Source organism: Ambystoma mexicanum, chromosome 14, assembly GCF_040938575.1.
Source record: "Ambystoma mexicanum isolate Mex_15411 chromosome 14, UKY_AmexF1_1, whole genome shotgun sequence".
Taxonomy (NCBI): Eukaryota; Metazoa; Chordata; class Amphibia; order Caudata; family Ambystomatidae; genus Ambystoma; species Ambystoma mexicanum.
Window position 1 is genome coordinate 490,367,892 of NC_090940.1, and position 72,089 is coordinate 490,439,980.

The following is a 72,089-nucleotide window of genomic DNA, read 5'->3' on the forward strand; positions in this document are numbered from 1 at the left end:
GGGAAGACCACTGGCCAGGCCATGGCCATTTGCTCTGGCCTACTGGCCGAGGATCATAACCCCCTAGGGATCTCAGGATCTACTGCCATTTTGCCATTTCCAGTGGGCCAATAGCAATGGTCGATGGTCTCAGGGTCCACTGTCCACAGCTGTGTCTATTGTATTTCACTTGTCACCGTTGTGTCCATTTAACATGTTGCTCCAAGTCTTCCCAAATACTGTTTGCCCCCTGTCTAGAAATGTGATCTGGGCAAGCCCTTTGCACTGCAAGAGGGCTTGCCCCTTTACATTTTAATGGTGTGTGGGTGAGGCGGAGGGACATGAGCCCACCCCACAATCTCCCCTCTTTGATGCCACCCATCAGTCCCACTTTTAACATTGATTGGCTCAGATGGCCGAAGCTAGCTAATTTATGGGGGCAGCAGGGAGAGTTCTATGGAGAGAAGGGGACTATGGGCTAGGTGTACAGTAGTTACTATGACAAGTTACTCCTATGTCCTGTCTCCTTTCATCCATACTGTCAGGGCGACTGTACAGGTCATAAAACCTATGTGAGGAGGACTCCTGACTATTCTAAGAGAAAATATTTTTCATTCATTCATTCAATAACTTTATTCGGCCATAGGGCCATGAAAGTACATGAAAACACATTAGCAAAAACCAAAAACCTTCAACAAATTAACAAATGAACCATAAAATAAGGGGGCTCTTGAGGACAGGAGGGTACAAAGGGGAGGGAGGGGCCGGAAGGGATGGGACAACTCTCGGTGGAATGGGGGGATCCCTGGCATGACGGGCTAAGGGGAAGATCTTTTGGGGGAGAGAATTAATTTGGCTAGGAATAGAGAGCCAACTAGGGGAAAACGGGACGAGGGAATCCAGGGGTTAAGGGAAACAAGAGGGGGGAAAAGGGGACCTAATCGCATCCTTAAATAAAGGAGCCCAAGGCGGGCAATGGAGAATGAAACAAAATTAAGACATGAAAAGAAAATTGCACTTAAATAGAGATGGGGAAAGAAAATGAAAAGAAAAAATTGCAAAAGAAAGAAATGGCCAAAGGGTAGAGAGTGACTGTTAGGGAGGGACGGGGCACCTGCGACGGGTCCCCCAAGGACCTGAAGGGGCGGGGGGGACAAGTTGCATTGCTCTCAGCGCAGAATCCTGAGTATAAAACGGAACACCTGTAAGCTAACTCCTGACTTTATGTATGTAATAAAGTTTGCTGTGGCAATTTTTCTCCCACTCAGACAACTGGTCAGGCCTTTCATTGGGGCGGCTGTGGGGGGGGTTGGGCTCCAAGGGCAGGGGTAGCGGGTAATGAAGGGGGAAACATTTGGGGTGTGTGTGAGCAGCGATGGAGTCGTGCCCCCACTGAGGGTGTTGGCGATACAACGGGTTCCCGCGCCATTCAAAGAATGGCTCCTTGGCTGGGGCCCCCCTTAGTGCCGACGCTCTCATTGGGCACGGCAGTGTAGTAGAATCAAGGGGGGGCAGGGGCCATGCAGGTCACCGCCCAGAAGGGGGGTGGGTGACCTCATCGGCGAGCGACGCAAAGGAAACGCACCCTAGCCGGAGACCCTATAAAAAGGGCTCTGCGCATGAACTCAGCCCCATTCTCCGCCGACTCCCACAGATTGTGTCTGTGTGTGAAAATAACAGTGGGCCATATTATGACTTTGGCGGTAGCCGTGCCGGTAAAACCGACATGGCTACCGCCGGAGTCGTGAAATTACCGGCACCTGTCAATGGACAATTACCAGGGCATTCCAGCCCCGATAATTGCCCATTGCCCATAGGGCTCAATGGGGATGGGGAGGATGGTAGCACCGGCACCGTTAATAACTGTGCCGGTGTTACTATGTAGGTCTGCAATCGGATGCCGGTCTGCCCGCCAGGTCAGCCCTAGCGAGCAGAAAGTCACCCGCTCGCAGAACTCGTAGTATGGCGGTACGGTAGCAATGGTGCTAGTAGCTTACCGGCACCGTTGTTACCGTACTGCCATACTTGTAATGAGGACCAGTGTATATTTACTGCATATTTTAAAAATGAATCACAAATCTGCATTTTCAAGTAAATGTGTGTGTTTGGCAAATAGGTTCCTTAGTTTAACATGTGGACGTTGGGCAAAACCAATGTGTTACAGTTGCGTTGTTGGCACTGGGCAAAATGCATGCATTCAGGAAAAAAAATATGTATTTTAGCACTATTGGCAAAATTGGTAACATGCTGAAGGGCAGTAAGCAGACTGAGCTGTCTCTTACTGATAGGGAGGCGCTTATGTTTTGGCATTGGTGATAGGTTGTGGTATGGTTTTTTCACCGGCTGTGGCATTTCTTATATACAATCAGCTTGGAGAAATATGCATTGGCGTCTGGATCTTGTCACAAACTCACAATGTAATTGCTGTGGATCAGTCCTACTTAGGATTTATTCTTTCGCTTGGACAATGGCAGAAAAAGTCACTCAAAAGAATATTATAAGTTGGTGACTTCATTTTATTCAAACATTCTGGTATAAAATGTTTAGAAATAATAACCAGCCATGACATTTGAGCATGTGATGTGTTTACAGTGGACACATTAATCTGGTAACATAAGCCTTATACATTTAATCATTCAAAGGAATGATTGAGACCTATAGGCATTTATTCTGAGGGTCAATGGGAAACTGGCATTGATGGTTACCAGCTCTGATTTTGGTGTGCACAAATTGCAAGCATTTTTATATCCACCTTTAGAAATCCAGTTCAATTGTTGTTGAGGATCCGTGCCAAATGTGCATCTGTTTTCCACTGTTCCCATTCGATTTTCCCAAGAATAGTTAAGTAAATCGAAGGATGACAACTCTCTATATTTGTTTAAAGCACATCCTATTTTGAGCACTGCCACTGTTCTAGTAGGCTTTGGGAATTCACAATTTGACACGTTTCCGCAAAATGTACCTGGACATGAAACACTCCTGTAAAACTGTATTTAAACTCTGTCTGATTATGAGAAATGAAGTTGCCTAGTGTACTTTAAAATGCACTGTTTTGCATATATGTTCCTAAAATCCACTGGAGCTTAGCATCTACACAAAACTTTTCATTAGTAAGGATGCTTACATATATTTTGATGTTTGCTTTAAAATGCAAAATTTCCACAACTTTGCCTGAACATTTCAGACCGGGGCTTTATGATTTATACAACATTTGGAACAATGAGAAGCAGGATTGGGCTGATAAAAAGCACGTTATTATTCTTTTTTTTAATAAGGCAGTACTGTGTAAACTCTAGAATACACACAGAATTTATGTTAAATAGGCTGTGACGAAATGTATCATGTCATAAGTATGACTGAGAATAGCACGTGTTTAAAATTAAACAAAGTAAATATGCAGTTGAAAGGTGTAGCATTTTGCTTTCACAGAGAGTGTGTTTCGGAAAACTAGTTTAAACCACTACGGCTTACTCAGCCCACTGTGCTGCACCTTGTTACCTTCCCCCTCCCTCCTCCCTATCAGTGGTCAAGCTCAGCCCAAGGAGGTGTGAAATTCCGAGCGCAGAGCACCTTCTACATAACAATAGCTGTGGCCTTGAGGTGTGGCTCTGGTGAAATCTGATCCCCAGTCCTCTGAGCCCAAGGAATTCACGGAGAGAGAAATACTTGAAAGGAATCCTTGCACTTAGGATGTTTAACGCAAGTGAAGAAGGTGTACAATGTGTACTTTAAATATAAGTACATGTAAAGCTCACAGTTCTTTCGTGCAATTAAATATTTTCATGGTTTCGTATTTAAAACTACATTATATTGTGTCTAATTTAACAACATAAATGCATTGGAAATGCTAAAACAAAACGTTTTTCATATAATCTTTCATGATGTCACGTGATATCCACTTTAAATACTGAGAAGTGTGTGCACACTTTGCAACATTAGCGGCCTGATTTACAAAATCATTTTCAATGGGACTTTCCCATGTTACGTTTCTTTGATAAATCGGGCCCTAGATGTTTGTTAAGAAACTGAAAACATCTTGTTTACATTAAACATTGCAGTTAAAACTTTTCAGAAAAAGTAAGGAGGCATTAGGCACAAGCCTGTTTGATGGGTGCAGGTGGTGGGCGATAAAAGACGGTGGGTGAAGGAATCATTTTTTTAAATTGATTGATTTTCATAAAGCAAAACTCACCTCAAAGTGACTAATAGACCCCCAAAATAGCACGTGGCCAGTATACTAACCCATTTATTTGAATTCATTGAGCATGTTTTAGGCGCCTATAAAACAGAATTGTGTTTCAAAGTGCCACAAAGCGAAATGGGAAGGGAACAGGGGAAATAATAACAATGGCAAAACGGTAAATATATAGTCGTCGTCCTACTACGCTTTGTGGCATTTGGACATGCAAGTGCAGTGAGGGGAGGTGCAGGAGATAGGGATGGAGGTGGCAGGGGCAGATGAGTGGACAAGTGCTGGTGCAGGATCCGGCAGTGAAGGGGATCCAAGGAGAGACCTCAGGCTAAGTGCTAGTGCAAGCGACTCCCAAGGGTGGACTGCAGAGCCGCCAAGCAGGTGTCTGCAGGGGCAGTGCAGTTGGGGGGTGGGAGGGGTGCTGATATCGACTGGGAAGAAGGGCCTGGAATCCTGTGAGATTCATGAGGATCAGGCCACTGGTATCAGCGGCAGTGGGGTGATTAACAGTGAAGGGAAAGAGGTAGAGAAAAGCAGAGTTTTGAGCAGTTTTAGGAACTTAAGGAGGTCCGGCTCAAGTCTGAGCGGGGCAGGGAGGCTGTTCCAAAGGGGGGCACCAGCCGAGAAGAGAGACCTGCCGCCCACTCTCTGCTTGGAGAAGCATGCTCTAGCAGAGGAGTATTTAGGGAGTGAAAGTTGGAGATGGCGTGGTCCCAGGCCACAGAAGGCATTGTGGATGATGCAGGGGGTCTTCAATTCGATCCTTGCAACCACCGGGAGCCAGTGGAGAGATTTTAGGTCTGGAAAGATACAGTCCCTGGGCTTGAGGCCAAGGAAAAGTCTTGCAGCCCTATTCTGGATTAGCTGGAGGTGCATTTATTGGTAAAATTATCATTATACCATGTAATGCTATACGGCACCTGCTTTCAGAACAGAAATGTGCAGCTATAGCACACATACATGGTGCAGAATTAGGCTACTGTAAATAGCCTGTTATTTGAGTTCAATGAAAATAACTTACACAGATTACAAGTTATCCTTAATACTGCAGCACATATAGTGCTAGACACATCTAAACAAGCTGACATAACCCAAGTTCTCAGAATGTTACACTGGCTTCCTATCATGGCTAGAGTAATGTATAAAGCAATGACCTTACCGGTTAAAAATCTGCATGTACTGGTACCATCTTCTTAAAGGAGAAGGCTTCATGGTACTCTCCGATGCAATCTTTGAGATCTCCCAGTGAGCTGCTTGTTAAATTGCAAAGCATAGTTGGAAGAGAGCCTTTGGGCACTCATTCCAGTTGTTGGCAGTCTTCCCATGACATTCTCTGCATGTGGAGCTTCGTATAAGCAACACTCTTCTAAATTTACTAAATTAAGCGATCGAAATAAGACAATGGTCTGTTTATTACAAAGGACATCTTTTTTTCCAGAAAGGTCCATTAGGGAATGGACACATTTCAAAAAATGGGTTTATGAGAAAGCTCCTAAAAACCACATCACAAAGAACATTGGGTAATAGGTATACGTGAGCAACTGTATTCAAAGAACAAAGGTCATTGATATGTATATCCAAATCCTAGTCTCATTCTGCTGCTAAAACACTTCTGAGAAGCCTCCATGTTATATTCAAAAACTTTGATTTAATATGTAAGCTGGGAATAAAGCTCAGTGAATTAAGCACTCTGCAGTTGATAAATTGAGCCAGATGGGATTGGGGTAAAATAATACCATCTGTTGGGCAGCACTAAGATGCTGGATTAACATGGATGGAGGTGCTATTTCAAAATTAAACTATTGAAACATAGGGACAGTAAATGTGATCACTTTCTTTGGGATCAAAACTCCCATGCTCTGACATTATCATCTGTCAGAATATGTTAAAGAAGTACCTGTCACAGGAGTAGTTACTATTTCTACGTTGTGAAAGGTGTTTTAAATTTGGATTTAATTATCTGCCAATATCTGTGGATAAATGTGAGAAACGAATCCCATTGATTGATTCTAATAACTAGATATAGAGATTTGAATCAGCATGTCAATCAGTACCATCACAAACCATCTTTGGAGATACCTTTTTAATACATTTTACCCCATGTGATGCTAGTTGCACAAGGGACGAGGAGATAGTGTATTGCACTGGCAACAAGAGTTTATTTCTGTCACTCACATCCCTGAATATTACCAACAAACAATGTTTGATCTTATTCCAGCAATGAGTACCTTCTATTGTGTTTCAGGGTGGACATGGGACCCGCAGGAAATATCAAGGTATGCACACAATTCTCCCATCATTATATATATGTATATAAATAGTTATGGACATCTAAGAGAAAGAAGACATACAAAAGTGTGCGAGTAATAGTATATTTAATTTGCATGCTTTTTAAACAATTCTCTCTGCACAAAGATTATATATGAGTTAAAAGTTATTAGCAATATTATTTTTGCAAAGTGGATCGATCTTAGGGTTCACCATAACTGTATATATTTTATACAGCAACGTTCGTCACCCTGAGATAAGGGTGAACCATAAGATCCATCGACGTAGACTGCTAATAACGCTTGTCTCTTTTGATGTATCTGTATGAAATGTTCCAAATATGTTTTCTACCACCATCCCCTAAAATGGAAAGTTTTTTGCAAATTCATCTAACGGTTTAAAAGTTATAAGGCATTGAAGAAAGGGGTGGTTTTCATCTTTTGTATTGCTTTTCCAATAGTTCATCATTAAACAGTCTCAGAACTCAAAGAGCTCCATGGATTTGCTTCAAATACAAAACAAATTGGGCAGGAAGCAATGCAGTTGTACCTCGTGGTAGTTTGGTACAAATCCATCCAGTATTTGTTTTTTTTTTATGTGGATATTGGGGTGCTACTGGCACCAAAATCTTTGTATATCTCCTGTGGTGCATTAAAGCAAGTAAGACTTTTCAGAAATTAAAATGTACACATTTGTCCCTTCAGTGTGAGACGTTTTCGCAAGAATTCCTGCAAAAAGACAGAAAAAGAAATGTGCTTAAAATTATACTAGGAATGAAGTAAAGGAATGTATTCCTTCAGGGTGGATGAGAGGAGGGTGAAACCGTCTAATTGGTGAGTTTGGAAATTAGGGTGTAACGCTCACCTTGTATCCACAGGGACGCCCCTCGACAGGCCCTGGATGCTTTCTGGGACTCTGCACCTTCACAGGGGTTCACGCTGCCGAGGATCAGTTCTAGAAGACAGGAGGGTAGGTTTAGCTACTATTCCTTCTCTCGTGACCCACCTCCCGGTGTTCCCCCCGCTGTTCCCCTTGGGGCTTCTCTCACCTTGATTTCTGTAAGGATGCGCTCTCCGCCCTGCCGCGGAGGGCAGGGAGGCGTTGTCAGTGACTCCGCTGAGTTTCTTCACTGGCGTGGGCCCGAAGTCCAGTCCGGCTGCGACTCCACTTTTCAGGTAAGTCTTGAAATTAAGAATAATGTATGTATTGGATGGTGCACCAAATAACCTTCTCCTCTTATCTTGCTGCAGGCGGAGAGCGGATGCTGGAGGCAGAGTTCGAGAAGGTAAGGATGGAAGCGCAAAGCGGCGCTGAGAGCGTCCTTGCAATTGGCTAACCTGTGTTCTTGTTTCTTGCAGGTTTTGGGAGAATCCGGGAAGAATGGACCAACCGGAACCCAAAGCCGACGGACGATGTGCAGTTGGCGATGGCCTTCCAGATGGGCTGGGTAAGTAAGCTTAAACAATATCTCCTTCACGCCCTTCTTTCCAGGAATGTAGCTGGAGGAAGATGATGAAGTCTGGAGGACTTCGGTTGGATGGAGGCTGCAGCTGACCAGGTAAGGATGACAGCAGTTCTTGTCTTCTCTCGCCCGTGCAGGCCAGGATGCTGAGCAGGACCCGGTGAAAGTCACGCTGCAAGAGCAGAATAACGCGAAGCGCGTGCCTCGCCCAGGCGTGGTTTAAATACCCAGCAGGTATCCCAGGAGCTTCGGGGCGGGCCCCGACATGAATGCTAGACTGCTAGTTGCAGTTCCCCATTGGTCCTCATGGGGGCATCCATGTTTGGTCGTTGGCCATTGAAACCCCATCCTGGTATTTGAGTCCGATGCCAACGGCGCCAGGACTGACTCCAAGGGATCCGAGGGGGGCCAAATATGGTCTTATGGTCTTTCGGGTCCCGTTACCATACGGTGGAGATAAGGTCATGACATAGGGAGGACTTTGAAATTATATTTAGTTCCTTCCATTTGTGTTGCTTTGTATGTACCGTTTTCACTGCCACTTCACAAAAACTGCAGGGTTCTCACAGGAATTGGATGTGCATCACAAAATTAAACATTGTTAAAATTATATTGGCAGATAGCCTGGGGGCACTTTGCCTTCAGGATGGATCTGGGTAAACAATAAAAGAGGATGTGTGCACATGTAAAGTTTGAGGAGTCTTGTAAAAAATTATAATTTTATTGTGAAGCCAGGTCGTGGGAAATTCTCATGGCAATCGGAAACCACAATTATAATCTTGAGATATTTACTTGTGGTTAAATTCCATGAGTAAATCTAGTGAGAATAAAAAAGTGGGACACAAGGAAGCCTTTTCTAAATGTCTGCTAGAACACAGCCAGAGGAGCATAAACGTTTGTCCCAATCACTAATTGCTGCAACGTGGCCACAGTCCATTGCCAATGGGCCATGGTGTCTTAATACCACAGGTCGAGTGAGATGTAGCATAACAACACCATTGGAATAAAGTCGAACAACTTAAATGTCTCATAACTATAACACTTTAAACAGCAAAATCTGATTGAGATGAAGCAAACACTTGCTCCGGTAATGAATCATGCCCCACACCCATCATGGCAAAATAAAAGGGGTGATGACAGGAAGGTATAGAACTAACCTTCACCTCTGGCATTGCTCTGGGCAACCCTCCAGTCCATCGTTCTTCGCCTGCCAAGCAATTAGAGAAGGGGAAAGACCATATGCAAAATTGGGCTTGGTGCCACCCCAAAGGGGACAGTCCAGCCTGAACGGCTTGGTCACATCCCTTATGCACGAGCCCACAAGCATCTGCAAACATGTTTCAGCCTTGTTGGGTCACATCTGTGAGGAGTTGTGTGGGTCTCTAAGCCCAAAAGGCACGAGACCCATGTCTGGGTGTACCTGTCCCACTCACGGTAACTGTAGCAGAACAAAAGGGGTGATGGAAGGTTTAGAGTTAATCTTAACGTCTGGCATTGCTCTGGCCAACCCTGCAGAACATCGTTCTTCACCTGCCAAGCCATTACAAAACGGGAACAACCATATGCAATATCAGGCTTGGTCCCACACCAAAGGGACATTCCAGCCTGAACTGTTTGGTCACAAGCCTTCTGCTCGAGACTACCATCCTTCTATTCAAGGAAAGTACCTCACGCCGTTAATAACGTACAATGGCATCCCTTTACCACAGAGGAACTTCTTCTCTCGTGTTCGTGTGTGGCAATATACAGAACGGAATGGGTTCCTAGACGTTCGCCTCAAGCGCCACAGTACTTTTGTAGACTCTGACATAGTGAGCCAGGAAATAATACATGAAGGACCACAAGTTCTTGACACTATGCACTCGGTTCACAGACCAATAATGTAAACATAACAATGTTGCAATTCTCATTGACATCTGTCTAGAAAGCTTGTTCACTAAATGGGCTCCACACATAGTTCCCTGCAACACAAAGTTGCCACAACCTCACAGGAAACCAGTGCCATGCTCCAATGATTTTTTAGTCATTGTTTGCCATTGATCTGCCTTTTCACTGCTCATAAACCTGGTCTCTGGAGAACAGCCACATCCAGGATGTCTGCAGTGTGGCACACAAAGCGAAGGGGTTTGGAAGATGGGCATTTTGTAATATTCAAACTTTACCCAATCTCCCAGGTTCCCATTTGACTCGGGGCAATCATTTAACACCCAATCACAGGACTTCAGCCAATTACCCATTGGCGAGTGTTTGGAAAAATTGGAAGAGGGAGAGCCACTATAGGAGGAGAAAGAACAGCATGTTTGGCGGTAGGTGAATAGCAGGAGTTGGCTGGAGGTGTCCCGCATGAGGTGACTGAAGATGAGCAAAAGTAAGCGGTTGAAGATGAAGAGCAAGAAGTGGTTGGAGGTGTACAACAGGAGGTGGAGGAAGAAGTTAGTGATTAGGAGGAGGCAGAAGTGAACGGTTGGAGGAGTTAACAAAGAGCCTAGTTACACAGCCAGTGAAGGACAGAGTGGGAGATCTTGGCCCAAGACAGGAGGTAGGGGTGAATCCCAGTCTGAAGGGATTACACCCATCGTGAAAGGAGGAATGAGACCATTGCACAGTAATCAGGAGGTAAAGAACAAGCAGAGGAGTAATGATGAGGGGCAGCAGAATAAGGCTTGCCATCCGAGAGGTGCTCCAACCCAGTGTTCCTTGACCACATCTGAAACACTCTACATGTACCTGTTTAGTTGGGCAGCAATTACAGACAGAAGATCAGAGAACAGCATTGCCTACTGGCAGAATGTGGGAACCCCATTAAAGCGGGATGAATAAACATTGGCATTGACCCTGTGGTATGTGAAGAAGTGTGCAGGGAAACTCTTAAGCCTGAGACTGTGATTCAAGAGACTTAACCTATATGCTGTTGTTTACCTTATATTTTGGTTGTGTAAATAAACTTAGTTTGACTCAAGGGGGGTCATTACGAGTTTGGAGGTAATCTAAAAATGATGCCGTTAAGGGAATACCAGCACTGCATACTGCTCCGGCCCATTCCGAGTCCACATCCCGGTATTAGCACCGCCGCTGATACCGTGCTCTCCCGTACCGGCATCTGCGCGGTCACGCGCCCCTTCGGCCCGGCATTACCGGGATGGCGCTAACAGGAGGACATCACAAGTCACGCATACATGCTCCTACCGCTACCACGAATGCGGTAATTACAGATACTGCGATGCCGGTATTACCGGCATCGCAGATCACCCGCTAACAGCAATCTGCTGTGTTACCAACTGCCACAGGTGCACACAATCATCACAGGTGGAGGCAATGGAGTCTGGACCAGCACAAAAGGAGCACACACACGCACCACACCCCTTCCCACAACAAAATGATCCCACTTGCTGTTGCGATACTGGGCCTGGAGGACATGCTTGCACAGCTACGCCATGAGCAACAACTACAACAGGCACAACAGAGGAGACGCAGGAGGAGAAGGAGGGTGAGACAGGCCCAGCAAGTCCCACCAGTGCAGCCAGTGTTACCACGCAGGCAGCCACCAATACCTTGCATCAGAGCCAATCCCCTCAACTTAACTCCTGTGCAGATCCACACCCTGTACCGCCTGGTACATGATGACATTGTCAGCCTGATTGACATCCGCACTGCCATCCCCCTCTACTGAAGGTGGTGTCTGTGCTCTACTTCCTGGCCACAGGCACCTACCAGCACACAGTGGGGCAGATGCATGGCGTATTCCAACCATTATTTTCACGCACGCTGAACCAAGTACTCGATGCCCTCCTGAAGCACTCAAGCGACCACATATCCCTACCACGGACTGCCGAGGAGATCTCCAACACCAAAATTGGCTTCCATGCACTGGCAGGCATACCAAATTGCATCGGTGCCCTTAACTGCACCCATGTGGAATTGATGGTCCCACATGCCATGGAGGTGGCCTACTGCAACTGTAACCTATACCACTCTGTCAATGTGCAGATGGTATGTGACTCCAGCAAGAACATCACACATTGCTGTCCCCGATATCCCGGATCAACCCATGATTCAATGGTCCTGCAGAACTCTGCGATACCATGCTACATGGAGCGACATGCTGGACGATGTGCCTGCATGCTTGGTAAGTTGCATGACAGGCAGATGGCAGTGTAATGGGGGGGATCCATACTCCACCTGGGTGAGATTGGGGGGGGTGACTGGACAATGCCCATACTGCAATACACTGTGCCCCAAAGCATCCCTAACTGAACATGACACCTGAAACGCATATGAAAGACGTAAGCTGCACAACAATGAAGTAATGCCAGACTTGCAACCAGCCCACATCCCTCAACACGTACACTGCAAACCATCAGACCGTACCCTCTGCAACACAATGCAGCAACATGCTGTGAGTATGCACAATGAAAATGACCGCACAACAACACAACACCGGACATGCATCCATGAGTGTGCAGAAATAATTCACACCAAGGGAATTCACAGATTTTTACTGGACCACCACCACAGTAGCACAGCATGCCACCATGGGAATGTCAAGCAGTGAATGGGAGATCATGATGGGACTAGTGGCAACAGTGCCAGGATCAATGCACACGATTCAATACACATCACATAGATGATCGCAATTATTGCGGTAGGTAACCACGGTGCATGAACACCAGCAAGGAAGTGGACACCTTGCATCATCTGGATGATGCAACCCACACCTGTAGACCATGGGACAGCAAACATTGTGTCAAGTTAAAATGTTTGCATTCATCGAGGGACATGTGCGTGTGAACAACAAATATCTGCAGGCATGTAAGTGATAAGTACAGGTGTCATTGCAGGAATGACTTACACATACCTCATTTTGAACCCATGCAGGTGATGCTGGCTATCCCTTGAAGCTGTGGCTCCTCACCCCTGTCCGGAACCCGCAGAACAAGCATGAAGCAGACTACAATTGTGCCCATACCCGTACCCGTGTGGTGATTGAGCAGACCTTTGGCCTGTGGAAGGCACGGTTTCGCTGCCTCAGCAGGTCTGGTGGGGCACTCCTGTACGGGCATGAGAAGGTGGCCAAGATCATCATGGCATGTGCCATGCTGCACAACATGTGCATCCGATGGAACGTGCCTCTGTCCCTTGACATTAAACAGCAACCACCAGGTGATGATGAAGATGATGAAGAAGATGTGGTTGCACATCATCCAGGTGGTGATGCACAGGAGGGATGTGCTGTGTGCCAGTCTGTGATAGGCCAAAAATTATAAGACACATGGATGCAGAAGGTGCCATGGATGTGGGACTCAGGGCACTGGGTGTGGGGATACATGGACACTGTGCACTGTAAACCAATAAAACACACATACAGAATAAGCAATGTCCAGTCATGTGATTTTTTGGTACACAACGGGTGTATTAAACATGAGAAATGAACAAAGTGCTATGACCCTCTACCTCACACACACCCCATTCCCCCCTTCCCCCAACAACTCCCTCACATGCCCCCCTTCCCCCTCTCCCTCCCCCAACAACTCCCTCACAGACGCCCCTCCCCCTCCCCCCACAACTCCCTCACACACCCCCTTCTCCCCTCCCCCCACAACTCCCACACACACCCCCTTTCCCCCCTCCCCCCACAACTCCCCCACACATGGGGTGCAATGGAATGTAGCACGGGTATGCATCAGTTGCCATGTGCAGGATGCCCCTGCTACTTCTGTCCTCTTCCCGCCTCTGGTGGCGGCATGTCTGAGCGCTGCAAGGTACGCGCAGACCTGCTCAGGGGGCTTGTCTGTGTGGAGCTTAGGACGAGCCCCTGCCCGCTTGCTCCATTCTTGGGCCAGGACACTGTGCCTCCAGGGCATCCGCAATTCTGCCAAGAACCTGTCTCACTGCCGACAGCTCTTCTCAGATGCGAGTTGTGCTGGACTCTATGGCATCTTTCATTGCCGCAGTGTTCCCCCGGCCCATCTGCCTTGTCAGGGCACCATCCGACACGTATTGTCTGACAAGCCCAATCAGCTCCTCCTGCTGCTTCTCATTCGCCACTCCCCGTCCCGGACACCTGTGGAGGTGGATGGTGCATCTGGCAAGGGTCCCAATTCAGGTTTGTCCTCTGTGGGGCTCCAGCACTCTGGTCCTGACTCTCCTCCAGACTGCTCATGCGTGGTTCCAGTGGGGGTGATAATTTGGGTGAGCTGGGGTGATAGCCGGGGGCTGGGTGTGCCATGGAGTTCAGATGACACGTCATCCTCAAGGACACACACCTCGCCATGTGTCTGTTCCTTGTCGTCACTCAGGGGCGCGGTGGCAGCTGCCTCCCCAACCGAGCTGTTGGCAGCAGAGAGGGCCCCATCTGCCACTGGCTCCTCTGCTGTGGATACACCTTTTGTCAGCACTGTTGCTGTTGTGGAGGCCCTTTGCCGCCCCAGTGCCTTTGCGTCCTGTGGCGCCTTTGCCTTCAGTGGCTGATGTGCCTTGCCTGGGCCTTCGACGTAGAAGGCCTGTTGGTGTTTTCCCTGCCCCTGGCATTCTTCAATGGTGTCGTAGCCTGTGCTGCTGAGTCCTGTGCATCGCTGTCAGAATCTGAGCCTGTGGGGGATGGAGAGAGGGACGGCATCAGTGATGGTTCTTCATGCATCATGCATACATTGGTATTGTTGCAGTTCTACACATTTGATGGATTTCTGACTTGGAGTTGTGACATACAGGTTGCTTGATATATGGGGGGATAATTCAGGCATACATCCGGTTCACACATGTCTGAGGTGGTGTATGCTGTGTGACATGCCTTTCTATTGTGGAATGTGTGCAGTGTGACACATGCTGTTTTCCTGCTTGTGGGGTGTGTCTCAGGTATGGCTTTGACTTGCCGCATGCATGTAGATGTGATGGTGCTGGGGACAACATGTATGCAGGGATGTGTCCATGTGTGTGTGTGTGATGGGCCATGCATTGGTTCATGTCACTGTCACATTGGTGGCTCATCACCATGCTTTGCATTACAGTGGTTTGTGTGGACACTCACCTCCATCTGCCGATGACGGCGCTCCCTGCTCCATATCTCCCACTCTCTCTATGGCCTCCATGCCTATGGTGCTGGCGCAGGTTTCATCCCAGCGTGTCATTTTTATTGGGGAGTTGGGTCCGATGCCTGTTGCCAGGCCCTGGCTCCGGGTGGCAGAAAGGATATTGCGCACACGGAGGCGCAGGTCGTCCCAGTGTATTTTGAATTCCTTAACAGTGCGTGGGGTGGTGCCCACCGCACTGACCTTTTGGGCCACTTCCTCCCAAATTTCCTTCTTTTTCAGCTGGGCAAGCCGCCTGAGGTCTGCCACAAAAACAATGTCCTCATTCTCAGCCAGGGTGTCAGCCAGCATGTTCAACTCCTCCTCCGAAAATCGCACCTTTCGCTGGCTCATTGCGCCTTTTTTAGGGGCCTTGGGCATATTGCTGGTGTAGTGGATGGAGTTGTAGTTGCTGGTGTATGGATCCAGGTCCTGTGTCCCTAGGATTGCCATGGATTGTGTTTTTCAAGATGGCTGCCGTTGCCTTTCCCGTTCCGGCTCGACGGTGTTACTTCCGGGTTCCGGTATTACCGTGCCCGCTATTACTGTGCCCGCTATTTAGTGGTAGGCAGAGGAGGTGTGAGCGCATTGCATGATGCCGCTAACAGAGATTTTGTCTGATTTTTACCGCAAATCTCGTAATGAACCCCAAGGTGTTGGTGCTATCTCTTTGTGCTTAATCGTTGGCTACCTAACAGACATTTGACATCACTAATATGACATAGTATATCTATTTTGAACATGTAACTAACATCAAACAAGTACTAAAAATATGTAGTCTACTTTCCGTAGTAGAGATGGTCTATTTGCTCATTTGATGATAGTGGATCACTGAATCTTGATTTATACTACATTGTTCTCTTCTTTCCTGTTATTATGCTCCACACCTCTTGTGACACAAAACTCCTCATCTCGTACAAAATCTCTGTTGAAAGTTTAACATCAAGATAATCACAAGCTATCAATGCAGAGAAATCAGAACTTAAAACACCATGTTTGCAATGATTTTGACATTACCATTATCACGCACTATTCATTTGAGGACCTGACCACCATTACTATCACACATCATCTCGGAGGGGCTTCAATATCACACAGGATGTCAGAGGGAATTTTAACATAATTATTATCACATTCAAGTTATCTGGGGGACATCAACATTGCCATTTTCAATCACACTGTCTCTGTGAGGGCAGATACACCATCTCTGTGGGGTCCTTCACATCATCATAACCACATAGAATCCCTATGTGGACTGTAACACCATTTTCATCACAAAGAATCAGTTTGGGGATTTCAACATCCTTATTAACAAGCTCACTCTCTGTTGGGACTGCAACATAACCAAGAGCATCATTATTGTCATCATCACCCCTTTTCCAAACACACACAATTCTATGGAGACTTGTATGCCCTATTTTTAACACACTACCTTCAAGAGAGACTTTAACATCTCTATTATCACACACCAACTCTGTGGGGACCTGAATATCAGTATAAGGACACACAATCTCTATTGGGACTTTAACATCCCCAAATTCACACAATGTCTATGGGAACCTTAACATCATGAACATACCACACTGTCTATGTGAGGAATTTAACATAATTATCACACACCACCTCTGTGGGGACTTTAACATAAACCTCACACACTATCTCTGTGAGGACCTGGACATCAGTATCATGACATACAATATATATTGGTACTTCAACATCAAACACCACATGTATGGAGACTTTAACATCAAGATAATCACACACCATCTCTGTGGGTACTTCAACATCAGGATAATCACACACCATCTCTGTGGGTACTTCAACATCAGGATAATCACACACCATCTCTGTGGGTACTTCAACATCAGGATAATCACACACCTTCTCTTTGGGGTCTTTAACATCATGACAATCACACACCATCTCTGTGGGGACATTAACATCAAGATAATCACACACAATCTCTGTGGGGAATTTAGCATCAAGATAATCAGACACCATCTCTGTGGGGACTTTAAAGTTATTATAAACACACACCAGTTCTGTGGGGACTTTACCATAAATAGCACATACCATCGTTGCGGGGACCTTGATATCAGTATCACAAAATACAATCTCTGCTGGGACTTCACCAACATCAAACACCATGTGTATTAGTACTTTATCATAATGTTAATCACACACCAACTCTATGTGGACTTTAACAACAGTATTATAAAACAACATAGGAATGCTGTCTTTAATACGATTATTCATACAAACCATCTCTGTGAGGACCTGAAATCAGTATCATGGCAGACAATCTCTATTGGGACTTCAACATCACCAATGTCAAACACCATTTTAATGGGGACTGTAACATATTTGTCATCACACCAATCATAGAGAGATGTGTTTTGGTGGACAAGATGGTGACTGTGAAATAATGAAACCGGTATTCAAATCTCTGCTTCTATACCTGACCACATTGTGTGATCCTGAGCCATTCACCTAATATTTTGGTTCCCCAGTTCTCCTTTCTGACATACTTGGAGTGTTTTATAATATAGTCTCATGCCAAATTTAGTACATTTTTAGTGAGGTTCTTATTGAAAATACACCACCATTACAATCCATCTATTGTGTATACCTACGGTGTGGGTAGGTACTCATATATAGAAATAGAATTGTGTAAGTTACAAAGATTCCTATGAAACAAACATGTTGCTATTTGCATAGAGATACATTAAATTCCAAATAAGAATATTTAAGTCCTCACAAGGATGGTAACACGCGTTCAGGTCCCCACAGAGATGGTACCGGACACGCGATTAAAAATTAGCATTTTTGCAGATTTGAAGCTGGATCCTATATTAGGAACATGAATGCATCTTGCCTTTTCGGTAGTTCTTCCACCATCCCACTTTCATGTATTTTGTATGCTGCTAATGGCCATGTGAGTACACATTTACTTTTGGGAATCACTTCACCAAGTGTGTGTGTGTGTGTGTGTGTGTGTGTGTGTGTGTGTGTGTGTGTGTGTGTGTGTGTGTGTGTGTGTGTGTGTGTGTGTGTGTGTGTGTGTGTGTGTGTGTGTGTGTGTGTGTGTGTGTGTGTGTGTGTGTGTGTGTGTGTGTGTGTGTGTGTGTGACAGTTCTTGCTGTTTGGAGAATGCAGTGTGAGTGAAGGTGTATGGGCGAGTGATAGATGAGTGAATGGATATGAAAGTGCCTGTGAATTTCCGAATGGCCGGGTGCCCATGTAGTGGGTGCACCCTGTATCGAGAATTAAGTTTGATAGAATGCAAGAGAAGGTCTGTTGATGAATAACTGGTAGATGAATTGGTATTACTGTGATTATTTGTGTGTGTGAATTGGGCGTGTGGGTTCTTGTTTGGAGAATGCAGTGAGAGTCAATGAGAGAGTAGGTGTGTGACAGGTGAGTAAATGAGTATTCATGTGATTGTACATGTGAATGTTCTGGCTGGGACTGTGTGGAGAATTCAGTGGTGAGTTGATATGAATGTGAGAATGTGTGTGAATGTTCTGGGTGGGCGCCCATGTGAAGTAAGCAGTGTGAGTGAATGTGAGAGATGTTTTATGGGAGAGTAACTGATGGTTGAATGGGTATTCATGTGATTATGTGGGTGTGTGAATATTCTGGGTGGGTGCCTGTGTAGAGAATGCTGTGTGAGGGAATGTGAGGGAAGGTGTATGAGTGAGTGACTGGTGGATGAATGTCACAAACCTGAATTGGACGGAAGAGGAAGAAAACCTTCTCAGGAATATTGGAAGCAACACATCTCCAACCCATAGGAAATGATACATGTGGCTGTTAGTACAACCAACCCTGTGGCCCCTTCCCCATAGGCAGGAGTGCTACATGACAACTCCTTCCCTTTTAGTTCAAAAGTAGACAGGAGCTGTAGACGGTGAGTGTAAGGACACATTTTTAGGAAAAATCAAAGGTAAACTCTTTACTTTAAATAACATAGATTATCTGAAATGTGATCAACAATTGTCTCTGAACCTAGACAGTGACTGGATCCTACAGAACACCAAGAAAAGGAAATGGATAACAAACAAAAAAAGCTAAATACCTACAGGGAAACAGGAATCAAGCATACACTAAATGCTTTAGAGTGAGGAAAAGGCCCTTGTCAGGTTACAACTGTTGCAAGAACAGTGTGTAGAGGTAGTGATCTCTCTTTATTCTGTTGGTCACATCTGGGAAAAGCTTGCTAGTGTGGTGTGCAAACTGCTGATTTAAGGAAAGGACCTCACTGTGTGGTCGCACACCACGCAGCATTGATCCCTACTGATGGAGAATCAGGACCTCCATGAGCGCAAGCCATCTGGGTATGGAAGTGGGCTCCCATCCTCCACGGGAGTCGGTACGCTCCTATAAAGGATGCAACCATAGGGGAGTGGCAGTGGACCAGAGGAGATGGTAAGTGGGTCTGGAGAGCCTGAGACCAAACAGTGAATGGGCATGCATGTTAGTGTGTGTGTGTGTGAATGCTCTGAGTGATAGGTTGCCCATGTGGAGAATGATGTGTGAGTGAATGTGAGAGAAGGTTTATTGGTGTGTGACTGGGAGATGAATGGGAGTAACTGTAATTTTGTGTGTGTTTGTGTGTGTGTTTGAATGTTGTGGAAGGGTGCCTGTTCGGGGAATGTAGTGTGAGTGAAGGTTACAGAAGGTGCATGGGTGAATGAGTTTGAATATGATTGTGTGTGAATGTTCTGGGCAAGGAACTGTGGTGACCAGGGTTTACTGGAGCAATGTTGACATTTCCTTCAGTGGCAAAGTATGTTTTACTGGAATATTCCATGCAAAACCAGCTTGATGTGTGCTATTATTGGGCTAGACTGGCCTTTTTGTGCAGCCAGTCTAGGCATTGCTTACATTGGCATGACATTTTTTTTCTGGGCATCTATGATAAAGCAAGTATGAAAAGCTTTATTGCATGGCCAGGCTGGCATTTGGTCCAACCAGCCTAGACATTTCTTACAGAATCATGACATTTTGGACCGGATATCTATGATAAAGCATGCAAGCATGATTTGTGTTATTAACAGACAGTGCAGTGTGGGGCACTGTATGTTCTCCTGTGCCATCTGGATTTGCAACTTCTTTGGAGTCTGCTTACTCTGTCTACTGAGAATGGAAAAAGAGGAGCCATACTATTTAAACCACACACTGGTGCAGAGCGGAGCGTCGCAGCACGATATGTGGCACTGTGTGTTTGGTGGCTGGTGACTGAGACTGAAGTAAATAACCGGCAGTATTTAACTCTGCCGGCCCTTGCATGAAGGGTGAAGTGACATATCCCAACCACCTTGGAACATCATTATAAGTTTTGCCCATCCGCCTCACACAGCTTAGAGCCTGAATTAGCATTAACTGTAACATTTACACAGCTGAATTAGCAGTGTAATAATCATGCACTGTGATCTGCATTCCTTGATCACATTGAGACACACAGCTGAGCGTTTTGCTGATGGAGTAACATTGAGTAGTAGACAATCAACAACATTCCGGTTTGGTCTTGCATGAGAGAAACTGTGTGCTTTGTCCTTTGAGCTCTTTGGCAGGAGTATATCTAAACCCGAAAGCTACCTATTATTTACACCTTGTTGATACCTGCCTATTTAAGAACTTTCAGCTTGGTGCATCGTTGGATGAGTGACTGTGGGACATTTCTTTTGAGTTTCCCACATGCGAACACTTTAAAGAAATGCAAACGAGCAATTCTCCACCTGCATAAGAGTGACTGCGGGACAACCTCCTTTGAACTCTTTGTAGATCAAAACCTTTATGAAAACAACTTGACTGGAACATGGTCTTTCGTTTGAAACACAGGCGTTGACTTGCCGGGAAAGTTATTGAGACTATCTTTGCGGCCGATTTGTCTATAAACATTACTTGTGATAATGGCTTGATCTGAACAGTTTTCGATATAGGTTTTGACATTAAAATGACTAATTGATTGTAATTACATCATTATTTTTAATATTGGTTGTTGCTGTGTGGCTAGAAAAATTATTCTGCTTATTTCAAAAGTACAAGATTGAGAAAGAATAAAATAACAAATAAATAAGCTGGTCCCTCTAGTATGCAGGTGTGTTCTAAAATATAAAAATATAAAATGTATGCAGGTGTGCGAGTAAAACAGGTTCACTCAATAAACAACAACTTAAAATTGCCAAACAATCCAACAAAAAATACAGCATTAAACAGAAAATCAAGGCAGGGATTGCAGACCTGCTGGGATCACCCAGGGAATTTCATTGGCCACTTTGTTACAGCAAAAGAAAATATCTACCTATTTAAAACCTCCGAAAAATTGCAATATGGAACCTGGCAAACAAGCTAATATTCCCACTAAATGGTCTATTCAGGAAACGTCACAACTGGCGAATACTTCTGATCTCCCCCTATTGATATCTCCCTTCTTAATTTGGTTGTAAATTTACAGAATGTGACAAACGCACCAACCACAATTCAGCAACGCACAAACACTAATGAAGGTGGAATAGCGCTAACTGACCCTCTACCTAGTACCTCCACCAATTTATCTTAATCCCAAGACATAGTTTGTATCGCCAGCTGAATCATACCATCACTCTAGTTTGCATCATAATGATTCGTATTCATCTTCTGATAGCTCAGAAGAAGAGGGGCCAAGAGAACCTGAACAACTAATCATTTTAAAATCCCTTTACACGATCTGCTCTAAATTAGCAAAAGACCAGCAGATAATAAAAAAAGGGCTTAGTGAAATTGGTTGATATGGTGTTATCCTCACCTTCCCATGTGGTATCCCAATAGAATACATAATCTATATTGGCAGATCCGAGACTATCCTCATCTATTATCACTAATACACACTTGTGAAATTCAAAATGGTGAGGCAAGCAAAAAGCAAACTTTACTGGAGGAGGTCATACCAGAAAAAGAGTAACCAAAGAAAAAAGCACTGGAAGTAAACATATAAAAAGAAGGGTAAAAATGATCAGACAAAGACACAAACCTGTACTAATGTATCCCAATCTTAAGCACATTCCTCCAGTGATAATATAACTTGCACTGAGACGAACTCCCAAAGTCTCTTAGAAAGACAAGGAAAACAAAGCTCCCTGGCCCCTTAGGCAAGTGGATTTGAAATCATAGCAGTAAATCCACTATTGAAGACATAACCAAAAATGTGGAACCAAAAACATTTGGTAATGATAATAATTGTATTATTACAAATGATGGTAAGAGATTAGACCCTCTCATATCCCAACCCTAAATACAAAAGTCCAACACAGAGAATTTTGATTAAAAAAATCATAACACACTGGACTTTTTGGAATAGATAGTTTCCAGTAAAAATAAGGTTGCAAAGATAAAAATCATGGATACATATGCCACATGTAACAGCCCATATCTCAATCACTCCAATGCATTAGAAATCATTAATCGCCTTTGCTAACTGAGAGCAATTTCCACCATTGATTTTTCACTGGTGGAAATTCTGAAAACTATCACGGAAGCAAATTGGGCATGGCTCCACATTCCATCCTCTATTATACTGGAATTAATAATGATTTGTGCAACATGTTTGTCAGAGCTTGATTATGAGTTTATGAAATATGTAGAACCTACCCAACCCAATACAAAGTCTACTGAGGGCGGTCGGAAGAGAAGTGAACATAATCTAACGGATGTAGATTTTGAAAAAATAGCTAAGAAATTGGCAGGAGCTATTTGAACATTAAGCACCACCCAAAACTACAATTTATGGGAGGAGGATTTAGAAATATAAAAATATATATTTATATATAGGATATATAAACCCAACATAATTGCACTTCAGGAGACATGGCTCATGAGAGATATTGTCATTGATTTGCAAGACACAATCCAACTGTGAGACCCTTTGACGGCCTATTAATTGTTGACGGCCTATTAATTGGTGCAAGAAATAATTTAAAATGAAAACAACATTCTACTAGCTACTGCCCATTACTATTAGCTGGTGTTGTAACAATTGAACATTGAGACTGTTTTGGTATTCATTATTAATATTTACAATCCTCCAGGCCATGAGAGTTCTACCGACCTTATAGAGACAATTGAAAAGGTTATCTATGATTGGCTCATTCAGAATAAAGTTGGGTGATATATAGTAATGGGTGATCTAAACTATCAAAGAGCCTGCTTTACGGATGTGGATGCTATAACCTCCAATTTGGCATAAATGCAATTTCTCCAAAGGTCTCTCTCAGTTCTCTTCCTGTCACTCCTTGGGGGGGGTGGATTTTATGGCAATTCATGGGGTCTACCAGCTGACCCTGAGCCACATAAAGTGCATACCCTTGGACCAATGGGCGTGCGAACATCTGGATAGATTACCTTTTGCTGCCTGGGACGGTTTAGTTTGGTTCAAAATAATCTCAGTGATCATGTCATCTGTATATTTACTTTACAATACCCCCAAAGATGTTTGCATATAATTTGGTGAGATTTAAGAGGCAATAGACCTGGGAACAGAATTTGCTGGAATTATTTGAATATAGGGATGTTTAACCAACAACTGAATATTGGTTTGACTAAGATGGATAGGCCTACATATTATGATGAAAGAAGTGTAGGAACTGTAATAAAAGATGCCTATTCATTTATGCTATCTTATGGGAAAAAGCTATTTCCCAATAGGAAAAGGGGCTTAAACCAACCTTTTGATGCAGCTATTAGAGTTAAAATGATTGCATACAATAAAGAGAGGAAACAGATCTAGCGATTGGGATTAGAGGTGGCACAAGAGAGGGAATTGCTTATTAAATAAAAAAAATAAAAATAAAAATGGTGTGAGAGAACACAAAGCCTCGATACATACAACACAATGGTAAAATGTTTTTAGAGCCTTACAGGATCCTGACTCTCAGTGATTCTGGAACTTGTATAACTCTTAGTCAGAAATCACAGACAGTGAGAAATCTGCTTGGATTAGGCATATAGAGATTTTGTTTAACTCTCCAAATGAAAATATAGATCATAGTCATTCATGGAAAATTGAACATTCTAATGGAGATCTTATATGTACCCTGGAGCACATTAAATGATTAATCGTGAAGCTGAAGCCATATAGAGCCCCTGGCACTGATTGAATTCCCAATATCATTTTAAAAGGAGACCCTAATACCATTTCATATTAGCACCAGGGCAAAAATTGCCCTGGTGCAAAAATTTAGTGAACATGCATCTTTTTTGCACTAATGTAATTGTAGCCCTGGTGATTTTAATATGCCAAACTGCACTTGTCGAGGTGACGTGGTTTTTTAATGTGTCCCAGTGTTTTTAAAAATAGGGCAAATTTTGTATCAGTGTAAAGTTACGCTAATCTGGTCAGATGGCAGCAAATCTTGGTTCTTCCGCAGTGCTGCCTGAGCAAACGCTGGCTCTGGTTTTCCCTAACACCAAGGACCACTACCCCTCCACTCCACACCTAACCGGAAACTCGATGATCTGCCCCCAACACCCTTATATTTCCTTTCCTGGTTCCTTGTAAAATCCTTGAAGCCAATTGCCCACCATCTCCAACCCTCACTGTTAGCTCCCCCCTCCTGTGTATTTCTGCTTCCCTCACTGTGTCCTTCCCCCTATGATGTTGCTTCCTAAATACCCTAATAATAAGGATAACAATAATACAAAAAACTTAATATGTCAATACAAATGATGTCTTACTAGCTAGCATACTTTATCCAAAGTTGTCATAATTAAATTTGGTATTACAATAGTATTTTTAACAGCCTCCTTTCATTTGTTGTGTCCATGCGCAAATTAAGAAATACCAAACTATTTTAGTATGGACCTGTATTGTGATAATGCAATTGGGGAGGGAATGCAGTGTCTCTCTACTAACCTCACCCCATATTGTGTTACATAAAATTAACTACAAACCCACTGATATTGGACACAACTGCCTCAATGGTCCAAGAGTAATATTTTACCGCAGTATCTTTTGTCCTATTAGTAACTTCCTAACCAACCCACTAACACAAATCAATTTGTTAAATAGCTTTGTGTTTAGTCTTCTCTTATTTAAAACAATGCAACTTCTGTTCACGAGATGCTATAGTGAAATTGCGACATCTCAAATCTGCTATTTATTGCAAGCAGTGCAAAGAAAACCTGCGACTACCATGCAATGGTAGCAACATCCCGCTTGACTGATAGGACAGTTAATGACACAAGTGACATCCTAATGGCTGCAGGCCATTCTCAGTGGTGCCTGTGATAAGGGTATCGCCCACTGGGCATTGCCTACAGTGCCTTATGGACAGTGAATGGCTCTATACACAAAACAAAATCTCCTTGCGACATGATCATAAATTGGGTACAACTGCCTGGGACAGGCTATGGAAGTTAGCACTATAGGTGTGTTTACTGTGTATAGACCAACAATAACACAAACATAAAATGTATTAAATGAAGTTATGGCTAACCATCTGTTGCAAAAACCTTTCAAATTCACTGAAACAATCCACTGAAGCAACATAATATTTACAATATATTTTGTGGCAACGTGAGCAGTGTTTGCCTGGTGCCTCTTACGGTTGTATTTCTTGCAATAACTGAACATTGTCGGTGGTTTTAGGTTTAGCATTTTAACACTGTATATTACATTCATGTTATGTTATGGTATTTTTTATAAGGATTTATATCACACCCATTGTCATTTACAGAGTCTCAAGGTGCCTTAATGGCCCTGAAAGAGTGGGGTTTGATTAGTCAGTATGAGTGGGAAATGAGATTCCTGTGCTCTTGTGTGGAAGCATGCAGAACAGAAGTACCCTGAGTTCTACATGTCACCAGGTTTCTATGTGCCTTTTGTTAAGAGCACTGGGAAGTTTGTGTCTACAAAGGAGACCTTGTACGCCCATAGTGCTAGAATGCTGTGGCGTTTAAGTTGGTTCAAGAGGTTAGTGTTCTGTTGTTTGTCATTTGGTGAGGGCGCTAGTATTAAAAGCCATGTGTATGTCGCTAAGTTGGTTTGTGTCTGTCGAGTAGGAGCACGGAAAATGGAATCTTTATAGAGAAGGGCTTGCAGAGGCTGAGGTGAGACATACTAGGGTGCATCTAATGAAATAGCCAACATTTTGTTGATCTCCCGGAGCCAAACTGATCTTGGAAAGTTGTATGGTGAGATTCTCGAGTGAGTCTCACATTTCATATGATATGATAAGTCATTTATAACGTGCCTGTACACAAGTGTTTCTAGGTGGAACAAGACAAGGGAGGGAAAACAAAGGAAAGACAAGACAAAGGGGGTCATTATGAGATGGGCGGTAGCCATGGTGCTGTTAGCACCATGGCTGCCTCCCATACCGTGACCGAGTCCGGTGTTGCTCAATGGGGACTTACCATGTAGTCCGACCCTGGCGGGACTGGTAAGTCCCCATTGAACAAGCCATTCCCCATTCCCATTTGAGCCCCCAGGGGGCTCAATGGGGAGGGTGCTAATAATGGGCTCGCAACTTGCAAGCCTGTTATTAGCACCCTGGTCCCTTTGTGGGACCCGTAAGGGACGTGTGGTCCCCACCAAGGGACCTTGGAATAGGGCGGTAAGAGATTACTGGCACCGGTCTCCTTACCGGTGCCGGTAATCCCTTACCACCCAGGTTGTAATGACCCCCAAAGAGTCTCACTAGGCATTGTCTCATTCAGATTGTGCAAGTGCGACAACACCAAGTGCAGGGCAAAGGGCAAAGGGGAAGTGTCAGGGAGAGGGAAGAAGGGAGTGCAATGAGGGCAGCATTGCTCTGAGTAAGTGCAGCCATACCAGTGTGACTCTGGGTAAGTGCAAAGAGGTTACGGGACTGTAGAGGTTACAGTCACAGCCCCTAAGTGCGCGGTAGGCCTGGAGGCAGTGCACAGAGACTGATCATGGAGGAGCCTGGTACCCAGTGAGACACTGAGGATAGCCAAGCAACCAGTCCCCGCCGCAGACAGCTGGTCAGCAGGGGAGAGAGAAAGGGAAAGCAGAGGAGAAAAGGAAGGTCTTTGTGCTGCTTCCGGAACTTTAGGTAGGGCAGTGATAGCTTGGCACAAATTATGAGCGGCTGTAGTCTGTTATGCATGGGTAGGAAGGATCATAATTCCCCTTATCATGCAAGTTGCATAGTGGCGATTTGTGAACTGGTATTGCATAATTTGGGCAAGATAAGTGCCAAATGATATGGGCCAAAGGTTAAGGCCATCCAGTTCTCTCAAGATTGTGAGGTAGGTGCTCCCAAAGACTGTGGAGGGTTGTGTTTTCAAAATAAGATCTCAGATTTGTATGCGTTAAGTAACAGTGTGTTTAGTGACATCCAGAATACAATTTGTTCAATGCAAGCATTTATACCCTCTGTAGGGTCTGGTTCAATACCATCTAACTGGATAACAAGTTGAGTGTCATCAGCATACATTTAGAATGTCAGTCCAACAGAGGAGATAAGATCTGCCAAAGGTTTCATATAAACATTAAAAATAAGCAGGCTTGAAGATGAGCCCTGAGGGACACCATAGAGGATTGATTTGAAAAGAGATTGAAAGGGAGGCAGCATTCTCCTCACGCCCATATTATGTAGTCAACCTAAAATAATGTCCTGGGCGATGGTGTCAAACGCAGGTCCAATAGGATCAAGATTCCGGTACCAGTGGAATCAATTCTTCTTTTTAAGTCATTGAGAGCCACTGTCACTACTGATTCTGTATTATGAGCATAATGAAAGCCTGCTGCAGGATCATAAAGCCATGAATTTTCCTCTACAAAGATCTGGATTTGACAAGTCAATTCTGACTCCAACAACTTAGCATTGTAAGGCAATTGATAGATAGGATGATCATTTTCAGGACACGAGGGATCCAAATATTTGTTTTGATTGAAGAAACCACTACAGTCTTCTTCAAGGAGGTGGGTAAATAACCAGAGAGCAGAGATTGGTTAATAAGGTTGAAAATATCCATGGAAATTGTTAGAGATTTTTTTTTTGGCTTTATTTTGGATATCTCATTGTATTTTGTTCTATAGTGGTATTTTTGTTAGCTCTTGGTTATGTATTGTGGTACGCTTGTTGGGGTATCTTTTAAGTGGCGAGCCTAGCTTCAGAACACTGCCTAATAATTATTTTACAGGGTCACTAACAGTAAACAAGTACTGGACTTAGTACACTCTGAATAATTAACTCATCCCCTCCTCTGGTATCTTATCTACAATACCACATTATGTTCTTGTGGCTTGTGTCCCAGAATACATTTACCATGCAAATGAAATACAAAACATTCATTCAGCCTCTCAGAGTAAAACAATGACTAACTTTGCTTTGATATTTTTTTATTGCACGTTCTGAATTTCTCTTTACGCACCCCCTTAAATCTCAGTGCAGAATTAATACACTGATGCTAAGTTACTTTTTCGAATTGTTATTCTTTATCAGAAGTTAGAAATATGCAAGTCACACAGAATGACAAGTGCATTCACATTGTAATTCAAACATGAGCAAAGTTTTTCCTGTAAAAGGTTTCAAAGCGTTTTATTTGCGATAATGCCCAGAGTTCTGTAAACATCGGCCTTGAACTTTGCAAAAAAATTGGCAGAGCACAGCTTATGTCACTCTGGGTTTTATCGCAGCAAAACTTGGAGAAATATGAATACTGTTTTACATACACGTTTAAAATGTGATTATGCAGTGCCTAAAAATTAAATGACTTATTTACCCTACGCTACCTAGTCTCAATCATCCACTTAGCACGCTCCTCAATTACTGCATAATTACCTAGATTGAGGTGGCAATATTCCCTGGTAGTAACCCACAAAGTCCTTCCCCAACCTTTCTGCTTGCTGAGCCACTCACGGTCAACCATAGATAAGGGTGCTCGAGACTGCAACTCTTCTGACGACTGCAAACCCAGGAGAGAGCGCGAGAGCCCACAGAATACACAGCCTGCAGCACTGTTGGCAAAAACACAGGAGAGTCAGTATGCCTGGGAATTAACCATATCTCAGTCTTTCTTCTCCTGAGCCAGTGAGTGAGTGAATGACCCACCCCTTTCTGTTTCAAGCCTTTTTCTAAAACACCATGTGCCATTCAAACCACCTGCCTTTTTGTCAGTCAGACAATCCAAGAATGTTCTGACCATGCCCCGATGCTTAGGAACGGAAATAATAGCTACATCTCAGTGCCATTTTCCTGCTCTGAAAATTGTTTAAACAATGCAATGGGCCTCATTACGACCCTGGCGTTGGACCATGGTGCTGTTAGCACCATGGTCCATGCCGGATTCCGCCATGGTGGATGGCGGAATTACCGCCCCATTACAAGGTTGGTGGGGCGGTAATTCCCCATTCACCATGGCCCCTTCCCCATTCCCATTTTTGGCCCATAGGGCACAATGGGAATGGGGAAGGTGCTAATTACGGCACCGTAAATTACGGTGCCGTAATTAGCACCAAGGTCCCTTAGCGGGTTGGACTAACGCCTGCAAAAAGCAGGCGTTAAAGTGTGAATCGGGCGTTAAGTGTTTAACGGCGCCGCATCCTTTTACGGTGCCGTTAACCCCTTAACGCCAGGGTTGTAATGAGGCCCAATGTCTTTAGCAGAACGGATCTCACATTCCACACTTCTGATTTGTCATGTTCCCATTAAGACACAGGACAGCTGTAAGGCTGCACATTTAGTTAATTTCATTTCCAAATGACCATGCATTTCCAAAAATTTGCACCAGTTCATATCATGGACTGGTTTGCTCTGAATGTTAGTATGGGAATCTGTTATGTTAATGGATAAGGTAAATTAGTATGTTCGTTTCATGTTAGTTTTTTTTTTGCAGCAACGTGATTATTTTCTAGCATGTGTTCTGTGCATTCCCAACATTGGCATCTATTATCTTCAACCTGAGTCTCATAACATGAGCCACGCATATGAGTCTCACACCATCGGCGCACGTTACAATTCAGACCTTTGCTAAAATGTGGATGATCAAATGTGGAAGTAACTTGTTGAAATTCGGAATAGGGAAATACTTTTCCCTATTATATTTCCTTACACATCCACCATTCTTTCTGCTGGGACACAACCAAAATCACTGCAGGAAAAAACATATATCTTCTAAATACATGTGCTTCTCCCAATCTGGCCTTCTCTTTTCCCATTGCCATTAAAACAAACATCATCACCTTCATATTAATTGTAAGTACAATCAACCATATCAAAATAATCACCATTGGAATCACCAAAATCACTGAATCTCTTTACATCCGGGGTCACTCAAGTGAACCTATATGTCTCTGTCAGGCCTAAACTACTCACAGTAATGTTATCTTTGTTCAGATTCATCCTAATCATGTGTATGCTTTTATGTTTTTGTAAGAATTGAATATCTTGATCAATGGGAAACACATTTTTCCAAAAGAAATCAATATCCTTCACTTTCCCTGCCCTCAAATCGCCATTGGCATGAAAAAGGGTCATGCTGCCCACCGACACCACTGTATCTTTAGTGACAGATATGTAGAACATGCTATGCTGCAATTGTTTGCCAACAAAAGAACCATGATTAAGGTGAGTAATTGTGTAATTTGTCATTGAAGTACTCACTAACCAAATATGCTTAATAAATCTATCATGGGCCAACTCCTTAACTTTCGTATTACTTATAACCACCTCACACCCCTTAGACACCCGCTGCATCAGGTATAAATGGCTTGCCTGGACATATATAGTCCTGCTCCTTGAATTTTATACAGGTATCCAACTTTGATATCAGATATAAATCAGGTACCCATGCTTGATATGCTATCATCTCCAGAGTCACAATCTTAACATATTTGTGATCTTGCCAAAAGCCTCTTTTATGTAGCAACTCAGTTTGATAAATCAATTCTGGAGTGATAAACGGAATGCACAGTAGAAAAACTATTTCCATTCTTTCCATATTAATATATAATATTATCGAACTGCACATCTCAAATGCAATTCTTTCTTGGATTATCTCCACCACCCTTTGTGTCATGCGTGCCATCATTCGAAGAATGATATCAGCTGACACAAAATACAGAGGTATATGTCCTTAAATCAACAGAGAGACTGCGTTTTGTATTTCTCGTAAATACTTTGTCATAATGCTTTCAAATGGAATTACCACATTTAAAATGTCATGCAACAGTTTATCATGTTTAACAATGATATTGGTACTATGCTCTCATATTGTGGCTTGCTCATTAAGACTCAGAATTGTTTCATTCACATAACGGATCGCTTCACTCTGTCCACCCCTGGATCCATCTAAAGTCTGTTGGAATTATTTCAAATCATAACTCGATTCATGTGCCTTGTTACTCAATTTGTTGAAAGATATAGCACTGGTTGTAGTTATTGTTGTGCCCACCATAGCGCCAATTACGGTCAACACAATTGTCGCCACAAAAACCACCATCCACTCTTTTCCCCTTCTTTTCTTAATACTAGATGAACTCAAAGATGAAATAGATTTCCTTTTTTGTTCTGCTATATGGGAAATGCAGCCAGACATCCAGCTCTCTGTGTAACCTGGATTTTCCATTTGGAGTCATCTTCTTCACCCCCTTTTACGGTCCAGGCTTTTTTCCAGGGGACTCCATTCCAGTGGTATCCTGCAGAGATCCAGCGCACTCCAAGGATCCAGTGCACTGACGGGGAAGGCAATTATTTTTCTAGAGTAAAAAGAAAAGACAACTAAAGAATCAAGTATATCAATCCATTCACGTTTCCCTTTTCATTTGGATGTCTGGAATCAAGGTTAATTATGCACACAAAGGCACATTATACACCAAATACCATATAATGCAGACATCTCTTTAGGACCCTTTAAAATAACAAAAATTAAACACACAAATACAACAAAGCACTTTTTCAGGCAACTGTTTCAAACAAAACCAATCTTAACACAACATGTAACAAAAATAATGCAAATCAGTTAAGCCTTTACCTATTTACAATACCCCTTTCGCTTAGTTAATTATTTATATATTTGTTCACTAATTTGATATATCTTCTTCTTTAATCCCTTCAAACCCAATTTTGATATCTTCAAATTATTTACACCTATTCACCTGCTATGGTAAGTCTATGTAGTACATAAGCGCTTTACTTTCATACCTTCATGTTTCACTCCCTGCTAGTCTCAATTCGCTCTAGCCTTTTCACCTCATGTTTCGGATGGAAGGCCTTAATCTGATTAACATGGACACACTGTTCCACTGTTAATTCTCCCTCCTTTTTAGCAATTCTTTAGACCACATGTGAAATCTTTTCTACAATTCTATATGTCCCTTGCCATGCTGCAAGAGGTTTAGAGTTTTTATGCTTACCTTTCCAAAAGTTGAATTTATATACCTGATCTCCTATCTCATATTCTCTAACAGATGTCTTGTTATTGTAATATGACTTTGCACTGTCAGCGGCTTTTTCCAAATTTTGCTGCACAATCGCAAACACATATTGTAACTGCTTTCTCAGTTCTTCCGCACATTTATGGATTTTGGACGTATTTACAAGAACCTGTTCATTTCCCCTGTAGAGCAAGTGTTGTGGCAAAACCATTTTCCACCCTGACAAAATTTTGTGGGGGCTGATATTTGTTGATTTAGAGGGTATCCACCTGAGAGCTATTAGCACCAATCGAAGCCACAAATCCCAGCTAGATCCCGCTTCAGCTAAACATTTTTCAACATGTCAACTATTGATCTGTTACACCGTTCCACTCCCCCTGAAGAGGAGGGCCCGTAAGAAATGTGTAGCTTCCTCTTCACACCCAAGATTTGCCAGATTTTTGCCATTAGTGCAATAGTGAAATGACTTCCACTGCCTGATTCTATTCTTTGAGGTAAACCAAATCTTGAAAAAATATGGTTCACAAGTAAAGTGGTCACTGTTTGCCCACTGCAAGTCTGCAGTTGGAATGTCCACCACCCATTTAGACATTAAACAAAGAACCATCAGCATTATTTGTTTCCCCTTGCTGATCTCCTCAACGGCCCTACATAATCTATTTGCAAATCAGATCATGGGAGTGTCAAACCCCTTTTCGTTAATGGTGCTCAATGAGCTGGTGGTGCAGGTTCATCTGTGTGCAACCTAAACACCCTCTGGTTTAGAGCTCAACCTCTTGAGACATGTGTGACTACTAGGCATAATCTTTTAAAATGTCCAAAGTTTTCTGTGAAACTCTGTGGCCTGCAGTTATGGCATCATGGCCATTATGTAGCATCACCTCCTGAAATGACAATGGCAATACCCATTGGATTTGGCCTGTAACAGACTCTACAATCATCGGTCCATCTTGTTACCTAATTTTCTTATTGTTATTTTAATAACACCCCCAATTCCTCTTTCACTCCACAGTCCTCTTAATTTGGAGGATTTTGTTCTGCATCTAATAAATAGTTGTAAAATGGGCCTAGAATAAGATCCTCTGTTTGTGTCTTAATCAAGTCTTAATCTGGAGTATCAAAACTCCATTGTGCTACAGGCTGTTCAACTGTTTTCAGAGTTTTGGAGCGTGTTATCACATTCACCTGTATTTTATTAAGGAGGTGTTCTATAGAAAGCAATTCTCCCATTATAGCTCCAATGTTTGCTAATTGATCTGCCTTATGATTTCCTTCCTTATCCTCACCTGGTGTTTTCAAGTGACCGGGTATTTTCCTCCTATTGATTATCAGGTCCTTTTCTGACACAAGTTTGTCTATAGCTTGAATCATTTCACCATGTTTAAGTGACTTCTTGTTATATGTGAGCATGCCTTTCATCTTCCAGTCAGGTAAATACTAATCAAAACTATGTTGTGCATATTCAGAATCAGTGACTAACACTTTTTCTTTAAGTCTATTTTCTACTGCTGTAGATATTGCTTTATAAATTGCAATTCTCAACTTGACTGTTTTTGGAACCTATCCTCATGCTTACTCTTGGAATGATGTGACATTTAAACCGCACATTTCCTATTCCTGACACAAGTTCTTTTTCAGTATAATTTTCTATGTGGTATGTACATTCATCAACACATACAGTTGGTAAATCAGGCGCACAGGCAGTTTCACAATCATGCAACTCTGCCTAACCCTTGAGCAACTGCACTGTTTTTATTTTGTCCATATCTTTCTTCTACTGGAAATCGCTGAAGTGCTAAAGCCCATGAAGTGATTCTTGACTGGGCCAAATTCACTGATCTGATCCTCTTACTTTGCAAAAATGGTAGAGGCTGATCGTTTGTTTCAACAATCACCCGGTCCCTTGAATTATGGAAAGGAAATGTTATAATGTCCAGACAGTGGTCAGACGTGCTTTCTCACATTTACTAAATGTGGTCTCTACCTGTGATAATGCCTTGCTAGCATATGCAATGGTTTTGTTATTTGCACCATGTTTTTGATATACCACTGCTGACATACATTGATCTGTGAATCCTATTTCAGCAGAGAAATACTGTTTTTTTTATTGGCTATGCCAAACATGGTGCTTTCATTAGACACCCTTTTAGCATGGCCACTGCCTCACTTTGTTCCTTCTCCCATTTCCATGGTACAACCTGCTTCAATAATCTTCTGAATGGTTGTGTGATCTCTAAATAATGTTCAATTCATTTTCTGTTGTAACTTGTCGTTCCTAACAAACTCTTTAAACTTTTCAGGCTAGTGGGATCTTTAAGTTTCTGAATCACTTCCACTTTTTTCATTTGTGAATTTAAGCATGCTCTGTCATCTCATGGGCTAGGACGTTTACGCTTTTTCTGCACCACTGTGCTTTCCATAAAGATACTTTTGCCCCAGCCTTCTGTAGCTTACTGAGTACATGCCTAATCTCATTGAATTGGCTTTTCAGATCTTCATTTCCGATCAGCACATCATCCACATAAACTATTGTTCCTCTTTCAGCTGCACCCGGGAGTGCCTTGCTCAGGAATATCCCAAACTCTCTCTCACTATTAACTTACCGAAAAGGGGTCTGGCACCATGCATATTGTGATTTCTCAAATGAAAATACAAATCCTTTTTGAATGTCTCAGCTAGTGGCACACGCCAGTATCCAGCTGTAAGATCTCGGGTGGTAAATACCTTTGACCCCCTGAAACTGGGCAAGGTCCTGATAAACAAATGGAAGGGGCCACCTTGAAACAGGTAATTTTTGTTTAATTCTCGTAAATCTGCATACAAGCGCCATTGACTATTGGGTTTTAGCACACCTAATATAGGAGTATTTGATGTACAATGAATATGCCTAAAGGTTCATCTAGATTCTTCATTTTTGATTATTTCAGCCAGTGACTTCAGACAGGCCAAGGGCAACCTATATTGCATACAAATACCGGCTCCCTACCATGTCCTTCTGGTAGTGTGGCATGTGGCAACATGCATATCAGTCAGCACACAGTCATCTTTAGCAAAAAAACCTTTTTGAACGCCACACATATTTTCCTCAATTGGTCTTTTTCTTCTTCATGTGTACAAGTATCTGCTGCTTGAATCTGCTGCTCTACCATTTTAGAAAACTCTGGAAAATCCCCCAAAGGAGGAATCTCTGTGCGTTCCTCTTATGGTGTGGCAGTGTCTCTTTGGAGAGTCGCTACACTCAAATATTTTGCAATATTGACCTCCACTACAATGTGCTGCTTTTCTCTTTTAGATTCACCTTATACGAACAGGATACATTTATCCTGATGACAGCACACCATTTCACTTGGCTCATAAGCATGCACAAATTATATTTTAAAGATTCTGTTAGGCTTAGACTCCAATCATTCTGGTAATTCACCCTGTTCAGTCACATAGCTTTCAGGGATGTTCCCGATCATTGGGTTATTGAAATCTGCAGTGTTGTAAGATTTCTGTACTGCTATTCCTAATGTTGCATCCTCTTCCAAATTAATGTATTGAAACCCTTTATTATCCACCAGGATATGAATGGGTCCATTCCCAATCTTTAGTGTTCTATATTTGAATGCTAATCCTTGCTGCTTCATGGATTCATTTAGGCATACAAATGCATGAGAATCTTGTATCTGTTGTCCCTTAATGCTACTGTAAATTGTCTGGTAAATGTGGGAATGGTAACATCGTTTTTCACTAGAAGCTCAATTGCATGTGGCATCATTTGGGCACAATGATAAGCTTGTTTCTTGTCTTCAAATTCAGGTGCGGCTCCACCCAATGTGGATCAGACCTTTTCATTTAGAAAGTCTAAGACCATACACATTCTGTGCATGATATCATTTGCTAAATAGAATTTGTTTTGCGTTCTACTCACAATACACACATTGTGATGAATGCTTTTAGAGCCAATTGTAATCTTCAGCATGCACCTTGCTACAATTCTTTGTCCCAACTCAGGGTCATCTAGGCCAAAGTTGTTTTTTTTTATATTAAAGTTTAGGATCTCCTCTCTGTCAAGTATTTGCTGCATTACCTTTTCATTAATTAAACTCCTTTCATGCTCAAGCGTCAAGATGGCTTCAATCATTTCAGAATGCCCATTCACATGGATAGGGATCGATGGCTGCACTTTTCCCATTTGTATTTCTACAATTGTTGAAATGAGTTTGTCCAGATTTAAGTCTGGAGTAATATTTGTTTTGTATTTTTCTTCTTTTAGATAAATACGCAATGTGTTTTCATCTGATTCTGTTTGTCAGTTTTTCTTAGGGTCTAAATAAATCTGTTTCTCATTTTCTCCTCTCATTTCATCTTGACACATGAGAATGACAGTGATACTAGGCACACAGCCATTCTGAAGATGTACTTCCACTGCACTTTCTGATTTAGCAACGGTGTGGCATTCTTTTACACCGTTGCTTTGGCTCATTATCTTCTTACGTTTCAATGGCGTTTTAGCTAAGGACCACAATGCTCCATTTACAGCATCAATGAGGTGCAATAATCTCCTCAGGCAATTTGTCCCTATGAGAAAGGGTATTTCATTAATGGGTGTGACCAACACGTCCTATCTCATCCGATGCTTTCTTAACTTTATGTCAACCTCAGTGACACCTTCCCCATTGAAATTGTGCATGGGGGCCTTCACTTTGCCTCACCTTAACATTATTTCATGGGGATCTCCCTTCATTGATACTTTTCAACAGTACTTTTGACATTAATGTTGCTTGGGCACCTGTGTCAATCATTGCAAATGCATTACATTTTTCTTCAATAGTGATAGTAGCATACTACCTATCCTCAACCTCTTCTAGTACGCATACAAAGTGTTCATTTTTACTAACTTCAGGACTTACTTTTCTTAGCTCATTTTTACTTTTTGCTAGTCAAATGGGCATATGAAATCACATTTTACCCTCCTTATTTCCCATTTCATTTTGAATGTCTTCATCTATTTCCTGGACTTAGAAACCATTTGGAGTGTAGCCACTGTATGCCCCTCTGACTTGGGACCACTGGTGTTGATACCCTCCTTTCTCATTGTGCCCTTCCCATTGTCTGGGTCCACATTGCAACATATTGGCTGTGTATTTTCACAAGTGTCCCATAACAGCATGTCAGTTTTTGGTGCAAGACACTTGTCTGCATTTTGTATGGAGCCTATCATTTCTGTCCTTTTGGGTATCTGTGGCTCAAAATACTCCTCATGTGACTGGCCAGTACCTCCCTTTAGGGCAATTGTTTCCTGTGTAGCTGTATCAACAATATTTTCATTATCAAGTAAGGATAATTTATCTGTTGATACTAATTCTTCTTTGAATGTTCCATTTGCGTATTGGATATTCTTTTTAAATCTGCTTCTCTGTTCTTTGGATTTCTCTTGTTCATTTTCCCTTTTTTGCTCCTCATCTTCACACACCTCAATAGTTTGGTTCAACTCCAAATTGAAACAAACTCCCTTTTTGTGTGTGTTATAAGTCCCTGTCTCACTTTCATTTGTTAGTTTTTCTTGTTTTTAAATAGGCAGACACTTCAATAGTTTTATTCAACAGCGATTCATGGGTATCTGTGTTTTCATCAGGGCAGAGGTGATTATTTAGTCACTTGTCGCTATGCACACAATCACTCCTATGTACTTCTGCACCTTGGCTGTTGCTTTTGAACTGCACATCATTTCCCTATTTGTTCAGACAACATTTTGACTTGGGCCTCTAAAAATTGATACCTGTCCATGTCTCTGGACTCCTCCCTTTGTGGTCTGGGCCGGTAATGATTAAACTCACCGGATAAGACCTGTTATGATATCTTTCAGGAGATTAATTTCTATGTGTGTTACCTCTGAATTCACATGACACAGGAGGTGGAGAACGTGGAGTGACCATCCTTTAACCATGGTCAACCTGAGATGGCGACTGATTATATTGGCGAGGTACATAATTAATGTTTTGTCTTTCATTTGGTGGGAACTGTTCCCTATGCTGATTCCCATTTTCAATGAATGTATCCACATATCTTGGTCTTTCTTGATGGCCATACACCATTGTATTAGGGTTGAATCGACTCAGGGCCCCTAGTGTCTGGTATGGGCCATTGTACATTTGATTCTGATTGTTATTTAGGCCTGCCATATCATGGTGAAACCCAACTCTCAGAGAACTACAAAGGTATCTAGGACAGATGTAAGAATTCCAGTCACTGGGATCTATAGATTGGAACATCATAGGTTGAAACATGGTAGGTTGGGGTGATGTCCTCTGTGGAGTCACGCCCCTTTGATTATATGTTATGTTGTTCTTTGTCTGAGTCTGGGCTGATTCTAGTGGCATCTTTACAGACTTTACTTCCAAAATTACCAGTGTAGATTCATTAGAGTTTGGTGTTGCCTCTTTATTCTTAGGCCCCTCCTTTTTCTGACCAAATATTACTTCATACAGTTTGGCCCACTGTTATATTATCCATTCTAGTGGGTTTTCCCTATCAAATCACGGATTAATTGGGAGACAATTTCTTTTTGGAGTCCATAAAAGTGTGCTTTTTAAATTCTACAGAGTTATGGATAAAGGTCACATTAAAATGTGAAAATGCTCTTTATAAGTTTTGAAAGAACTGGCGAGGAAACTCATTTTGCTGTGCCGTCATAGTATAAGCAGATTTCTTGGCTTCCTGTACAGACTGATATGGTGAGAATTGGTGTCTAATCTCTTTCTCAAAGTCTGCCCAAGTAAATGTTCCTGTTCATTGAGACCACAAATGATTCTGGCAGACGCTGCATCTAGAGTGAGGTGAAAATACTGTCTGTATTGTTCCCTAGAAATCTGAAGGGCTTTGAATATATTGTGAACCATCTCTTCTATACAACAATCTCCTCGCCTTTTGAATGGTTTAATCCAAATCTTGATAGATTTAATAATTTTTAAAGGACAACATGTTGCATTCTCGTATGTGTCATTTTGTTGCTCATTCCTGTTCTCTTGTGGGCAAGAATGTGTATGAGTATTTGCAGGTGACGCAGACCCTAACATTGGGTTGTAACCAGGTCTGGTTATGTCGACAGCTGCCGGTACATTTCCTTGGCTAGGGCTTTGATTAAGTTCAGCTCAAGTGAATGTAGTACACTGTCACTTTTTCCTGAGATTTGAGATTAAATAGTTGCTGTTCCAGGTTTTTGCACTGTCCATGAAGCTGTCCTGCTTCATGACAGAGAGCAGAATGCTCATCCCTGACCTTATTGATTATTGATTGTAATTCAGTGATCTGTGTCTGACAATGATCAAGTGCTTTGGCTTTTTTTTCATTTTCATCCAGTGATTTAAATATCTACTGTTCCATAGCATGGGATTCCTCATCTTTCTCTGTTATCTTCTCTAAGGGTTAGCATTTTGGAAACTGCAGCATATTTATCCTGCCTTATATCATCCAATATAGTTTTTAAATGGGTCAAGTCTTGATCACTTTCATTAAGTTGTTTCTCTGTCTGAGCCAATTGAGCAGCAAGGTTGCTTGATTTTGCTTGCAGTTCCATGTCTTGCTCGCTCTCCTTTAATTCTGAATTCAATTGCTACAGTTGATCACATTCATTGTCCAAGCTGCACTGTAATTTGCTAATGACCTCATTGTCTTTCCCATGCATCTTGCAAAGTTTAGCGCATAGTTTAATGATGCAATTATTCTCCTCTGTGCGTTCCTTGAGGAGGAATCTTTGTGTTTCTGCCCATGACTTTCAAAATGAGCAACTGTCTGTTTAGACTTTCTCATGTCCCCATCATACCAAGGAGTGGATCTAGGTAATGGTGTCTTTATATTTTTCATTTTAGGTGGCACAAGGAAGTCTGCTACCTTTTCAATTTTATCATAGAATCAGGATAACATTGAACAGGAAGCAGAGCAAATACCCACTCCTGAGTTGTCTGTACCTAGACTAGAAAAGCTCCTAGAAAAACATCCTCTGTGACATTGCTTCATTTGTGAATACATTTTGGAGCTGAGAAGCATAAAGGTGAGAATAATGGTTGAACAATGGGAACCCCAAACAGTAGGCAAGATCTCACCAAGGAAAAAATATTGGCCTGTGGACGTCTACATATGCTATATTGGTTAAAATAAAGTTGCGTGTGTGAATGGCTTAATGTGTAGAACATTTAGCATTTTGGCCAAGGCCTACATTGGGAAATAAATAAATCTGGGATCCAGCATGTCCTGTAAAATGTTCTAACCAAAAGTCTCTTAATACAAACAGTTGGGAACATAGGGGGATCAATTGTGCAACTCTGTTGCTGAGGGGCTCATTAAAGTTGGAAGTAGGACGAGGTGGGCAGAATATAACAACAAAATCCAAAGAAATGTTATGGTCGAATTTTAAATGTAAGACATCTGCCGTGCATGAAATGTTGATAACTTTCTTAAGGATGTTAAGTGTTTTTTTTTTTAAATAAGAGCAACTCCCTTACTTTTCAAATCCTGTTTGGGCTGAATAACCCAAATGATGTAATTCATTGAGGGCACCTAAAGAGTGGTTTCAATAAGACATAGCAAATCTAACAGATGCTCAATTGCGTATAAGCCTCCGGTGTTTGGCAGCAGATCTTGCATTCATTAATGTGGCAGAGATGCTTTTGCTATTGTGAGCAACAGTTCGATCCTTTAGCATTAATACCCCTCTATCCTTTAATGTTGAAACCTGCACTGTCTCCTTGAAATGGAAGCAACTCTTTGATAGTGCTGGTCTTGGTACAACCGAGCTATCTACTTGTGAGTCACAAAGCAGCTATGTGCATGAGGGCTCAAGAAGATGGAGAAACACATGATGAGCAGGGTATATGAACATCACACAAAGTAGCAGTAACTGTTTTTTTGTCGGCAACGTCATTATTTAATATAGGCACTTTTACTAGTTCAATTAATTCAGGTAGTGGAGATATAAAAGGTGATGGGGAGCTGGGTCATAGGACATACTGTCTATTAATGCCAAGTTTAAGTACTTGGAAATAACCAATGACACTGTGGTGCTTTTGAAAAGAGGAGCCATAAACAGCTGAAGAGTGATGCTTAGATGAGCCTCGAAATCCTACAGTGGATGTCAAGAGCTTGGAATTAGATGTCCAGGCAAATAAATGGACAAATGAACAGAATTACACAGTCCAACTCACTGTGACCTGTGAATGCACCATGCAGCCACCAGCACAAATAGGCACTAACAGGCTTTACGTCAGCACCTGTCCATCTCCCAGAAATTACGTGGATCGGGGGTTGAGCGTGGGGCAGGAAGAGAAGTGAAGTGCAAAGGCTACGGGAGATAGGGAATAATCAATCACTTATCAATCTTCAAGAATGCAACCAATTAAATAATCAATAATGCATATGGATCTGTCAATTAGTGACTTGAATCTTGCTGAAATCTCTGACAGCATTTTTTTCAACAGCGATTAGACAGTGATACTTGTCACCTTCCTTTACCACCCATTTAGGCATCTTTCTGGCTGCATCACTGGTCCTCATTATCTACGCACATCTGTATATTGTGCATTCAATGCACTTGTTATTGGACCATAACTTCTGGTTATGGACTTAAACTGGAGAGGCCCAGATTCACATGTGACTTTCAGGTCTGAAGCACAAGTTGTTCATCATTTCAAGAGGGCTGCCAACAGCTGTGAAGGGGATGATCAAAGTAACCTAAAAGAGACATGTCAGTAAAATCAATCTTGATAATAGGTGTCTAACAGCTGCTAAAAATACCTGGTACTTTATATGCAACCTGCATATATTGCCTCTGCAGCTCCCAATGCAATGGGATTATACAATTACTGTGCCATTTTTACTATGACCCCCACAAATGTTGACTTCTTTTTTTTTAGTTCAACCCCCTTTTTACCCCATATGCATGTGGGTTATGGGTACAGTATATAATGCATGTAGGGGAGGCTGCTGCTCTAAATGTTTGTTTATCTTGACAGCGTATTTTGTAGACTGTTTTTTTTCTGTTGGGGTATTTTTGTGAGCCCCAGAGACTCAGGACTACCTGGTGTTATTCTTATATTGGGATCATGAGCGGCATACAAGAAAACAGACCTAGTGCGCAATAGGGCACCATTTCTTGACCTTAGTGGTATTGCATTGATGGCATTTTATTGGTGGTATTTCATTGTTGCGAGGGGCTCAGAATAGACTTACCAGGTCACCTGGAAACTGTAATTTGGGGAATCAGCACTTTATGACTTGCACCAGCTCACAGTGTTTTAGTATCCCTTGCTTTTTACAGTCGGTGGTAGTAAAATACCTCCTTAGATGTTTTCCTGTCTATATGCCATCACAAGTAACTGGAACACCCAATAAATAGTCCAAAGCTGATCCAATTCGTTTCAGGAACTTTATAAGCAATTAAGGATTAGGAGTACACGTGCAATGCAATGAGTTCCTTATGACATTTTCTGTAATACAGAAATGAAAGCGTACCTCGCTATTTCAAATGTTCCTTTTTCCAGTGATAGCAGACTCCACAGTCCAGGCCAAAGTGGGCACACTTCACTGTAACTGTCTCCCCCTCGATAAAATCCTTGCTCACACAATGGATTTCCGTTACACTTCTAGTGCTGCCATTCAAAACACTGCTATCTACTTTTGCAGAGCCTTTTCATTTTATATATGTGAAATCAGCTTCTTGGATGGTCAAGAAAAACATGAAAATAGGTATCTATGTTTGTAATTGTAAAAAGCTACGCACACCTCACTTGTACTTATACTCACCTAAAGAATGCTTGAAATATCCACACCGGCAGAAACAGCGTGGAATAATTTCAGTGAGCTCTTGGCCTCAGCAAAGCTGTCTCCTCTCAGCCCACCCTGCTTTTCTTTGCAGCAGGACAAACACAGAAAAACACTTGCAGATCCTCAGTCATCCAATGCAGCACAGTCCTCCGAGAGACAGTCACTGACTCTCTCTGCACTTCCAGTTTAAGGACTCTCTCTGTGATCTGCCCGTTGATGTATGTTTTCCTACAGAAAGTGCAAGAATTGCTTGTGTTTGGCTGTGATGTCACATGTGATGTCACATGTGATGTCACATGTAAATTGTATCAATACTAAACCTGTGCTTGGGACAGTCTTGTGTGCAACCTGTGATCACAGACTCAAATCCTTTGGGGGGAGAGAAATTAAATAATAACAATTAGGAGCAATAACCATGCAGCGCCTAGTAACCGGAGAAATCTGGAGCGAAGCTCTACATGAATGTGGTTTTATCAATGCATCATGGTAGCCAGTTTTAGGGTTCAAAGTAAGTACTGTAATTAAATGCACCCAAGTGCCCACAGCAGGTGAGTGTCCAAATGGTAAATAAGAAACTCACCAGTCCACCTTTAAAATTATACTGAACTGGGAACCACTTTTGAATGAATTGGGTGGAACAGACTGTATAACAAGGCATGGAGTTAAACTGGGAACAAATATACATTGCCGCAATGTCAGAATCACAACATCAAGGGCATGTGCCACACAAACCTATGATGACTTTTCACCATTGTGAACCACATTGTCTACCACTCAGCCAGTTAAACTAGACACATTGATGGGTAATGTCATCATTACGCCTAACAGAGCTGGATAGTTTTTGAGTAGTGTGTGTGCTCCTGCGATGGGTACAAACATGGATGCCTTTTTCTTAGGTAGGTTATTGGCACGCACCGGCTGCATGAAAGTCAATATTGTGGGTAGGGCATCATGCAATATTATGTTACTAGGATTTAAATTGTTGCCCTTTGCTATTTGCATGGCCTCCAGGCACTCCGGTGGACTTGAAAGCAAGTGCGATGGCTGGATTAGTGGAAGAGAGGGAAAAATGCAAGATATCTTTTCTGATGTGTTTATGCGTGCAGTTAGGAAATACCCTGGAACTGAGTTCTGTGTCGAGGGCGAGAGCAATAGGATGCTGGCATATATTGTAGGCGTGGCATGACGAAGCCATTTTACAGTGCAAATGATGGCATATATTGCGAACCCAACATCATGAACGCTTTGTAAAATGCTCCTGCAGACTGTTGGTGTTCGGAATCCATTGGCTATTTTGCTGAGGTACCCGACAGAACCGATAATGACTTATATAGCCTTTTTACCCCATTTCTCTTAAATAGCTGTGATTTAAATTACACAATTTTAAACATAATGTTAAAAAATGTTTCCAGGGGGAAACACCAATTCCCTTAATCCCTGTACATGTGTGATCCTTTGCCATGCTCGACTGCTTATACAAACTCGGGGAGGGGGACATGGGAGGGGTAAATAACTAATGCCCCTATACTAAAAATATTCAACAGTCAAATTGAATCATTTAAGATACCTCTATCCCTTATAGCCACCATCCCCAGCACCATGGCACCAAAAGCTCTCTCCTCCAGAGCCTCCATACACCTCTCTTCCAGTTCTTTTGGATCTCTGGAGACCCTGGTGAATAAGGAGCGATATGGAGCCACAGCAACCACATTTTCTTTTTTCCTAAGGGCAATGGTCTGTAAACAGCAGCTCGCCATATGTTTTGTACTATCATTCCCATGATCCCTCATAATTGTTTTTTTGTGTGCTTCAGTTGAAATTAACTTTTCAGAAAATTACACAGACAATCGAGCAATATATCGGTAGAACAAGTATGCATCATTACTATAAAACATGACTGCTAAAATGAATATATATATCACATAATTACTATACACAGCCAATGAATACAACTTTGAGTGTGAACCCAGTGTCTACAGGGTACCATTTCCACATCCATGGACTATAAACCTAATATCATTGGACTAAACATATGTCTTAACATAGTTGCACTATCAATCTCTTCTCCACCAATTCCCATCAATAAAGAAAGTGGTGGCAAAATGGTTCACACCCCACCTAAGAGATGAAAAGAATTAACAGATAATATCTAAAACAAGAATGAGAAACAACTTGACCAAGAAAATAATAATGAAATACCTACTGCTAATCTGAGCATACAAATCCAAAATTCTAAAAGCAAAAAAGAAATACTGTATGTAATGAGAGGATTAAAAAAAACACCAGCCCACAAAAATGTTTATTCACGTCATAAATTAGACGAGAAACCCACCAGGATGCAACAACTCACCGACACCCTCCCAAAGACTCTGCAATGATCTAACAGACCATTTGAAGAACAAAATCACCAGCATACACCAAATCATACAAAGCAAACCAATCAAATAGACAACGCACCAGCTACCACCAACCCCAGGACCAGCTAACAAAATGTTCTGCTTCCAACAGACGTTAAGAGAAAAAGTACTAAGTTTGGTGGAAAAGAGCAACAAGGCAAGTTCTCCGAGATACCCCTGCCCTCCAGACATCTATAAATCTATCCTTGCACAGGACACACCAGCAGAATACTACCTAAACCTCTTCAATCAATGCCTTTAACAGGGAAAGTACCAAGAGCTTTTAAAATAGCCTACATCAAACCTCTCCTTAAGGACACAACGGGCAATGTGGAAGACCTCTCAAACTACACACTAACTTCTAACATCCCTTGCCCGACAATAATACTAGAGAACTATGTCTATGAACAACTACGGGAGCATGTGGAAAGTAACCAACTACTGGATCAGGTGCAAGTAGGATTCAGACCCCTGAGAAGAACTGAAACAGCACTAGTCTCAATATGGGATGACCTAAAGATGAACGCAGATTCTAACACTGAATCAGCACTGATATTACTCGATCCCTCAGCTGCCTTCGACACAGTCAACCACAACATCGTAATAAAACATATTGAAGAAATAGGGCTCAGTGACACAGCACTTCTCTGGATCAAATCATTACTCATAGAAAGGACAGAAATGACCTGGTTAAAGCCTTAAAAATCCACACCACAAGATTCTTCCTGTGGAGTACCACAAGGCTCATCACTATTCCCCCTTCTTTAAAACATCTACATGACACCGCTACTCAACCTCATCAAAGGGTATGGACTAACAAGCTACAACTATGTAGACGATACACAAATCATTTTCAAATTCAGGGACATACAAGATGAGAACTCACCCATAGTAGAGTGTCTCCAGGAGCTCTACATATGGAGGAACATTAATTAACTCAAAATTAATCATGTCAAAACTGAAATCAGGATTATACCAGAAGACAGGGGAAATGAACAGCACATACCATGGCCAATACTGCTGAGAAACCAACCGACACCATCTAAAACTGTAAAAAACCTTGGAATCCTAATGGACAACAAGTTAACACTTAAACCCCAAGTGAATGCAATAATCTAGAAATGGTTCTTCCTCTGACAAATGATAAAAAAAGAACTGAGCATTCCTCTCCTTCACGCACAAAACACTGGCCATCATATTCCTTATTATGTCCAGGATTGATTATGCTAACAGCATATACCTCAGAATGCCAGAATACCTAATGAGGAAACTACAACAAATACAAAATGCGGCAGCCAGAATCCTCCTCAAACTCAGCAGAAGAGAACGCATCACACCAGCGCTCAGGATGCTACTTTGGCTCCCGGTCAAAAAGAGAATCTCCTTCAATGCCCTATTCATAACGCACAGATCAATGCATGGCCAGGAAGCAGACTTTATCCAAAATAAATTCTCCATCTACAAACCAGCTAAACTGCAACGACATCTGTATCGAACCAAAATGTACCAGAAGAAAAAACTGAGTGCCTCAGCATTCTCCCCGCTGAGCTGTGAATCCATGCAACTCAATTCTGAGGGAAATTTGAACTGTGCAGGACCATACAAAATTTCGGAAATTGTTGAAACACTGTCTCTTCAACTCTGAACACAACAAAGCTGACTGAACAACATCCGCACACCCCCTGATCAACCAAGCAAGGGAAAAAAGAGAAGTAACCAGAAATACAAGATTGAGGGATAGGACCAGAAAGAAAAGCAGAGAACCCCTCTGCCCACCTCCCTGGCCAACATTGAGCCCAGGAAAATAGAGGGTGATAAGCCCAAAATGCTAGGGTCAAGGAAGTAGGCCAAGGAAAACCCAGGGATGGAAATGGGAAAGGCAGTGTCACCCCAGGCATGCCACGAGTAAGGGCAACAAGAGGGAACTGGACCAAACATGAACCTCCCCCCTACTAGAACTTAACCCCCAAGGGAATCCAGTTAAGGAATTCCCACTGTACACTCTCTGGGCTAGAAAGGAGCATCTAATCAGAAATAGGGGCTGCACTCAGAATTCGGGCAACAGACAGAGTAGGGAATTAGTGCAAGAACCCTTCACCCAGAGGTGACTTCACTGATACAGTTCGAAAGGGCACACAGAAGGTAAGGTACAAGTAATAAACCAGAAATGCTGAAGATCAGCCACAGCCACTAACAACCCAAAAGGTTACAAACTGTTACTAACAATTAACCCTGCGCATACACCTCTCACATATTGCACTGAAACAACCAGAACCCCTCAGCACAGCAAACCGCACACACTTCACAACACTGCAACAACAAGACATAGCGCACACAACATTGCACAACACCACAAGCACATCACAGCTCCCTTGCTCTTTCACCCACTCCTCCCACTAACCTACCCATCCTTCTTTTTTTCACAGAGCTGCCAGAACACCGAAAGACCTCACAAGTGGCACCTGTTCGCGATATAATAATCTTTAACTTTAACATTTAACATTAACAATCTGAAAAGAGCAATCTTAACAGCAATATTATCAGTGTTAAGTGCATTGGTCCAGAAGTCATCCTTCTGTATGCCCTCATACTCTTGAACAAACCATCCCAGGTTGTTCATGTATCTGATGGCCAAATTCCTATATAATGTCAGGACATGTCTGTTTGTTTTAATTATTTTTGGCCATCTGCATATCCTACATACACGAGTTTCATCCTGAATCTACTTGGGCTTTCACACAAAGTGTTGGCAGATAGTCCATTCTTAGGAGGATAATACATCTTCTAAGGTTAGGAGCTGGACACAATTTCATATAATGCTTAGGTTTAAGAAAAGTATGACCCAGATGCACAAAATCAATATTGGTTTTCAATGTTTCCAAATGATTATAATTCCTTTGCCAAGCGTTCGATTGGGCTTTTTCCACAAATTCTCTTTTAAGTAACAAGTGATCCTCCTCCCAGTCAGTGCCCAACACTATTTCTGAATATACCTTTTCCAATATACATCTAAAGGGCCTCAAAATATTTGCAGATATTAATTTTCTAACGTCACATAATAAGGGACACATTGGATCTTTCCTTATTTTCATATACATTTTCCCCATCCTGCTCAATACTTGGCTGACTAAGGACACCAGGCACAGCTCAAGCTGTAGTGCAGCCATGGGTACACACTGTACCCATGGCCAGGAGGATAGCTCGGGGGGAACGTGTTTGTCTCGAAAGGAAGACAATGCATAGCAACACAGGTTCGCATTTAGAAACTGGTCTCTGGAATAAAGCGTGTTATAAAAGAACAATTATAATTTCAATTTTGCCTCTCCAAAAGTTACCCTCAATGATATTCAGCTAATCCAATTTTCTTCTATCCATGAGCACGACCTCTAGGCCATACATAATAGCTAGGCAGAAGAATTGCTTGTATAATGTTAATGCTCACTTAAAAGTATATCCTCCACTTTGCTTTAATATCTTTCTGCACAGAACAATGACTTATTCAGATGTTTAGTTTATTACAAACTTTTGCCTCATTTTTCACAAATCAGCTCCATTAAAAGTAAAAAGATGAGTTAAAAAAAATGTTCGTCCTATTCCATATTAACACAATTTCATCATTTCTAAATGTGAGCAAATGAATAGAAGAAAAAGAGACAACTATCAATTAGCCAAAAAATGTTCAATCAATAGAAAATTTCCATCCCACTTACAGCTTAGAAAACAAATCTCTTAGGAATTTCACCAAAGCAAATAGCATTGGAAACTGTTTTCCTGACATAAAAATAAGCCAACAGTAATCTGCATTGTTGCTTCCGCACCTTTCTATAATTTCTCCCAGATATCTAGTCCTAAATGCCATGAGGCCTGTACAGTAAAAAGTAATATGCTTCAAATATTCTATCTCTTTCTCTATATCACAGAATCTACAGCCTGTGTCATCAGTTGATCATGTGTGGTAGGCTGTGACCTGTTTTGTTGGATAGATGTTCAGTCTGAATCTTAAGAAGCCATAACTTAACTTTGGAGAGAGGAATCTGCAAAGGTATTTTGGCAATGAGTTGACACTGTTTGGTTCCAACTTCAAGGCATTGTATAAAATGTGTAAGCCATTTGTGTCTAAGGTCTGTGTGGATTAATCACGAACAATTCTAGATCAACATCTAGCTGTTGTATATTTGCTAGAAATTTTGAATTCTAGCGTGTGGCTAAGCTTATATTCCCCTTTAGAGTCTCCTCTTTTATAATGTGGTAGGTGATGCCACCATTGAAGTATGACATTTCTAGAAGATCCATAGCATCTTCCGCGTGATTCTTGCCGCCAGTGAAGTTAGCCCAAGCTCGAACCTAATTATCACCATAGGGGTTGTTAAGACGGATTTCTGAACTCTGTCCTGGTGGCGCAGAAGTTCAGAAGGCCAACCTAATTACTTGGAACAGGGTAACGTCTGGACGAGCCAGACCAATCAAGGTAGCGATCGCGGCGGTCAAGACTAGGTCTCAAGAGGGGTGAGGGTGACTGAAAGCCCGCAATGAGCACACAAAGCAAGAGCGCTTACAAACTACTCCAAACAGTTGTTATATCAAAAATATATACACATTTATTTTAAGGCCTTTAAAATAATGATCGTAGCGAGAAAATCACAATATCACAATACTAAACCAACACATACCATATCAACACAATATATATACAAATACAACAGTCGCTAGCGTTATAAGCACGAAAAGTGTAGTCCACCTGAAAGGGAAGGAAAACAGGCAGTGCGATAACGCTTTAGACTCAGTTCGCCTTCAGAGGCACCTAACTAGATGGAAGTCTGAGCCCTGCGAAGAGTGGAGCCTTGTGCTCAAAGTACCTGCCACGCCGGTGCCAACGGGCAAAAGGGGAAGCTCTTCGGAGGAAGTCAGGCAGTTCGGGTTAGTGCACAGCTGAAGGAGAACAGGTTCCGCAACTCAAGCGCAGCCTCCACAGCGAGCAGAAGCAGAGCGCGAGTACGGCAAAAAGGGTGCTGTTTTAAGCAGCAGGAAAAAGCAATGGGATACTGCAGGAGGGCGACCAGATCCTAGCTATACTACTCACCGGTCCCCGAAGCAAGCAGACCCAGGCTTCTCCACGTTAGTTTCAGCAGCTGGCAGGTTCAGAAGAGCCGGGAATGCCTCGTCGTCGTGTAGAGCAAAAAGACGTCCGAATCGAAGAAACCTGCACAGTTTTGTCACCACCGCAGGGCAACGGAGCGGCCGTGTATATTTGAGCCAAATGTACACTCCTCCCTTCAGACTTGGGAACGCCAAGTGTACGAAGCGTGGGAGAGTGACAAGGACTCGAAATACAACACATCCTGGCGGCGGTTACAGAGCAGGACTCCCTTGTAAGCTGGTCAGTCAACTGGATGGCCCAGAGACACTTCCGAAGGCTTACTTGGCAGGAGATGATGAAGTCGCCGGGAATAGCTGTTCCTGCTATTCCAAAGGTCGAAGCACCAGTACAGGCCTTCTAGTTCGATCCAAGGAGGAAAGGGTTTCACAGGACGACAGCAGTGCAAAGGAGGATTCCTTCAGCGGGTCACCAGCGATTCCTCGGTCCAGCCTCTTGGTTGCAGGATACTTGGCTCCTGTATTCCTTCGTTCGTGAGAACTCAGGAGATCGACATGGTAGTGGTGTTTCCAGCCCCCTCTTATCCACGGTTCCTTTCGCGCCAAAACGGAGGGGAGCCAATGGGAGATCCGCTCATCAACACACATACCATACGTGGACCAATCACGGACCACGGTGGTCCCAGGCATTCACACCACCCTAGACTCTCTGGCACCAGGATGTGTATTGGGACCAGACATCCCAGCCCACACCCTGGAGGCACACAAAAGACATGTAGAAGCCCGCGAAAGCAACCACGTTTCGCGGGAAAGTACATGCCCAAATAAGGAAGGCCCCGGGTCGTTCGACCCGGGGAAGGTGAAGGGAGCAAGACGGTCAGTGGACAAGACAAAGGAGCCTCGTGGTCTGGCCATTTTGGGAGCCAGGCCACCATTTTGGGTTCAGTGCGAAAAACGCGCTCAGAACGCCAAAAGGAGCTCAAAATACACAAATCGATCGCTGCCACCATTCCAGTCCCTGAATGACTTGCACCGATCAAATACCATCCTAAACGAGTATCTAGGGCCTGTAGAAGGCTAGAGACCCAAGAGAGCTGTAACTTAGCTTACAGTGCCCTCTTGTGTCATGTTGCACTAAAGCCGCAACATGATAAAAGAAACTACGGGAAACAGCGTTCCCCGGTACTGACTGTCTTAAGGGCATGTCAGTTTCCCCGTAAGAAAAGGAGCGAAAGCCCAGAGGAGTGCGGCAGAAGGCTGCACTTCTCTGGCAAAGTCAAGAACAAGGTGAAAAACAACAGCAAATAGTTTAGGGGTTGCCACATGGAAGGAAAATTACCTACAATTACGAAATCTTTCCTAACACTCGCCCCTCCCAGACTATGGACAGGGGGAACTAATCCACCCCTGGATGAGTCTCTTGTTCAGGTCGGTTAAACATTCTGGACAACCCATCAGCATTGCTATGTTGGACACCTGGCCTATGCTCAATAGTGAAGTCGAAGCCTTGTAGACTTATGGACCACCTAAGCAACTTTGGATTCTCCCCCTTCATGTTCATTAGCCACTTTAACGGCTTATGGTCAGTCTGCACAGTGAAGTGGGTCCCATAGAGGTAGGGCCTCAGCTTCCTTAGGGCCCACACAACAGAGAAACATTCTTTCTCTACCGTGGACCATCTGAGCTCTCTGTCCTTAAGCTGGCGACTAATAAAACCGATAGGGTGTTCCTTACCCTTCTCATCTACTTGTGATAGTACAGCTCCTATCCCAGTGTCAGAGGCATCCATCTGCACGATAAAAGGTCTTTGATAATCCGGGGCCCTAAGGACAGGGGCCTGGCACAAGGAGTCTTTTAAGCCATTGAAGGCCTTCTCACACTCGTCAGTCCAAGTTACCTTCTTGGGTTTCTTCGGAGTTGTGAGGGCAGTCAGAGGAGCAGCTATGGTGCCATAGTCTGCCACAAAATTGCGGTAATACCCCGTGAGTCCTAAGAAGGCTCTCACTTGGGTTTGCGTAGTGGGGGTAGGCCAGTCTTGTACTGCTTGTACCTTACTGGATAGAGGCTGTCTCCTCCCTCCACCTACTTCATGTCCAAGGTAAACCACTGAGCCTTGTACATTTTGGTGAGGGGCCACTCGGACACCCTCAAAAGAGCTATCTGAAGGACTGCTTGGGAACAGGTCGGGGAGAGGTTCAGACTCCTCTTCCTCAACATCTGAAGCCAGTAGCAGTGCTGCGATTTCGACGCTTGGGCCGAAAGCCTTCAGCCTATTCACGTGAAGCACTTTTGGAGCCTGTCCAGGCCTTCCAAGGTCCACTGAATAGTTAACCTCACCCAGGGGCTCCACCACTGGGTAAGGGCCTGACCATTTGTCCTGTAAAGCTCGAGGCCTTATGGGATTCATGATCAGGACTTGCTGACCAAGTGTAAAGTTGATGAGGGAAGCTTTCTGGTCGTACCAATGTTTCACCAGCGCTTGCCCTGCCTTCAATTTATCACTAGCCAAGCCCATCAGAAGTACCATCCGTTTTCTGAGCCCTAGCACATAATCAACTACGTTGGTAGTAACAGGGGGAGTGGGCATCTTCCATCCCTCTTTGATGATGGCTAAGGGTCCCCGTACGGGATGACCGAACAGAAGTTCGAAGGGGCTGAAGCCAACACCCTCCTGTGGTACCTCTCGGTAGGCAAACAGTAAGCATGAGACAAGAAAATCCCATTTTCTTCTCTGAGGCTCCTCCAGAGCCCCAATCATGCTCTTTAACGTCCTGTTAAAACGCCCCCCCAGACCATTGGTCTGGGGGTGGTATGCAGAAGAGAACCTGTAGGTGACCCTACATTCTATCCACATAGCCTCCCTATATTTCGACATAAAGTTGCTGCCATGATCCGACACAACTTCTTTAGGGAAGCCAACCCTAGTAAATATGCCGAGTAAAGCTCCTGCAACTGACTTGGCAGTTACAGTTGTAAATGGGACGGCCTCAGGATACCGGGTTGCATGGTCGACCAGCACCAGGATAAACCTATTGCCTGAGGATGTTTGCGGGTCAAGGGGACCAACGATGTCGATCCCTACCCTTTCAAATGGTACCCCCACAACTGGGAGCGGTACCAACGGAGCTTGGATTGTCGCGCCAACCTTACCAGACAACTGGCAGGCGGCACAACTCCTGCAGTGACTTTCTACTTGCTCCCCCATCTTGGGCCAGTAGAAGTGCATGGATAACCTTTGCTTGGTCTTCCTCATACCGAGGTGACCAGCAAGGGGAACTTCATGCGCCAACTGCAGGAGGAAGGGCCTAACAGCAAGGGGAACCACCAACCTCCTATGGTCTCCTTCTGCAGACTCTGTGGGCTCACTATACAGGAGTCCACCTTCCTGGTAAATCCTATGCATCCCAGGAGGTTCACCCTCAAGCTGGGAGCAGGCCTGTCTCCTTAGGCCTTCTAGAGATGGGCACTCACGTTGGCCTTTACTGAATTCGTCCCTATCAGGACCTCCTTCAACTAACAAGTCTTTTAGTTCAGGATGATCGTTGGGGTCGAATACTTCAGGCATCGCCACCTCCTCGTCAGGCCCGGGCGATTGACCAACTTCCTCCACCGCAGTGGTAGGCGAGCTCGGGGGAATATTCTCTTTCCCTCGTTTTGACTTGTAGACTCCTTTCGCCTTGGGTTTACCCTTTGGCTGGGGCGGCGTATTGGACTTGGCCAATGCTGCCCGTGCTTGAGACCGTGTGTAGGGTCTTTCGGCAGTGTCTCCTACGAGCTCTAAAGCTCTGAGATCATTACCCAACAAGACCTTTCCCGGGACGTTTCTCTGAATGCTCACTGGAATCCTGACTGCTGTACCATTTAAAGTAAGATTTACAGGTATTACTGGAAACATACGGAGGGGGCCGTAAGCCAACTTAGTGGGCATCAGAGTAGCTCTGGCAACTTCCTCTGAGTCTACCAAGGTAGAATCCACTACAGTTCGACTGCACCCACTATCCCTAAGAGCTGGAGTATCTACTCCATTGATCAGCACACTGTCTTTAAAGTAGTGCTTGGTATTATCCGGAATCCTAGCATAAGCCTCTGCGACTTTAGGCTCCCAGGAACCCAGGGACACTAAAACTACCTCAGCCTCTATTCCGCTGGGAAATGAGTCTGAGGAGAAGGATGCTCCTGTAATCTCTTCTTCCTCGTAGGAGGAGAAGGCCAGATTAGCGGAGTGGACCCCCAAAGGTCTAACCTTACAACGGGGATCCCCCTTCACGTGGTCAGTTGCTCCACAAGAAAAACAAGCCCCAGTGGGTCTGTTTACGTAGGGAGGCTTATTGTAACCAGAGTTCTGTTTCGGAGGCGGACCTCCACTGCCCTGTGAGTTCTCTTGTGTCTTACCCTTGTTTTTCTTTTTGTGGCCCTTATGGGAAGAAGATTTCGCAGATTCCCCACCCTCCATATCTTTGGACTTTTTCCCTTCCTCCTGCTTACCAGGATGAGTTTTGTCCTTATGGGACACTCGATGTGACACCCATAAGTCTGCTGCAATGGCCAGCTTCTTAGGATCTATCTCCTTCGAATCGGCCAAATGCTGCTTAAGCTCCGGGGAAGAAGAAGCAAAAATATGTTCCAGCATGACAAGATTTATCATGCCTTCGAAGGTAGAAACCTTATAACCTTTGACCCAGCCAGTTAAGTTTTTCAAGGATTCAGCGACATAAGATACCCAAGTACCACCTTCCTTTTTCTTATACTCTCGAAAACGCTTTAAATATTGGGCCGGAGTCTTCCCAAACTTTAAAATGAGAGTTTGCTTTAACATTGCGAAATCAGCTCGCTCAGCCTTCGACATTTCCATAATGGCACTACAGCCAGAATGGGGCAGTCTACTGAGTAACCACGCAATCTTATCAGCATTGTCAACTTCTTGAACTTCGCATGCATACTCAAACGCATTCAGCCAGTCCATAATGTCATTCCTTTCTTCATACACACTGAGCAGATCTTTCGGAAACCGTGGATGAGAGGAAGCCCCAGAGCCATGTCCAGGACCCTTGGACCCATTTGCAACCTGAAGCTTGGCCAGTTACAACTGGTGATCCCTGTCTTTTTGTTTTTCTGCCTGTTCGATTTTTAGTTTGGCTATGCTGAATTCAAGCTCCTGCTGCCTAAACCGCAGCTCTTGCTTCTTGAATTCAAGCATAGCCTCCCCATCAGCACTGGCAGAGGAAACATTAGACATCACATCCTCCCTGTCCTCGTGGTCGCGATGGATCAGTGCAGCGGCAGAACCGTCAGTTCTACCAGTGAGAGCAGCCCCACCACCTTCCGCACTGTCCTCAGAAGTTATAGCGTCAAGCTGCGCTTCTTGCCACGCCACGATTCTTTGGATCATTTCCAATTTCGTGCCTTGAGAGGAAACACCTCTGTCCGCACACATCTTTTTCAGCGTTTCTGATTTGGAAGCATTTAAAGTTAACAAGGTATTTGTTTCCATACTGTTTGATAGGACTATGGCCTTTTTAAAGTTATACTACAACAATTCACTACGTGTACTGGTTGGAATAACCTGAAATGCCTTAGTTCGAGCGCAACACTGGATACCTTCAGTCGTATCCCACCGCTGCCACCAATTTGTTAAGACGGATTTCTGAACTCTATCCTGGTGGCGCAGAAGTTCAGAAGGCCAACGTAATTACTTGGAACAGGGTAACCTCTGGACGAGCCAGACCAATCAAGGTAGCGATCGCGGCGGTCAAGACTAGGTCTCAAGAGGGGTGAGGGTGACTGAAAGCCCGCAATGAGCACACAAAGCAAGAGCGCTTACAAACTACTCCAAACAGTTGTTATATCAAAAATATATACACATTTATTTTAAGGCCTTTAAAATAATGACCGTAGCGAGAAAATCACAATATCACAATACTAAACCAACACATACCATATCAACACAATATATATACAAATACAACAGTCGCTAGCGTTATAAGCACGAAATGTGTAGTCCACCTGAAAGGGAAGGAAAACAGGCAGTGCGATAACGCTTTAGACTCAGTTCGCCTTCAGAGGCACCTAACTAGATGGAAGTCCGAGCCCTGCGAAGAGTGGAGCCTTGTGCTCAAAGTACCTGCCACGCCGGTGCCAACTGGCAAAAGGGGAAGCTCTTCGGAGGAAGTCAGGCAGTTCGGGTTAGTGCACAGCAGAAGGAGAACAGGTTCCGCAACTCAAGCGCAGCCTCCACAGCGAGCAGAAGCAGAGCGCGAGTACGGCAAAAAGGGTGCTGTTTTACACAGCAGGAAAAAGCAATGGGATACTGCAGGAGGGCGACCAGATCCTAGCTATACTACTCACCGGTCCCCGAAGCAAGCAGACCCAGGCTTCTCCACGTTAGTTTCAGCAGCTGGCAGGTTCAGAAGAGCCGGGAATGCCTCGTCGTCGTGTAGAGCAAAAAGACGTCCGAATCGAAGAAACCTGCACAGTTTTGTCACCACCGCAGGGCAACGGAGCGGCCGTCTGTATTCGAGCCAAATGTACACTCCTCCCTTCAGACTTGGGAACGCCAAGTGTACGAAGCGTGGGAGAGTGACAAGGACTCGAAATACAACACAACCTGTCGGCGGTTACAGAGCAGGACTCCCTTGTAAGCTGGTCAGTCAACTGGATGGCCCAGAGACACTTCCGAAGGCTTACTTGGCAGGAGATGATGAAGTCGCCGGGAATAGCTGTTCCTGCTATTCCAAAGGTCGAAGCACCAGTACAGGCCTTCTGGTTCGATCCAAGGAGGAAAGGGTTTCACAGGACGACAGCAGTGCAAAGGAGGATTCCTTCAGCGGGTCACCAGCAATTCCTCGGTCCAGCCTCTTGGTTGCAGGATACTTGGCTCCTGTATTCCTTCGTTCATGAGAACTCAGGAGATCGACATGGTAGTGGTGTTTCCAGCCCCCTCTTATCCACGGTTCCCTTCGCGCCAAAACGGAGGGGAGCCAATGGGAGATCCGCTCATCAACACACATACCATACGTGGACCAATCACGGACCACGGTGGTCCCAGGCATTCACACCACCCTAGACTCTCTGGCACCCAGGATGTGTATTGGGACCAGACATCCCAGCCCACACCCTGGAGGCACACAAAAGACATGTAGAAGCCCGCGAAAGCAACCACGTTTTGTGGGAAAGTACATGCCCAAATAAGGAAGGCCCCGGGTCGTTCGACCCGGGGAAGGTGAAGGGAGCAAGACGGTCAGTGGACAAGACAAAGGAGCCTCGTGGTCTGGCCATTTTGGGAGCCAGGCCACCATTTTGGGTTCAGTGCGAAAAACGCGCTCAGAACGCCAAAAGGAGCTCAAAATACACAAATCGATCGCTGCCACCATTCCAGTCCCTGAATGACTTGCACCGATCAAATACCATCCTAAATGAGTATCTAGGGCCTGCAGAAGGCTAGAGACCCAAGAGAGCTGTAACTTAGCTTACAGTGCCCTCTTGTGTCATGTTGCACTAAAGCCGCAACATGATAAAAGAAACTACGGGAAACAGCGTTCCCCGGTACTGACTGTCTTAAGGGCATGTCAGTTTCCCCGTAAGAAAAGGAGCGAAAGCCCAGAGGAGTGCGGCAGAAGGCTGCACTTCTCTGGCAAAGTCAAGAACAAGGTGAAAAACAACAGCAAAAAGTTTAGGGGTTGCCACATGGAAGGAAAATTACCTACAATTACGAAATCTTTCCTAACAGGGGTTTTGCATGGTAATCATAAGGCTGCCCTCCAGAAACGCCCCTCCAATGTTGGCCATATTCTTGCTGGGGTGCAAAAAGACATCTCTGCAGCATAGATCTATGTGGGTACTACTTTTAGGTTATAAAATGTACACACTATTTCTATAGAATATTTCCCGTATTTCCTGCATATGATATGTCCCTGGGATGTCATATTTTAGCATGTTTCTCTTCAGCACATGCTGTGCTTTGCAAATGCTGGGGGATACAGACATTCCTAAATAAGTAATATCTGATGTTTCCTTTAGGCCTGTTCCAGCTGCATACCATCTGAAGCCTTTTTTGCTTCTGGGTACGCCTTCACCCAAGGTCAAGGTATTGGATTTGATGGTGTTAATCTCCAATTGATTTTCTGCCATATATTTGTGAAGAGCTAACAGCCTCCATTGAAATCCTATTGTGGTCTGATCTAATGCAGACTTTGGTAGAGGTGTATCGTTCCCTGATAGACAGATCAAATGCGTCAGGCAACCCCAAGTTCTCAGCTTTGACAATAGCATTTCTCTGTTTATGCTGTCAAAAGCCTTTCTCAAATCTGCTAAGGCTAAATATAGTTTTGTATGTTCTTTTGCCCCTTTCCACTTTACAAGATTCAGTAGAAATGAATTAAGGTTGGTCGCCACTCCTTTTACAAACTCTGTTTGTCGAGGGTCCTTTCTCCTTGTTAGCTCTCTCCAGTTTTGCAAATGAGTGAGGATCAGGGAGGCATACAGCTTACCCAAAGTGTACAAAAGGGTGTTCGGGCGGTAATTCCAGGGATCCTACCTATCACCATTTTGAAATATTGGTACCACTATAGCGGCTTTCCAGGTATCAGGAATTGTGCAAATTGTGTTAGTCTGGCCAAATAGGTTCAACATCAAAGGGCAAACATTTTTCAAGATTCTTTTTTATGGTGTTATAGGTAAGTGCAACAGGTCCTCGTACGCCTGCCGAATTTGTCTTTTTAATTAGGCGCACCAGGTCCACCCTGTCAAATGGGATCTCCCAAGGGCCATTATTCTCCTCCGTGATTTTATCAGAGTTGGGTTTATCTCTGCCAATTATATCATAATAAAAGGTTGCCCAATCTTGCTCAGCTATCCTATTGACCAATACTGGTATCTGCAGAGATATTCCCATATTAAACAAGGACCACATCTGTCTGGTATCTTTGTTCTTAATTCCATTTAGCATATTCTCTGAGTCTGTTTGAACCAGTTTGGCTCTATGGAACATGAGCCAGTTTTTGTATTTCTATTTTCATTTGCTCACACTTGAGTTTCTCTGTTCCCCACCCATTTTATTGAGCACCCTAAAATCTCGTCTCAGCTTTTATTCTCACTAAATTGATCTCATGCTCAAAAACATGCTTATGGGAGAAATTTGGCCTGTTCCTTTTAATTGGTTTTGTACAGAACTCCAGCAATATGGGAGCATAGTTGATATCCATTATGACCTATTTCATATTTTCTAGAAACTCCTTAGTGTGAAGGTGTATCGCCTCTGCATCTATACATAGGTGATTGCGGCCATGTGTCACCTCAGGTGGAAAAAAAAACAGTTGTCTGAGTGCTGTTTCTACCCCAACCTGCGTTTAGCTATTATTAGTGCATGGTCACTATGGAATCTCTTTGTCACTTTCATTGGTTTTACTTGATTTACTAGTATGTGGGATACACATATGTAATCCAGGACTCTTAAGTATGTACTATTCATCCAATTTGGGGATGGTGGTATGTCACCCAATGTTTATCCATTGAGCATGTGAAGATCACTAAGATGCATAGCAGTTACTCACTTTCTAATTTGTTCACATTCTTTGGGCAAAGATCTTTCCCCAATACACTTGCTTACGTCATTGCATCATATGAGATATTCAAATCCCCACATAGCATAATACAATACCATCATACCTGACACAAACCCGGTCCATAGTTTCTGTAACTGATTCAATAAAGCTATCTGCCACAATAGCCGACGGGTTCCAATAAACATTTATGATCAGCATTAGAGAATTATGTGTGGAATTCATTGTATTATTTTGTAACCTCAGGAATTGCACAAATGTCTTTTGGGTTTCCTTTCTCCGGGACGTCAGACCCTGCCCCATCTTTACTAATGGCACGTGGCCTGAGGCAGGTCTGCCTCTATGACCCATACGTGCTGGGTTTAAGAAACTGGTATAGTCCTCCGCCAACAGAGTGGATAGCAGCCACGTTTCCTAAAGACATAGTATTTCAAACTCTTCTTCGCGCATCCATCCATTCCCAACCAAATGTTTAAAACCTCTGGTGTTCCATGAGCCAATAGTCCAATCCTCTCTTTTCTGTCCGTTTCGTTGTTACTTGTTATTTATTTTTATGGAATCAGTCCAGGGTTGTCCTTGTTTCTGATAATGTTAACAATTTGTGGTACGTTGTTCAGGTCTACTATGCTTCATTGTGATGACTCTTGTTGACAGTCAAATTTAACTCTTATTCTAGTCTTCATTTTGCCGGTCATATCACCTTTGTTTTCTGCTGTACACTCATTCCCAAACCTCTTGTTCTGAACTCTCCTTAGCAGTCCCATGTGTACTGGTTAATCACAATATTTTTCATTCTCTATGTTATTCGTCCACATGGGTGGGGTAGCCTACATGTTAGCCTCCTCCCAGGAATCTGTTAATTCAAAGCCTAAAGGAAGCAACAAATGGGCTACCTCTAATAAAACGATTTTGACAGTCATTGTAATCAGGTTTAAAATGACCTTGTCCAATATGCTTTCTCTAGGCAATTCAATGATGTTTATATCCTCTGTGGTGACAGATGTCTATAGTACATGATGGAGCAGTCTCAGGATGTTTGTTTGATGTAATACTAAGACATCTTTGGCCCGTAGGATGTGCTCTAATTGGAGAGAAGATTCATGACTCCATTTATCGCTTGCCCCAGCTGTCTTTTTTTTTTTTGGCTCTCGCGTTTCCAATTCCTTCCAGAATTTGCCCTCTTGTGTCTAGAATACCCCCATTGTTTGGTTTGGTGCCTTCAAAGTTCCCATGTTATGTTATGTTATTTTGCATTTATATAGCGCCTTATATACCATTGTTATGGTCTGAAGGTGCTGCTAGGTTGAAAGCCCTTGGGAACCGAAGTTCAGATCAGTAGAGTTCAGATCAGTAGAGAGAGCAGAGAGAGTCAAAGGTGCGTATGAGCACCGGGTATGTGTGCAGCTGGTGCGGTATTCGTGTAATAGCTGCTTCTTAGCGGTAGGTGTGGTGGTTGAGAGATCAGGAGTATGTGTTCGTTCTGGCAGGATTTATCCAGGCCGAATGTGGCTGCATTAGGCCTAAGGAAAACGCCTGGCTGGGGGTGTGTAACCAGCAGTGTTTACTTAGAATGATGGGTAGTATGCGGCGGATGTTGGTATGAGAACAGTTATACCGAATGGTGTCATAGTATCTCTGTGTTCTAGTTGAGTGGTGGTGTAAAGGGGAGAGTAAGCGTGGTGGTGTGATATGAAGGGTAATATGCTCCTCGTTTCGATTCATTGAATGGAATTTCATATCTGCCAACAGGTGTTTTTCTTCCAAGGTTTGGATGACAGTTTTTTTGTGTTTCAATGAGGTGATTTTTGCAGCCTTCCTTTTGCACATTGGAATTCTCATTGGAAGCAACCTTTTTGCTATTTTCTATGTTCAAAACATGTTTCAATTCAGCCAGTGTACTATCCGTCTGAGGGTTTTCAAGATTAGTTTACATTTTTTCCCTCACTGGGTGTCAGAGCCTAACTCTGATGTTTTCTGCCGTAGTTGGATTATACAAGGGCTATTATTGATAGTCTCCCCATATTCCTCTTGTTCCAAGGAGTACACGACCAGTCCAAGCAGTCATTGCTTTCATATGGTGGTGGGACTGCATATTGTCCATCACAGTGATTACTTCAGTCTCTATTTGTTCTCTTGACACTGTAGATTGTTTCCAAATATTATTGCTATCTCTTTCCTCCACATTTCCTTTGTGATGGAGATGATAAATTGTGAAAAAAAGTATTTGGCATCATTTGATTTTCTGTGTTACTGTGATGCCAAATTCTTCCATTTTTTGTTGTTGTGGTTTCTCATTCAGCTCCATATTCCAATGTTCCTTTTTCCCGACTTTGAAATATTGGGTAACCAAGCTTCAATGTTCTACCTTCTCTTTAGTCCCGAGTCACATTGCACCGAATTAGAATGATTGTAGTATGGAATTATCTGTCTGATTGTTGAGTTCTCAAAATTGGCCTGAAGTTACCCCACATTGATCTTCAGTTTTGTTCCATGGGTCGGCGTCTCTTGCTCAACTCCTCCCAGCTCTACGACCAACTCCTTCAATGCTTTCTGTTTGGCACTTTTCTCCTTGCAGATTGGTTTGATCATTCTTGATTATTTGCCACTTCGCTCCCTATTCTCCTTAGAGTTCAAAAAGCACCTTTAAGGTCTCTCTTTTATCCGCCCGTTCATAGCTAAGCATCTCTTGGAGTTTCCTCTTTACAAAAGACGAGGTTGCCGCCTCATTTTCTACACTGGATTGGGGAAATGTTATAAAGGATTCCAGATAGATCATTTTGGTATGAATCATCGCTAAGAGTGTTGCTTGATCTTTGTAGGACTCATTCACTGTATCAAAAAGTTTCATGAAGGGGCTAAGGGCCATAGTTACTGCAGTCATAACCGTGGCTTGAGTATTGTAAAAACTGGTTTGCCCCACTTGTTTGAACAAGTGTTCATGGTGAAAATAAGTCCTCCTCTGATGTGAACGCTGCCTATGAGATCAGCGAGTGATTTTGCCAGCAGAGGTGGCGACAGATCAGTGACGAACGATATCAAACTTGGTTGTGTTGAGCAATCCTTCCAATTGCTTTGACCAAATTCAGGCTTTGTTCTCTTTTAGGAGCATTGACGTGTGCCATATTTGTCAGGACTGCCTTGCTTTGTGATATGAGCTTTTTTGAAAACGTACTAATCAAGTCTGTGTTACATTCCCTTGCCTTATTGTCTAGCTCCTTTTAAATGTGGGCAATATCTCTTGCTAGTCGGGCCCACTTTTTAGCCCCTGCTCGTCATTCTCCTTTGTTTCATTGGTTGATCCTTTTGGTCTATTTGATTTGCTCTAGGGTCTGGCATCACACCTACCGATTGTTGATCCTGTTTTAGTCAGTTATTTGGCATAGTTGTGTTGTATGCAGTCATCTCTATGTTGCCAGTTAGCCCCCCTTAGGTTCAGTTTGGGGGAATATGTGCATAAATTGGCAAAAGATTAGTCTCTCATGTTTATTCTAATGTATCCGCATCCATCAGCTCATTTGTGTTCGGTCTTTGCGTTTTAAACATTCAAGGCTGAGGGAGAATAAATACCTTTTTTGATTATTTGTAGTGTCGGTGTCGAGTTAATTTTAGGTGTGGGTACCAGAGGAACCATCATTGCCGAAGGAGATTTTTTCCCTTCATTGCTTTTGTTAACCCTCCACAAACCGTAACACACGTGTCAGCATCTCTCATACCAAGGTTATCCATGGGCTTCTCTTCAGAACAGGGGTGCTCGGAAGACACATTTCCCAATTTTTGGAGTTTTCCTGTGGGGAATGTTGTTGAATTTTCAATGGAAGGGTAGATTCCTTGTTCCATTGAGCGAGTTTGTTGCCTTGTTCTTGGGCACACCACTTTCCGTTAGCTTTTCATTTTGTTTTTACCATCACTCCCTTCAATTGCCTTTTTCACTTCTCTTACCCATTGCCTTTTCAGTAGCAAGTATTTGTTGTGTTATACTCAGTTTCCACTGCTTAGTGCTCAATTTCTGGCCATGCTACCCAGTGCTATTTGCTCTTTAGCGTTCAGTCACAGGGTATTCTTGTTTCCTTCCATGCTGAAATATGAATGTGTATTCAATAGCCCAAAAAGAGCAGACATTTTAGCACCTCTCACAAGTGAATTGTGTCTCTCATGCCTTGGTCTCCGGTTGTTAGTTGTCCAAGTGCGGAAGCCAGGGCCAAGAGCTGCCCATAAAGCATAAAGAGCCAGAGGCCTGGAGTGCACAGGAAGCACTCTGCGTCCACCGCATTGTCAATCGGAGGACAGCAGACGGTCACAAACGATCATCACGGGCACCAAAGGAAGCATGGCAAACACTCGCGTACACTCTGCTGCGCTCCGCGTAGCAGGAGTGGTTAGGAGAATTTCCTTCTTATTCTGCCACTGCCTCCAGCACAGCAACAAAGGAAAGACTGTAGGGATCCTGCCGCGTTCCAACACAGCAGACACCGCAAAAACACTCCTGTACACTCCCCACCAATTTTCTTTGTCCTAAGTAGCATTTGCAGATAAGGCTAATGCTCTATCCTGCCAATCAACATAGAGATATTATGTTGTGTACACTTTAGATGACTAAAACACATACATTTAGTTTTGTTGTTATTCAGACTGAGGCCATTTTCCATCGCATAATTGCTCATGGCTATTGCCAATCTGTGTGCACTAACATACGTATGATTGAATAATACTATGTCTTTGGTGTAAGAGAACCAGTGAATCTGCTCATCCCCCAAGTGCAGCGGACAGTTGTGTACTCCCTTCTGTCTCTCTGACAAGTCAGCAAGCTAGGTATTAAAAATTCAAAGGCGAGAACACATACCTCCTTTGACCCCTTATAAGTGGGGAAATACGGTGTGCACGCCCCCCACCGTTCAACCTAACACAGACACTCGTACTGTCATGAAGTTGTACATTCCGTGGTAAAAGCCCCCCTGGTATTCCCCACCTACCCCATTAAAACCCTAGCAAGCTCTGATCAACCACGTCAAAGGCAGCTCAGAAATAGAAAAATACAGTATAATTTGGGAGACTTCTTTTCTTGTAAGATGCTCTAATTAGAAGATTCAGTGACGGTATATCGTGGCTTGTTGCGGATCCCCATTAAAACCCTGTCTGATAGGGACTCCAAATTTTACTTACCTCTGCCCTTCTGTTAGGTTCCCCCAATACTAGTGGTGCAAAAACTTTTTCCATCACATCTTGCATTCAGAGCAGCCGAGAGTTGGCTAAATAAAGATGTGCATTCTTTTTATGGACCAGGACACCTTTCTTCCATGTATTGGATATTTGTCCTTCTGAACATACCTTCTTGAATACAATAGAAGGCCCAAGTCTCACAATCTTATTGTAATACTGCATTTGCAAGACCATTGGGGCCTGGTGCTCTAGATGTCTTTACTCTACCTACATTCATACATATGATGTCGTGGTCTATGTCTAGTGGATTTATACATGTCCGACCAAACCTATATCTTTCCTTAGCAAGGCCCTGGTCACCCGTCTCCTGACTCTTTTTAAGGTATTATTGCCATTCCTCCCCACTAATGGGGTTTATGTTTGCTTTGGATTTGACTTAGTTGGCATCTCTAACCAGCTTTGACATCCTGCTAATCTTCCTACTATTAAAGTTCTCTACCAAATCCTGCCAGTACTTATTCTGTAAAACATATCGTCATCTTTTAACCCATGTTATGTGTTCAGTTTTAACTTTCCTTACTTTGTGACATACATCCACTTCATTAAGTCCTAACCTCCTTACGGGTCTGACTTTCATCCTGAGTATGTGTTTAGCATCTCTCATTCCTTCATCATATACATGTATGTGCGTAATATGCTCTCGTGAACAATACACCTGCCGCTTTCAGACCGATATCAGTAGTGAGGGATACTATTCATTCTTTGATTTAATTCGATGTTATTGGGCAGAGTCTTCTCCACAATGTTTCGTCTATTGACATTATACAATTACTAATTTCCACAAGATTTCTAGCAGACCATATGAGTCTGTTGCCACTCAATTTATATCTGTGTCACCTATTAAACCTATTAAACATGGAGTCGTCGTTTTGACGTTGATCTCCAACCACAGTTCTAATAAGGTGTGGTCACTGAACTCATTTGGTCACATTGGTAATGATGCCACATGCCTGATTGAGTCAGGACTACAGAAATAATAATCAGTAGCTGCTAGACCCCTACAACCTTTCCAAGTGTCATTTCCATGCAAATCACCCCTAATTCTGCCATTCAACATTATTATTTCACAATCTTTCATGAATTCCACCCAGCAAGTTCCCTGCTTATTACCAAATGTTTGCCTCATTCTGGTTCGCGCACTGATTTGTTTGGCTTGTTCAATGGTCCTGTCTTCCATAAAATGGGCATTTGGATATCCCCCATTAATAACCAATCACCAGTATTGTGAACAGACCCATTCAAAATATAGACATCACAGATTCTTGTTTACTGTCAATACATAAGTCTCTGTGCAGATCATAGCTGTTTTTAAGCAACATTTTCTGAACCTTTCCTCTGACATTAAATTTAATTTCCACAGCCATGACATGCCTTTCCATCAACAGGAGCTCAATCTACTTGGACTCATATTTGTGTGCAACCCCAATCCTCAAATGGCCAGATGGGCAGCCCAGAGTGCCCTTGTTAGCAAAATTCGGAAATACCTTATAACCGTCAAGATAGAATCTGTCCACCATCCAACTTTCTTGAATCATAAACATGGGAGCTTCAATAAGCAAGGGCAGGGGGCCACGGGAATTCAGTAGGTGACCATGACCTCGAGTATTCCAGGAGGAGATTTTAAACATTCATGGTCTTCTATCTGTTGGGTATTTTGTGTAGATTTGGGGCCTGGCGGTATTTTCTTACTGCCAAAAATAATTTAGCAACAATCACTCCTTGTATTCAGATTGGGTTATGCATAATAATATTACAGTGGATATACATAATTTCAGTAGACAGACATGCGTGGTTGGTATGCGTGGTTGGTATGCGTGGTTGGTGGTATTTTGGTGAGCATAACTCCCTTAATTTATTTGTGGCCCCAATATCCAGAACCCCTTATTTTTGTTTAGATTTTTCGTGTAATCACCATAGAGACCTCAGGCTTGCATTTCAGGAACACCACATTTTCACTTTTAGTGTGCCACCATGGGCAATTTCTTGCTGTCTTATCTACGGCAGCGAGCTATCATGTGGTATTATTCACTAACTTATATACGGTAGTGAACTATGTCCTGGGTCTCTATTTTTGCTGACTCATGTACCTTCAGCAAAAAGGCTATAACACCCACAGTTATTTATAATTGCTCATACTGAATGACATTTGCTCATACTGAATGGCTGCAGCCAAATCTTATTTTTAGCTACCTTGAAAATGACAATTGCACTGTCTAAACATCTCCCCACATCATCAGCACTGTATTGGTAAATATAAAACACACCACCCGTCTGCTTTCAGATATTTTTGTGTATTATAAAAGTTGCATTTAAACACGATCTCACTCGTTACAGAAATAAATGAAATAGCACAGTAACAGCATTATTTGTGATACGCTGAAAAGAGAGTGGCGGAGACAAGAATTCAACTTGTAACATTAAACATGTGGGTAAAGCACAGGAATCTCCTTTCCTACACTGACTGAATATTTTCGTACACACTCAGCCCCCACACCTCAGCAAGATAATTACCAGGCTTATTCAGTATGTAACTTCTTTGGCTGGTCGCCTTCTGGAGGGATTCACCCAGCAAGGACACGCATCTGCTGTCACTCAAACTGGGACTTGTTGACTGGAAAAGCCAGTCTCTGCAACCAAGTTGAATCTGCTTTAGGAATCAGGCATCCCCAGCTTTCAACCCCGTCCTTCTTCGAGCTGTGTCAAGATCATCTCTCCCTCGCTCCTTCCTCGAGATTAAACAAAAAAAACTCTGGTTCCCTCCTACCAAAGGATCCTAACCAATAAAATTATATCATGCCCTAACCACCCTCTGTACACAATGGCTTGGCTTATACAGTTGCAACTGTAACCAAACTGATTTCCTGCTTATTCGAAGTCTTTGCTTCCTGCAGTTACTGTGGACAGAGCACAGAAAGGCAAAAGAAAAAAAACTTGAATGTGTGTTTAAAACTGATTTTCAGAGTAGGCCTCATTTCGCAGTGAAGACACATTCTTTTATTAATGAGTTATAATTATTATTCTTGTTAGTGAGATTAGTTTGTGAATTACCAAATGTGTCTCTTGCAACATAGGCATTTCAGGTGAGAAATGGTGTGCATTATGAAGGTATAGATGTGTGCTTTTAACTGTGAAAAATGTATTTGCATTGTATATGTAAAAATCGTTTTTGACTGAATAACCTGCCTTTACTTATATGTCCATGTTACACTGGCAACACATAGCTTGAAACAACTGCATCATAGCAATGCACCAAACCCATGCAGTGGCGCTGCATAAAAATGCTCAATAAGACATGTCTTGCTGTACCACATTGTATCAATGCACCAAACCCATGCAGTGGCACTGAACTTCAAAAAAAAACATGCTATACATTGATCCTGTGCAGTGGTGCTGTACTCTGTGCTCCCAAAACACACTAAACAATCCTACATATCTGATTTCATAGGGAGAAATCCTGCCAGTCCGTCCCAATTCCCCTCACCTTCTTTATGACCCTCAGGAGTGTGCTGGTTGACAACAAAATTACTTCCTTGTTCACCCATGGTTATTTTAAAGTCCTGGCAGGTTTCCCTTGATCTTCGTTAATGCCCCACTCTTTTAGGGACTACCACTCTGTCTATATTGTAACCCATTCTGAGAAAGCATGCAATGTGTGCCATAACCGGAGCTACTGTATCTTTCACATAAAAATGCACTACTAATGTTGTGATTTTGGTGACCTTTATTATCTACGCATATTTAAAGTCTGCAGAGGCTAGAGCTCGTGGAGTCGGCATTGAGTATAACATTTCTAGAAGATGCAATCTATTTATTCAAAATCTATTAGCTTTCTCAAAAATACAGCTGATCTTAAATGTCCTTGAAACATAAGGATAATGGTTATCGGCCACCATAGAAATTATTCTGTTGCTGCATGGTCATTCCTCATTTTGATCAATTTGTAATCCAGTCCTGAAGATTCAAGAGACTCCTTACAGGTAGTCCACATCTATGTGGAATGCAGGACATGAGATTCACTGTCGTCTGTTGATACTTCTGATGAGTTAGCAATAGACTCCAAATATTTATCTTTTTTATCCACATCAGCCGGTTTCAATAGACGGTATGTACGGGTGCCTTCCTTTTTTTCCAGGTGTTTTCTATGGCGGTTTACCTCCTTATGAGCGTTTTTGGAGTTTTTACTGCGGATAGAGTCATTTGCCTCAACTGTAGGTTCTGCCTCAGGGAAATCCAAAAGGGAGGAGTAGCCTTCAACGGGGGAGATTAAACAGCAACTTTCTTTGTTCCAATTTTTGCCTTTTGTGTATTACATTTTTTTCCGTCTGCTCCTTTCGTGACTGGATATATATATCACCCTCCATCCACATGTTCCGCATTTTCCATGGGAGTATTACAAACTTAATTTGCAGTTTCGAATGGTACAACTATAATCCCCTCGTTTGTTTGAGGCACCTCAGATTTGCTGCAGATCACCTTCTGTCCGACAATATTTTGTCGGTCTCAACCTCAGACCGTGTGGCCTTTCCATGCATTTTACACCAACTCAACTATTAAATAGATGTCAGACTCACCCTTCTGCCAGTCTTTGCCGCTGAGATTCAAACCGAGGGTGCAGAAACAGACACTGCAGACAACAAAGACTGCAAGATTCCTCCACTTTGCACACACGTGTGCGCTACGTGCTATGTGTGAGATTTCTAGACATTCAGGGAAAGTGTACAGCGACGAGCCTCCTGACAGAAAAAAACTCAATACAGAGTGTAAGTCCTCCTGAGCAGTACCCAGGGCTTTAAGTGGGGTAAGAAATCGAGAGGGGGCCCTCATTTGGGGGCGTGGCTTCTGGGAGGGGCGTGGCCTAAAAAGCACGCAAATCGTAAGGTCTGCACACAAATATATATACATGTTATATATCTGTGTGTGTACCTTACTATGGTTTGTGTACTTTGCAGGCCAACTTTTCTAAACATAGAAATATGTTACATATGTTACATATTTCTATGTTTAGAAAAGATGGCCTGCAAAGTACACAAACCATAGTAAGGTACGCACACAGATATATAACATGTATATATATTTGTGTGCAGACCTTACGATTTGCCTAGTTTTCAGGCCATGTTTTCGGGTTTATAAAAGATGGCTTTGAAAGTACACAATTCAAGCCATCTTTTATAAAGCTTTGACTACGGACAAAATTATCCGTCGGCAAAGCTTTATAAAAGATGGCTTGAAATGTGTACTTTCAAAGCCATCTTTCATAAACCTCTAAATATGTCGAGGAATCCCCAGGTTCGCCGAGGGTTAAAGACGCCTCGGCGACCTGGGGAAGCAAAGGGACAGTAACTGCCTCTGGTGACCTCTCGCGCGAGGGGTCACTAGATGCAGTTACTATGACTGAGAGAAGTGGCAGCCAGGCACAGCATCGCTGTGGTTGGCTGCCACTTCTGTCAGCTAGCCTGACTTCATGGCAGGCGCATCTCCCGTCGCGGCTGCGGCCGCGACGGGATAATGCATCCCGCCAATGTTGCGTGCGGTGGGACTGGGGGCCCCGGCAGGGCCCCGGCTCAGCCCCACTTTTTGGAGACTGCCGGGGCCTGGCCCAGGCAGGCCCCGGCCCACTTAAAGCACTGGCAGTACCTCTAGCAAGACGGCACCACTTGACACCACTTAGCACACACTTCTCCCTTATAAATGAATATGTTGGCCAACGGAGATGGGATTTGTAGTCCAAAACATTTGGAGGGACAGAGGTTGCAGTCCCCTATCTTAGAGTCTGCAAGAGACCACCAGGGCGAAGCAGAATGAGGCCTCTAATTCCTTAATACGAGTTGAAAGGGTACACTGTTGTTCATAACCCTGTTTAACATTAGTTGTGCACTGCAAAGATATCGCACAAGAGCACAGCAGCATTTGGTTCGTCTATCTTTCACAATACAGGAAACACAAACACCACAAATAACCATTCGATTTAATCCGGATAATTTCAACCAAATATAAAGTATGCCTTAATTCTTTACAAACCTTTGGCAAGAATGATTCACTTGCAGGCCTCTTTTACAGCACTTCCTAAAATGTCATTGTCCTTAGAATGCCCCTTCCCAGTGGAATGATGCTTGAAAACTTTAAACAATCAAAAGTAATAGGTAAAAAGCAAGCATTTGATAGCGTTTGCCTCTTTAACTCTCAGCCTTGACTAGGTAGTTAGTAGGAGCCTACAGCTGTGGGAAACAATTCCATTGTTCAAAGTGATTTCCTCAGCAATGGGTGGATAGTCTGAAATTTACAACGTGCCTTAATGCAAATCCAAGGTTTCACCTTATTGCAGCCATTAGCGCAGTAGTTTAGCAGGTTACAATGTTCGCTTGAATCAAACGAAAATATCCCTCAAACCTACTCCTGCTAAAGAACAATGGTAATTGGCTGGCGTGCATAAAAGAAGGTTATATGGACCATTGGGTTTATATAGATTGAAATGCTAAGCAGCGCTAAGTAGAAGCATCATTTGGGAATAGAGAGTAAGCACTCATCAGTTTTATGTTCTCTTTCCCATTTACTTCACACCCCTCACAGTGCTTTACAGCCAGGAAAATAAAGGTTTCATTAGCGCCTCATAAGTAAAAAGAAATATGTAGTGAGTAGGTTTTCTTAATATTTGATACCCAGGTCATTGATGTCTT